Source organism: Lactuca virosa, chromosome 5 (genome assembly GCF_052849685.1).
Source record: "Lactuca virosa cultivar CGN04683 chromosome 5, Lactuca_virosa_CGN04683_v6, whole genome shotgun sequence".
NCBI lineage: Eukaryota > Viridiplantae > Streptophyta > Magnoliopsida > Asterales > Asteraceae > Lactuca > Lactuca virosa.
In genome coordinates, this window is record NC_136430.1 from 205076872 (window position 1) to 205148960 (window position 72089).

Consider the following 72089-nt stretch of genomic DNA (forward strand, 5'->3'; position numbering starts at 1 on the left):
AGAAGAAGAAGACCATTTGGATAAGTGTCTTGAGCTTGAAGATCCGGGGTTAGCTCATCATTTGCAAGCTTTTTGAGGTAAAATGCTCACATCTTGATGATCCATGATGTTAGATCTAGTTATGTTGTTATTTTATGCATTTTGAGTCCTTGGAGTGATTGATGAGCTTCTTAGCTCACTCCAAAAGTATTGGTGTTAGATCTAGACTTATTTTGGTCCCCTTATTCATAAAAATGCAAGATTTATGGTGTATCTTGGACCATGCATGTGTTTAGACCTTTGTTAAGCTCTTTTTGAGCTCTTGAGCCCCATTAAGCCATGCATGTGTGTAAAGTTGCCAACTTTACGTGATAAGTGGTCTTATAAAATCAGATATGAGAGTTTGGATTGAAGTCTCAATAGATTAAGTGCTTATTAAAGTGGGGTGGTCAACTGGGGAGTATGATGGGCGCACCAAGCAGGTACGCTACGCGTACTAGCCCCAGAGGGAGTATGCTAAGCATACGAGCTGAGTACGCCCCGCGTACTAGCCCCAGAGGGAGTATACTAAGCGTACGAGCTGAGTACGCCCCGCGTACTCAGCAATTGGGCTTCAGGTTTTGGGCTTCTCGGTTTTGGGCTCATATTTGGACATTAGGAGACTAGGTCCTTGTTGGGCCATCAAATTTCTATTTTTTTTGGTCTGATTTCATTATGTTGGGTTCTTTTGGTTGAAGGCCCATGAAGGGGTTTGGGCCCAATTTGGAAGATTGGGCCATATTTGGTCCTTGGGTGTCCATTTTTGAAATTGGGCTTTTGAGTAGTTGGTTTGGGCCTTGGCCTTGGGCCAAGTTGGGTAAAGGGTAAAATGGTTTTTTACCCTAGTTTCGACTCCTGGTTATGACTCGGGATCCAATTATAAATTGCATGTTGTTGGTGATGATAACGCAGAGATTTTATCGGACGAGTAGACAGATGTTTATCTGAGAGATTCTCGGTAGCTTGAGGTGAGTCTCCTCACTATGTGTAGCTGGTCGAAGGCACCAATGTCGGCCTATGGTTTGTTGTGTTAGGATGATAGATGTCTGCGTGACTCTTTCATGTGTATGCATTTGTATATATACCGAGCGGGGCTCGTTGTCGGGCGAGGCCCAATGACTGTATTGTATGCTATTATCTTTGTGATTATCGCATGTGTTAGAATGATTATATATATATATATATATATATATATATATATATATATATATATATATCGGGTGGGGCCCGATGTCAGGCGGAGCCTGGTGATTAACAGATCTGTAAGCCGAGTGAGGCTCGATGCCGAGCTGGGCCCGATGAAGGGAGGGGGCCAGTATGTGTTTGTTATGTATGGTATGTGGTATTTTGGGGAACTCACTAAGCTTTGTGCTTATGTTTTTTTATGGTTATGGTTTCAGGTATTTTCAGTTTAAAAGGGAAGGGTCCGGCTTGATCGCAGCGCATCCACCCATGTTTCCGCATTATGATGATTTTGGGATTGTACTCTGATAACTGTCGACTTAAAGATAATCAATGTTTTGGTTGAATTAAAATTGAAATTTTTACCTCACAATTTTCGGGATGTTATAAGTTGGTATCAGAGCTTTGGTTGATTGGACCGACCCATAGTATATTGGCATTCCAACCCGTTGGTTGATTGGGCCTGGGGTATTCCAACTCGGCGGTTGATTGGACCCGACATGCTGTTACTGTATATATTATCTGTTTATGTGTTGGTACTTTGGGGGAACTCACTAAGTGTTGGCTTACAGTTTTGGGTTATGTTTCAGGTACTTCGGATGATCGTGGGAAGGCGAATGCGTGACCGTACACATCCTCTTGTTTATGACTTATGATTTGGGGACTCTGATGTTTGAAAATGTTTTGAAAACTATGATTGCAAACAATTTATGAATTTGGGTTGGTTTTAGAAGTTTAAATTTCTTTTGATTTTTATGGGTGCAACATTCTTGCTTCGGATGATCGTACACATCGCATCCTTCCTTGGTTGATTTTGAATTTTTTTGAAAACCATTTAAAAACTTTTTCAGTTATCCAGTTTAAGTCTGGATTCACACAAATGTTCATCCAATTCTCTCAAACCAAAGCTCTGATACCAACTTGCAACATCCCAAAAAATCACAGTAAATTTAGACCTTTCAAAACAACCCATTTACTAAAAAGAAGTGTTTACGAAACCATTGTTTCCAAAGCATTATTTAAAATCAGAGTCTCCCAAGATCCAATTAATCTTAAAACCAAGGATGTGTACGGTCATGCCTTCGCCTTGCCACGATCCTCTAAAGTACCTAAAACAAAACTATAACTATAAGCCAACGCTTAGTAAGTTCCCCCAAAGTACCACCACACAAACATAACAAAACACATATCTTATACAAACAAGCATGTTGGGTCCAATCAGTCATCAGACCGGAATGCCAATATATAACGGGTCCACAGCCATCGGGCTGGATTACCCCTGGCCCAATCAGTCATCAGACCGGAATGCCAATATATAACAGGTCCACTCAGTCATCAGACTTGAATACCAATATACAATGGTCCCACTCAGTCATCGGACTGGAATATCCTCAGGTCCACTCAGTCATCAGATTGGAATACCCCCAATCTGTTGACTCACGCACATAGCAGCAAATTCTCAACCCAACACCATATGTTAACATTTAACAGATAACAAACATATTCAACAGACAGCTAATCATGCAGACAGAAATCACAGGTAGTCCTACAGATCTACGGGTCTACGCATATCAACAGCTATCATATAATCATATAGATCTACCCCATACTCATCATATCATCAATCTAGGTATAATAGGATAACAATCCAATTGAACCGGCCTTGGTGCCTTCGACCCACAAGTACAGTGAGGAAAACTCACCTAGCAGTCTGACAAATAGCTGAACAATACACTGTTCTGAATACCGGCTCTACAGATCACCTATTCAACAAACAAGGACCAAGGCTTAACTATAGATCAAAATAACATTAAGTAAAACTTGGTCAACCCTAGTCAAAGTCAAATTCCATGGTCAAAGGTCCAAAAGTCAACAAGTCTTCACAACGGGTTACGCCCGACGTAATACTAGAGTACGCCCAGTGTACTCTGATGTTGACCTACAAGCGGGGCGCTGACCGCGTATACGCAACATACCTCCAGGTACGCCCAATGTATGTTGCCCAACCCCAAAATTCCAATAAGAGTTTAATCTATTAAGCTCTTCCGCCTAAAACTCAAATCCAAGTCCAAAATGATGTTCTAAGTCATAAAGTTTCCAGCTTTATGACTTTGAGTGGCTATAAAATGCTTAATGACCAAAACCATATGTTCTTAACCCAATAAGACCCTCTAACACATGCATGGGCTAAATATCACATCCAAGATCATATTTTTATGCTTCAAGACACTCCCTGTAACATCCGGATTTCCAGGTATTATGTTTGATCATTTATTTTATGAGTAAAAGAGAGGGACTCGACGAGTTGAGGCGCAGACTCGTCGAGTAGGACCGTGATTGCTGACTGGATTAATGAACGGACTCAACGAGTCGGAAGGGTGGACTCGACGAGTCCGCGCTGTAAATTGAAACCCTAATTCTCGGGGTCTGTGCCCTATTTAAAGGCCTTTATGGCCTCCATTTGCGGCCACTTCACTTCTGATAAACCCTAGAGAGCAGAGAGATCGTTTCTGGAGCAAGAGGAAGGCTAATTCACCATTTCTTGTGTGTTTTAGCAAGAAGGAAGGAGGTAGAACAAGCTAGGCGGGTTGAGGAGCTTGGATCCACTTCTATTTGATCAGAGGAAGCTGTTGGAGGTAACAATCTGTGCCATTCTCGTGTTTATTATGATTCTAGTGAAATCTAGGGTTTTCTTTATGCCTCTTTTAGTTGAATCTTGAGTATGTGAGGTCCCAAGGCGAGTTGGTTCATAGATCTGGACCTTAAGAGGTCCAGAGAGTCCTTACCACTCTGCTTTATGCCATACCTTTTGAGTTATGAGCCTAGGAGGCCATTTTAGAGGTTATTTCACCAAAAGAAGCTTTGGGTGTGTTGCATGTGTACCAAGATTCGACCTTTACGTGATTATCATGCTTGGGAAGGTCAGATCTATAGATTAGAGAAGCAGATCTGACCTTAGAAGGTCATATGAGTATGAACATGGAAGCAACTCGCCGAGTTCATAAGTGGATTCGACGAGTCGAGTCGGGGTTGCCCCGCGATTCGTGACAGGAGGAACCCGTCGAGTGGAAGGATGACTCGACGAGCCAAGAGAGGCTAGAAGGATTCAGAGGACCCGCATGGACTCGCCGAGTCGCCCATGTGCACTCGACGAGTCGGGTCAAAGTTTGACCGTTGACTTTCGTTGACCTTAGGGTTCTGGTCAAGACTGATTCAAGAGAGTTCAGAGAGGGGTAGAATGGCCTTCTACCCAATCTTTAGAGATGAGACTATGAGAGAATATTGATCGGGGATGTTATTTGAATAATAGGAGGAGGCTAGGTCGGGATGTTGAGCACGAGAGTTTATCCGACTTCATTGAGGTGAGTCTTCTCACTATACTGTACCTGGAAGGGTACCTATGTGTGACCAGAAGGTCTTATATGCTATGAGATGTATGAGCTGTATGTTGTTATGTGTTATGTATGTGTTATGTATGTTATGTATGACAAGGACCGGAAGGTCAAGATGATATGGACCGGAAGGTCAAGAGGTTACGGACAGGAAGGTCGATACGGGTAGGACCGGAAGGTCTACCGGGATTCGGGACGGAAGTCCCCTGAGACATTTGGATCGGAAGATCCCACAGAGATATGGTCTGGAAAGGCGTATGTGTTGTATGTGGTATTTTGGGGAACTCACTAAGCATTTATGTTTACAGTTGCTGTGTTATGTGTTTCAGGTACTAGTGAGGATCGTGGGAAGGCGCCGGCATGATCCGTACACACTCATAGAGATTACGTTTTGAGATTCTGGGATTTGTTTGTTATGATGACATTGGATACAGTCTGTTTGATATTGTTTTTTATGATTGAAAATGTGATTTAAAAATGAAAAATTGTTTTGAAAATTTACGTTGTTACACTCCCAAACGTCTGAAAGGATAACTCAAAAGGATTAGACTACCTTAACTCATAATACCAAGCTCATGGGACCAAAATAACCATAAATATAAGGCTAACAAGATCTAAATGAAATCAACATCAAGTTCTGAACTTTTTACCTCCAAATGATGTCTAAAGGGGAGGTACTTCTGGATCTAAGCTCTTTTTGAATCCCCAAGATGATTCCACCACCTTCCCCTTCCTTCAAGGTCACCAAAAACACACACACACACACACAAGGTCAAAATGTCTACACAAGAGGTTAGGGTTTGCAAAGGTCAAGATGAGTGATGGAGGTTGGTGTAAGGAAAGTTTTTGAGGCTGTAGAGGGGATTAAATAGTGCAAAAATCCAAACATTAGGGTTTTCATCTCAACCGTGTATGCCCAGCGTAAACTAGGAGTACACCCAGCGTACTCCAAAAGGACGACATTTTCCTTCATGGGCCATACGTGTAACATCTTGTTCTCATTATTCCCATTTTGAGTTGATGATCAAAGGACTGGGTATTAATAGGCTTTGGACCCTCGAGAGGTTGGGTTTTGGACTTAGTTGGAGTGGTTAAGGTATTTCGGGCAGTTCGAGTATTCGGTTTGTGTTCTGGAATTAGAGGGACATTTTGGTAATTTGTCAGCTCGGGTTGTTATGGAAAGCGAATGTTCCTTCAGGACATCTTTGTTGGGTTATGAGCATTCTAACACTCCTAAGTGTACATGCAACCATAAATACCTTGGATCTATGTTTTCTCTATTATACATACAATTATGAACATCCAAGGTATTATCCTAATCTAGCATACAAAATAATAAATATAACAAGATAGAATACATACCTCTTTGATGTAGAATGTCTTCATGAAGCTTGAGTGCCTAGTGCCCCAAGTGTGACACCTCAAATGGTTCACACAACACCAAATACACTTGGAATAACTTGAGAGAAACTTGAACACTCCTTGAAATCGTCTAGCCCTCACACTCACACATTAGTGCACGATTTCTTGAGCCATGGGATTCTTTTATATGGTGGCTATTAGGGTTACACCATGTAACTCATAACTTTACCCTTTCCTTATGCTCCATGGATTTTAACCTCCATGGGGTATCCATGGGTCACCCCATGGACTTAGTCCAACATAAGGAATCTTGGATCACAAGCCCACATATATAAGAATGAATGATTTACACAATCAACCCATATATTTAATTAGTCTCCTTTTGATCACTTAATTAATTCCAAATTAATTCTTGATCAATACTAATTAAATAACCTTATTAATATATTAGAACTTATAATATATTAACCAACCTTAAGTGTTATTTCTCTCATTATAGTCTATCCAAATGCATGATGCCATGCAACCCAAATGGACCATGCCGGGTCGGGTCAAGTCTTACCAATTATAGTTATGGACTTAGACATTAATCCAACAATCTTATGGTGAGTATGAATTGATATCAGGATGGAGCTTCTCGATACTTTTTATGGATAGATAGATGGTCAGAGTCGGAGTTGTATCGAGAGAGTAATGGCCTTTGGAAGAATTAGGGTTTGGGAAAAACCCTAGTACGCGGGGCGTACCAAGGTGGTAGGCAGGGCGTACCAAGGCAAAGGGGTTATGCAAGGCATAATTAGAGGAACACGCAACGTAGGTGCGACGTTGGGTCGGGGTGCGAGTCCTCGTACGCTGGGCGTACGAGGTGGTACGTTGGGCGTACGAGGGGTAGATTAAAAACCCTAATTTTTTAGGGTTGTACCCTATATAAGCATTATGTTAGCCTCTTTCTTCATTTCCTAAGTCAGCCCCCACCCTCTAAAACCCTCGAATTCGTCCTTAAGTCTTCATGGTGGCATCTTGAGCTTATGGTGTCCATTTTTTGTGTATTTGGTCCATTTCTATGAAGATGGAGCCTGGTGCAACGATGGGGATCATGGAAGAGCGTATGGATCTGGCGTATGTGACTCATTTCCAGCTTGATGGAGGAATAAAGTGTTGAACTTGATCATTGATGTCGACTGAAGAGATAAGACCAAGCTGCTCCGACCACCGACACGAACTTCTCCATAGAACACTACCAAAGAATCAATTCCATAAATACCAAATTTACCAAAATACCCTTGGAAGTCAAACTGGTCAACTCTTGGTCAAAGTCAAAGTCCTCAGTTAAAGTCAACCTTCCTGGTTGATTCTACTCGCCGAGTCGACCCGTCGACTTCCTATACTCAGAAACTCCCATAACACGACTCAACTCGCCGAGTCGCCCCAAGACTCGTCGAGTCCAACGATCTCCGAGTCCCATCCTGCTCAACTCATAGAGTCGTCCCTCGACTCACCGATTAGAGGCTTAACCATAAGAGGTTTAGGTTCCGCGACCAGACTCGCCGAGTCCAAGAACAGACTCGCCGAGTCCCAGGCAATCTTCAACAGACTCGCCGAGTTGTTCTTCCAACTCGTCGAGTCCAAGGCAATCTTCATACAACTCGTCGAGTACACCCATGTGACTCGCCGAGTCTCTCCAGTTCTCAATCCATACAGAGGATTTTCGAGCCATGCAGGGCTCCAATCCATAGATCCACTCTTCTACAGCCTAACCCTCACATAAAGTTGCAAACTTTACGTGAAACCAAGGAGATATAGGCCCAAAACACACTAGGGCTTTGGTTTTAGACAAAGGGGCTTCACCAACAACTCAAAGACTGAAGCTTTATGACATCCTAGGCCATCATGAGTCTAGATCTGGAGTAGCAACCTCAGATCTAACTCTAAATCCGAAATAGATCTCAAAACAAGCTAAAGAACTCCCAAAACAACCACCAAGGATGAACCAAAAGGAAATAGCTTAAGATAAGGGCTCCTTACCTCAGATATGTGCCCAAAAACTGATGTTGATCCCAGATCTTTACAAGCCCCTTGATGCTAGCTTCCAATTTATCAAGCTCCTTCCACCAATTTCCTCTTCCAAGCCCCAATCTCCCCAACAATGAAGCCTCACACGAAATTAGGGTTTTCTGGAACTCTCTGGGGGTTTAGGAGGATGGAAGAGGGACATAAAGTCCTTTAAATAGGGTGCAAACCCTATGATTAGGGTTTTCTCATTCCAGCACCAACTCGGCGAGTTGGTCACTTAATTCGCGATCCAAACCCGCTCCGACTCGGCGAGTAAGCGTACCTACTCGTCGAGTCCCTTCCTTTATTTACACTTAGCACTCTTCACTTCTTGTTCCGAACTTGGGATGTTACAATTCTACCCCACTTAAATTAGGCTTCGTCCTCGAAGCCTGCGGCAACACCAACTTCCGGATGATACTCCCACAATGCATCCACTGATCTTAGCCGACCCATATTCCTTCAAACACTGCTATCGAATCCTTAAAATTCATCTCTTCCCTTGCAGGGTCCTGATAACCGCTTCAAGCCGGCCACCGAATTCCTTTCTCTGATAACAACACTCATCAACTAAGTGCCACCAGAAGACACTATCTTACTTCCGACTTACGCATTCATTCGCCACCTGCGAAAACTGGATACCATTCTAAACCACCGGGTCTTGACCCAGTATTAGCTCACTATCTTTCGCCCAACTGGCGCTACCTTTATCAACTTGCACCGATGGAAACTCATCTCGTTTCCTCCCTGGGTCGAATCCCCTACCGTGCTGACATGATGAAACAATTCACAGCTTCCGAGCAACCCTCCTGAACACCCAACCATAATGTTCATACATATCGTACCTGGCCCAAACAGCCTCGGGCTGGAAAACCAGGCACGCCTACGATGGTCCAGCCATCCCTAGGATGGAACACCACTACATCCATTGCTCATGACCACAACCCTGCTCGGAACAAAGGACCCTGTCCTTGCGTCACCCTCGAACCCTTCGGTTCGATACAACGGAGTGCAACCCACTCACACTTCCCTATCACGATCTCTAGTTCCTTGACCTCCAACTGTAATATCCTTATACAGTCCTCAGCACCGGTCCAGACTACTCCCGAGTTTGTTAACCCGCTGTCTCATCTTCATTTGTCCAAATCTCCAATCTGGAACCACTAACCTCCTCCTTTTCCAAGGAGACTGAAAACATGCCTGCGCATTATTCAACATTGCCACCACCTCAACGAGCAGCCAACCCGTATGTACTTCCATACATCCGGTGCAATCCCAGTGCTTACTACCAATAACTGAAGCACTTCGATCATCCATTTACTCCACTGCCTTCCTTTCGGAGGACCCACACTCCTTCCGGAGCTACATACCTTTCCCTTCCAGGAAATCTACTCAACAACCCTTACCGCACCTATAAGTGCCACTGAGCGAAACTCCACTCTACACTATCCATGTAGAGCAACTGCTATTCTCGAACTCCCATATACTCCGAATCCGATCACATACTAACAAGGCCCACGCACGGCCTCCAACCAACTTCATCATCATGATCAATACTTGGGGCCAGACCATATCGATTACCACTGCATGGCGACATAATCACTCATTCTCTACATACCGATCCACTAACACATACAGAGTCTTCAGCATGACTGGACCGCCTTTCCAGGCCTTCAGCCTATCTGGACCACTCTTAGAACCTTGAACATGTCTGGACCGCCCTCCTGGGCCTTCAGCTTGTCTGGACCGTTCCCTGAGCCTTCGGTCTGACTGGTATGCCTTCCGGCCTTCAGTCTATCCGGGCCGCTCCACACTGTCGTACGTCACCCTGAACCATCCTTCCCGGGAATCTCTCCCATGCATACTGTTCTAGCCCTCTTGGGGTTCCGAACTCCAGCTCCATTCCATATACTCAATTCCCGGCCTAACCCTAGGCCTTACAACAATCAGTCACTTTTTTCGAAAACCATGGTTTGTGCTCCGCCCCACTTGTCTACCACTTGCTCTCACCGATCCACACCCTCGACAAAACACTGCTGAAATCCAAACAGCTAACCATCCGTGGATGTATGTTGTTTCACCGGAGAATTTTCCAATTCTCCCCCACTTAGTGCACCGACTACCAACCACCGATGCCCAAAATCGGCATAGCTCAATCGTCCTTACTCCATATATTCCCTCTTAACCATGAACTGACTCCCTCGGGAGTGAGTAACCTTCATCGAATAACCCTTCCGCCATCGCACACCCGAACTCCAGGAAAGTTGAATCTCATCTGAACACTTCTCACATCGCAAGTGCCATACCCAGCAAATATATCATATACCCGACCTTCCGATCATCTATCCTCTTGGATGCTAACCAACTACAACTCCTAACTACTAAGATCCTCAATCATACTACGAAACATGCGGAACAATGCAGACAGATTACAATACCACATAATCAACAAGATAACAAGATATCACAATGGAAACATACCCACAGCTGCATCTGGCTCTGCCCTGACCTCCTCTGCTGTAAGTGGAATGCGCGTCCCTGAGCCCTCGGAGGCTCCGCTCCACCCTGACCCCCGCCAGTAATCCTCAAAGTGGCTGGTGCTGGAGCCTGCACCGGCCTCGCAACAAGCTGTGGACAGTTGACCCTCAAGTGTCCAACCTGATGACAGTGATAACAAATCCTCATATCCTGTACCGGGGCTAACTGACGGCAATCCCTCACATAATTCCCCTCCCTCCCGCACTTGCGGAACGCACCACCGGACCTACAAACTCCGATATGACCCTTCCCACACTTCTCACAAGTATGGCTGCTCTGACCCCCAACCCTAGAGTCAACGGTTTTGAACCGTTTCGGCGCCGGCTACGACTGCACCGGGGCCTGTCTCTGCTCTCGCAACTGCAACTCAATCTCCAACTCACGCCGCCTGGCGGCCTCCTACAACTCTAACAAGGTATCACACCTCTGCATGGACACGAACTGCCTGATGTCCCTCTTGAGCATACTCAGATATCGGGACATCTGAGCCTGCTCCGAAGCAAACTCCGGGCAAAACATCGCCCTCTCAGTGAACATCCCGGTGATCTCCGTCACCGACTCTGAATCCTGCTTCAGCTCCAGGAACTCCTGAGCCAACCTCTCTCTCTCAACCCGTGGAACATAACGAGTGCTGAACATCTCTCGAAACTGATCCCAAGTAACCGCAGCCCGCTGCACATCCGAATAAGATCCCGTAGTCAACCTCCACCAATCCTTCGCCCCGAGCCTCAAAAGGTTCAGAGCACACCTCACCCTCTGATCCGCAAGGCATGAACACGTGAAGCCACGTCTGACAACCACCTCATAGCAACGATCGGATCCTAAACTCCATCGAAAGTAGGGGGCTTCGTATTATCGAAGTCCCGATACTGAAAACCTCGACCGTTTCCTCCCCCTGTCGATGCTACAGCCGCTGTAGCTGCCGCGACAGCTGTCTCCGCAAGAGCTGCATAGCGCTCATCAAAGTACTCAACCATGGCGGTCTTGATCGACCCAAACATCTCTAGCAACTCAGCCCTGAACATGGCAGCAACCTCATCATGCAGGATCTCGCGAATCTTGGCATCCAACTCATCCGTACTCATCTGACCAATGACCTCGGGTGGTACTGGTCCATCCTGACCACCCTCTCCTGATCCCGATCCCGAACCGGATCCTGCCCTGAAATGTCTCGTAATCGCCATACTGCAATACACCAACAAGACCCTTAGACACATCACATACCCGCCCGGGGAACTATCTCATAACTGATACCCTAGAGAGTTGTGACTTCCTTGATACGCGTATGGGTCCTGTGCTTTCAGTAGTACGGGCCCATACTACCTTCCACACCTACCCATATTTGTCTCAAGTATCACCACAACACTCTAACCATATACACTCACACGGCGAACGCTCAATCCTCACTCCTAGAGGAAAGCTGAATATCTCATATAAGGAAAACCCTAGGCTAGTAGGCATCACATAATCAGGCAATTCTATCATGCAATTCCTGAAATCCCCTAGCCTAGTACTAGCATGCTGTTATAACATATCACATAATCAAATAACTTGTATGGTATTTTGGGGTCTACTTACTGGCTCTGGCTGATCGTACCCTCTGCATCCTCCTTTACTTATTTTGAAAACCTTTTGAAAACCATTTTGAAAATCCATCCTTGATTTGAGACTGGATTCACACGAATGTTCCTCCAATTCACTTAAACCAAGGCTCTGATACCAACTTGTAACACCCATAAAAATTGAGCCAAATTAAAACATTTTAATTCATTCAAAAACCATTAAGTTCATCCATCTCGTTTTCAAAATAGTTTAAACATCAGAGTATCCCCCAGAACCATATCACATAAATCATAAAACATGAGGAGCGGTACGATCACGCCTTCGCCTTGCCACGATCTCCTGAAGTACCTGAAACAATACACTGAAACTGTAAGCCCGAAAGCTTAGTGAGCTACCCCCAAAATACCAACCACACATAAACATACTCATAACATATCACAAATAGCACAGCCATGCGCATCGGGTCTACTATGTGACTGGTCCGCCCGCACCGGGCCTTCAGTCCACCTGGTCCACCCTCCGAGTCTAGCCATGTACATCGAGTCTACAGTGTGATTGGTCCGCCCGCACCGGGCCTTCAATCCACCTGGTCCACTCTCTGAGTCTACAGTATGACTGGTCCGCCCACACCGGGCCTTCAGTCGGCCTGGTCCACTCTCCGAGCCTCGGCACGTCTGGCCCGCCCTCTTGGGGCCTTCCGCCTATCCGGACCGCTCGCTGGGCCTTCGGAATATCCGTTCCGCCCTGGGTATGTTGGCCTACAGCACAAAGCAGGACCCGCCTCAACCCAACCCCCGTCAAACAACCATGTGCACATAAAACCATTAATCACATAACAAATCCTTAACCAGACAAACAGTCTAACAGATCACATAGCATATCAACATCCTAACCATGATTCCGACCTAACCGGTCACTAGCATAACATTACCCTATATACCGGGTACCGACCTTAACCAGGTCACTAACATAACACCATCCTAAATACCAGGATGCAGATCTAGCAAAATAATAACATAACAAACAATACCCGGATTTCCATCCGATAAAGGGCCGGCCTTGGTGCCGTAGACCCTGTCGATATAGTGAGGATAACTCACCTGCAATTGTCGACTGAAGAGATAAGACCAAGCTGCTCCGACCACCGACACGAACTTCACCACAGAACACTACCAAAGAATCAATTCCATAAATACCAAAATTACCAAAATACCCTTGGAAGTCAAACTGGTCAACTCTTGGTCAAAGTCAAAGTCCTCAGTCAAAGTCAACCTTCCTGGTTGATTCTACTCGCCGAGTCGACCCGTCGACTCGTCGAGTTCCTATACTCAGAAACTCTCATAACACGACTCAACGCGCCGAGTCGCCCCAAGACTCGTCGAGTCCAACGATCTCCGAGTCCCATCCTGCTCAACTCATAGAGTCGTCCCTCGACTCACAGATTAGAGGCTTAACCAGAAGAGGTTTGGGTTCCGCGACCAGACTCGCCGAGTCCAAGAACAGACTCGCCGAGTCCCAGGCAATCTTCAACAGACTCGCCGAGTTGTTCTTCCAACTTGTCGAGTCCAAGGCAATCTTCATACAACTCGTCGAGTACACCTATGTGACTCGCCGAGTCTCTCCAGTTCTCAATCCATATAGAGGCTTTTCGAGCCACGCAGGGGCTCCAATCCATAGATCCACTCTTCTACAGCCTAACCCTCACATAAAGTTGCAAACTTTACGTGAAACCAAGGAGATATAGGCCCAAAACACACTAGGGCTTTGGTTTTAGACAAAGGGGCTTCACCAACAACTCAAAGATTGAAGCTTTATGACATCCTAGGCCATCATGAGTCTAGATCTGGAGTAGCAACCTCAGATCTAACTCTAAATCCGAAATAGATCTCAAAACAAGCTAAAGAACTCCCAAAACAACCACCAAGGATGAACCAAAAGGAAATAGCTTAAGATAAGGGCTCCTTACCTCAGAGATGTGCCCAAAACTGATGTAGATCCCAGATCTTTACAAGCCCCTTGATGCTAGCTTCCAATTTATCAAGCTCCTTCCACCAATTTCCTCTTCCAAGCCCTAATATCCCCAACAATGAATCCTCACACGAAATTAGGGTTTTCTGGAACTCTCTGGGGGTTTAGGAGGCTGGAAGAGGGACATAAAGTCCTTTAAATAGGGTGCAAACCCTAAGATTAGGGTTTTCTCATTCCAGCACCAACTCGTCGAGTCCAAGCCTTCGACTCGGCGAGTTGGTCACTTAATTCGCGATCCAAACCCGCTCCAACTCGGCGAGTAAGCATACCTACTTGTCGAGTCCCTTCCTTTATTTACACTTGGAACCCTTCACTTCTTGTTCTGAACATGGGATGTTACATTATGATTCTAGTGAAATCTAGGGTTTTCTTTATGCCTCTTTTAGTTGAATCTTGAGTATGTGAGGTCACAAGGCGAGTTGGTTCATAGATCTGGACCTTAAGAGGTCCAGAGAGTCCTTACCACTCTGCTTTATGCCATACCTTTTGAGTTATGAGCCTAGGAGGCCATTTTAGAGGTTATTTCACCAAAAGAAGCTTTGGGTGTGTTGCATGTGTACCAAGATTCGACCTTTACGTGATTATCATGCGTGGGAAGGTCAGATCTATAGATTAGAGAAGCAGATTTGACCTTAGAAGGTCATTTGAGTATGAACATGGAAGCAACTCGCCGAGTTCATAAGTGGACTCGACGAGTCGAGTCGGGGTTGCCCCGCGATTCGTGACAGGAGGAACCCATCGAGTGGAAGGATGACTCGACGAGCCAAGAGAGGCTAGAAGGATTCAGAGGACCCACATGGACTCGCCGAGTCGCCCATGTGCACTCAACGAGTCGGGTCAAAGTTTGACCGTTGACTTTCGTTGACCTTAGGGTTCTGGTCAAGACTGATTCAAGAGAGTTCATAGAGGGGTAGAATGGCCTTCTACCCAATCTTTAGAGATGAGACTATGAGAGAATATTGATCGGGGATGTTATTTGAATAATAGGAGGAGGCTAGGTCGGGACGTTGAGCACGAGAGTTTATCCGACTTCATTGAGGTGAGTCTTCTCACTATACTGTACCTGGAAGGGTACCTATGTGTGACCGGAAGGTCTTATATGCTATGAGATGTATGAGTTGTATGTTGTTATGTGTTGTGTATGTGTTATGTATGTGTTATGTATGTTATGTATGATAAGGACCGGAAGGTCAAGATGATATGGACCGGAAGGTCAAGAGGTTACGGACCGGAAGGTCGATACGGGTAGGACCGGAAGGTCTACCGGGATTCGGGACGGAAGTCCCCTGAGACATTTGGATCGGAAGATCCCACAGAGATATGGTCTGAAAAGGCGTATGTGTTGTATGTGGTATTTTGGGGAACTCAGTAAGCATTTATGCTTACAGTTGTTGTGTTATGTGTTTCAGGTACTAGTGAGGATCGTGGGAAGGCGCCGGCATGATCCGTACACACTCATAGAGATTACGTTTTGAGATTCTGGGATTTGTTTGTTATGATGACATTGGATACAGTCTGTTTGATATTGTTTTTGATGATTGAAAATGTGATTTAAAAATGAAAATTTGTTTTGAAAATTTACGTTGTTACAAGTTGGTATCAGAGCCTTAGTTTGAGGGATTTGGGTGCATCTTCGGATGTATCTAAACTCAAACTGAGGATTTGAGAAAGTTTTTAATAAAATAAACAATTTTTCTAAGAGAGTATAAGATTTTGAGAAAGGCAGAACGGAGCAGTGTGTACGATCAGCCAGCGCCCGAACGGTGATTTCCCAAAATACCCTTACATTATGTATTATGAGATATGATATGATATGATATGCATGTTAGAGTAGGCTAGGTATTCATATTAGGACTAGAGTGGCCTGATTTGTGATGCCTTAGCCTAGGAAGATTTATGCTGCTATGTGATGCTTGAGAGTGAGTAGGTAGCAGTGAGGAGCTTTTGAGAGGTCTACCGAAGGGTAGCCTATGCCAGTGAGATGTAGAGTACTTGTGATCTGAGATCCTAGGAGGAGGACTTGGGGTGAATACTGATGCGGTGTGGACGGTAGTATAGGGCCCGTACTACTGAAGACACCGGATCAGTGCGCAGTCCAAGTAAGAATCCTTAGGGTACTAAGGAACAAGTAGGGTTGAGTTATCGAGTGCGAGTATGCTCAAGCAAGTCTCTGATATTATTATGTTGTATTTCAGAGACATCATGGTTGGGACACGCCACAGGCCTGAGACGAGCGGCGTGAGTGACGAGGAGCTTCGTCAGATGATCCACGATGAGGTGGCAGCGGCGATTCGAGCCGAGATTCTAGAGATGTCCGGAGCATCTGAGGGTACGGTTCGCGCTGAACCAGCTTCGCTTGGGAGCGAAGGACTGGTGGAAGTTCGTGACGGCGAGTTTCACTCTTGCAGAGATTTCAGAGGTGACCTGGGAGAGGTTCACCACCATGTTCAGAGACGAGTATGTTCCCCCGGTGGAAAGGGAACGGCTGGCCCAGGAGTTCTTGACCCTCAAGCAGGGTACTGATTCTGTTACTGTGGTTACCAGGAAGTTTCATGAGAGGGCGATGTTCTGCCCTGAACAGGTGTCTACCGAGCAGGCACGCATGAGCCGGTATTTGGGCATTTTGAGGAGGGATATTCGGGAGTTCGTGTCGAACTCGACTTACCGGACATTTGCTGAGCTCCAGGAAAATGCCCGGAAGAGGGAGATTGAGTTGGAGACTCAGGCCAGAGAGGAGGCCGAGTCTCAGGGGATGGATCGGCGGCCGACACAGTCTCAGCCGGCAGCCAAGCGGGCAAAGCCCGCCGATTCGAGATCTGGAGGCTAGAAGGGCCGCACTTGCCTAAAGTGCGACAAGGGACATGACGGGGTTTGTCGATCGGGTGCTTGCTACAAATGTGGCAAGGAGGGGCACATAGCCAAGGATTGCCCCAAGGGGTTCATGGTTTGATTTCATTGCAACCAGACTGGACACCGGAAGGCCGAGTGTCCGCAGCTGCGGGGGACAGCACAGGGAGCACCGCAGGGATCTGCCCCTGCTGCCGTGCGAGCTACTGAGGTTCGGCCGATGAAGTCTGAGGCATCGAAGGCTCGCGGGAGAGCCTTCCAGTTGACAGCGGAGGAGGTCCATGCAGCGCCCGATGTCGTGGTCGGTATGTATTCTTTTATTTATTTTATGCTGAGTTTGAGATATTGTGCTTATATTATGATGTGCGTAGGTACTTTTCTTGTGAGTTCTGTACCTGATTTGGTGTTATTTGACTCGGGTGCGAGTCGGTTATTTTTTTCCTTAGCGTTTAGTCAGCACATCAGTATCCGACGAGAGGCGTTGAGTCGACCTCTGCGAGTTTCTATAGCTGACGAGCGAGCGGTGTATGCTACGGAAGTGGTTCGAGGATGTGTACTCGAGATCTTTGGTGTTGAGTTTCCGATAGATCTAGCCCCGATTGCGATGGGGGACGTATGTGTCATAGTGGGCATGGATTGGTTGAGCCGATTTGGGGCTGTTATAGACTGCGAGCGACAGTTGGTGACGATACGAGACCCTAGTGGGGGAGTACTTACGGTATACGGCGAGGGTACCCGATATGGGTCAGCATTCTGTTCGGCTGCTAGAGCGAGGCAGAGTCTACAGCAGGGCTGCAGCGGGTTTGTAGCCTATGTGATGGACACACGAGTAGCCGCAGGGAGGGCGAGTTCGGTTGATGATGTTCCGATAGCGAGTGAGTTCCCGGATGTTTTTCCAGAGGAGTTGTCGGGTGTGCCTCCCAAGAGGCAGGTGGAGTTCCGCATTGATTTGGTTCCGGGAGCGGCGCCTATCGCCAAGGTGCCCTATCGCCTTGCGCCACCAGAGATGCAGGAGTTATCCTCACAGCTTCAGGAGCTGTTGGGGAAAGGATTTATCAGGCCGAGTAGCTCACCTTGGGGAGCGCCGATCCTTTTTGTCAAGAAAAAGGATGGTTCACACCGTATGTGCATTGATTACCGGGAGTTGAACAAGTTGACGGTCAAGAACCGTTACCCATTACCGAGGATCGACGATTTGTTCGATCAGTTACAGGGAGCGTCTTGGTTCTCCAAGATTGATCTGAGGTCTGCATATCATCAGATGAGAGTGCGTGATGAGGATATTCAGAAGACGACATTCAGGACTCGTTATGGGCATTACGAGTTCGTGGTGATGCCTTTCGGGCTCACCAATGCACCGGCAGCGTTCATGGATCTCATGAACAGGGTGTGTAGGCCGATGTTGGATCGTTCGGTGATCGTGTTCATTGATGATATTTTGGTGTATTCGAGATCTAGAGAGCAGCACGAGGAGCATCTGAGAGAGATTCTCGGGGTATTAAGATCGGAGAGGCTTTATGCCAAATTCTCCAAGTGCGAGTTCTGGTTACGGGAGGTCCAGTTCTTGGGGCATCTCGTCAACCATAATGGGATTTTGGTCGATCCGGCCAAGATTGAGGCGGTTATGAGGTGGGAGGTGCCGAGATCACCCACCGAGATCAGGAGTTTTCTAGGATTGGCCGGCTATTATCGGAGATTTATCAGGGATTTCTCCAAGATCGTCGTGCCTCTCACCAGGTTGACCTGGAAGGGTGTTGCTTTTTCGTGGGGTCCGGAGCAGCATAGCTCGTTTGAGACACTTCGCCAGAGATTATGCGAGGCCCCGGTGTTGGCCCTCCCGGAAGGGATGGAGGATTTTATGGTGTATTGTGACGCATCGATATCGGGGTTGGGTGCAGTACTTATGTAGAGGGGGCATGTGATAGCGTATGCATCGAGGCAACTGAAGCCTCATGAGACGAGGTACCCCACTCACGATCTGGAGTTGGGGGCAGTGGTGTTCGCCCTCAAGATCTGGCATCACTACTTATATGGGGTTCGGTGTACCATATACACGGACCACAAGAGCTTGAAGTATTTGATGGATCAGCCCAATCTGAATATGCGCTAGAGGAGATGGTTGGACGTGGTAAAGGATTACGATTTGTGAGATCCTGTACCATCCAGGCAAAGCTAATGTTGTAGCTGATGCCCTGAGCCGTAGGGCGGAGAGCACCCCGATTCGAGACATTTGTATGTGACTGACAGTGATGACTCCAGTGTTGGACACCATTCGGGAGGCCCAGGCAGAGGCCGTGAGACCGGAGAACCGCAAGAGAGAGCGGGTGATTGGTCAGGTACCTGAGTTCTTTACCGATAGCCGCGGGCTTATGACCTTTCAGGGTCGGATTTGGGTGTTGTATGCAGGCGGGGCGCGCACCACTTTGATGGAGGAGGTGCACCGATCGAGGTTCTCGATCCATCCCGGGGCCACTAAGATGTATTTGGATCTGAAGAAAGATTACTGGTGGCCCTGTATGAAGAGGGATGTAGCATGGTTTGTTGAGAGGTGCTTGACCTGTCGTAGGGTTAAGGCTGAGCACCAGCGTCCGCACGGCAAGTTGCAGCCACTTGAGGTTCCCCAGTGGAAGTGGGAACAGATTTCCATGGATTTTATCACCAAATTGCCAAGGACCACGAGGGGTGTCGATGCGATTTAGGTGATTGTCGACCGGCTGACGAAGAGCGCTCACTTCCTTGCTATCAGTGAGAGCTCTTCTGCAGAGAGATTGGCAGAGTTGTATGTGAGGGAGGTGGTATCGCGGCATGGAGTACCGATCTCGATTGTGTCAGACCGAGATGTACGTTTCACTTCCAGGTTATGGAAGAAGTTCCATGAGGAGTTGGGTACGAGGCTGCATTTCAGTACCGCTTACCACCCCCAGACGGACACACAGAGTGAGCGGATGATTCAGACGCTCGAGGACATGCTCCGAGCATGTGTGTTGGACTTCGGGGGAAGTTGGGACACGTATCTGCCGTTGGCTGAGTTTTCTTATAACAACAGCCACCATTCGAGTATTGGTATGCCTCCCTTCGAGTTGTTGTATGGTAGGAGATGTCGGACTCCCATTTGCTGGGGAGAGGTAGGGCAGCGCGTGATGGGCAGCACTGAGATAGTGCTTCAGATGACCGAGCAGATACAACAGGTTAGACAGAGGTTGTCGACGGCTCAGAGTCGCCAGAAGAGTTATGCGGATAGGCGACGATCCGAGCTTGAGTTCCAGGTGGGAGACTTCGTACTCCTGAAAGTGTCTCCTCGGAAAGGAGTGATTCGATTCAGGAAGAGGGGCAAGCTGGGCCCCCGGTATATTGGGCCGTTCAGGGTGACCGCGAGGGTGGGTAGGGTAGCATATCGGTTGGAGCTACCTGCGGAGTTGAGCCAGATTCATGATACCTTCCACGTATCTCAGTTGCGGAAGTGTATAGTCGACGAGTCGGCGGTGGTGCCGCTGGAGGATATTCAGGTGGATGCGAGCCTGAATTATGCTGAGAGGCCAGCCGCGATCCGGGATCGGAAGATCAAGGTTCTGAGGAACAAGGAGGTGTCCCTGGTGCAGGTCCAGTGGAAACATCGGAAAGGGTCCGAGCTGACTTGGGAGCCGGAGTTGGAGATGCGGGAGCAGCATCCAGAGTTGTTTGCGGAGCAAGACTTCGAGGGCGAAGTCTGATTCTAGTGGGGGAGAATTACAACATCCGGATTTCCAGGTATTATGTTTGATCATTTATTTTATGAGTAAAAGAGAGGGACTCGACGAGTTGAGGCGCAGACTCGTCGAGTAGGACCGTGATTGCTGACTGGATTAATGAACGGACTCAACGAGTCGGAAGGGTGGACTCGACGAGTCCGCTCCGTAAATTGAAACCCTAATTCTCGGGGTCTGTGCCCTATTTAAAGGCCTTTATGGCCTCCATTTGCGGCCACTTCACTTCTGATAAACCCTAGAGAGCAGAGAGATCGTTTGTGGTGCAAGAGGAAGGCTAATTCACCATTTCTTGTGTGTTTTAGCAAGAAGGAAGGAGGTAGAACAAGCTAGGCGGGTTGAGGAGCTTGGATCCACTTCTATTTGATCAGAGGAAGCTGTTGGAGGTAACAATCTGTGCCATTCTCGTGTTTATTATGATTCTAGTGAAATCTAGGGTTTTCTTTATGCCTCTTTTAGTTGAATCTTGAGTATGTGAGGTCCCAAGGCGAGTTGGTTCATAGATCTGGACCTTAAGAGGTCCAGAGAGTCCTTACCACTCTGCTTATGCCATACCTTTTGAGTTATGAGCCTAGGAGGCCATTTTAGAGGTTATTTCACCAAAAGAAGCTTTGGGTGTGTTGCATGTATACCAAGATTCGACCTTTACGTGATTATCATGCTTGGGAAGGTCAGATCTATAGATTAGAGAAGCAGATCTGACCTTAGAAGGTCATATGAGTATGAACATGGAAGCAACTCGCCGAGTTCATAAGTGGACTCGACGAGTCGAGTCGGGGTTGCCCCGCGATTCGTGACAGGAGGAACCCGTCGAGTGGAAGGATGACTCGACGGGCCAAGAGAGGCTAGAAGGATTCAGAGGACCCGCATGGACTCGCCGAGTCGCCCATGTGCACTCGACGAGTCGGGTCAAAGTTTGACCGTTGACTTTCGTTGACCTTAGGGTTCTGGTCAAGACTGATTCAAGAGAGTTCAGAGAGGGGTAGAATGGCCTTCTACCCAATCTTTAGAGATGAGACTATGAGAGAATATTGATCAGGGATGTTATTCGAATAATAGGAGGAGGCTAGGTCGGGATGTTGAGCACGAGAGTTTATCCGACTTCATTGAGGTGAGTCTTCTCACTATACTGTACCTGGAAGGGTACCTATGTGTGACCGGAAGGTCTTATATGCTATGAGATGTATGAGCTGTATGTTGTTATGTGTTATGTATGTGTTATGTATGTTATGTATAATAAGGACCGGAAGGTCAAGATGATATGGATCGGAAGGTCAAGAGGTTACGGACCAGAAGGTCGATACGGGTAGGACCGGAAGGTCTACCGGGATTCAGGACGGAAGTCCCCTGAGACATTTGGATCGGAAGATCCCACAGAGATATGGTCTGGAAAGGCGTATGTGTTGTATGTGGTATTTTGGGGAACTCACTAAGCGTTTATGCTTACAGTTGCTGTGTTATGTGTTTCAGGTACTAGTGAGGATCGTGGGAAGGCGCCGGCATGATCCGTACACACTCATAGAGATTACGTTTTGAGATTCTGGGATTTGTTTGTTATGATGACATTGGATACAGTCTGTTTGATATTGTTTTTGATGATTGAAAATGTGATTTAAAAATGAAAAATTGTTTTGAAAATTTACGGTGTTACACTCCCAAACGTCTGAAAGGATAACTCAAAAGGATTAGACTACCTTAACTCATAATACCAAGCTCATGGGACCAAAATAACCATAAATATAAGGCTAACAAGATCTAAATGAAATCAACATCAAGTTCTGAACTTTTTACCTCCAAATGATGTCTAAAGTTGAGGTACTTCTGGATCTAAGCTCTTTTTGAATCCCCAAGATGATTCCACCACCTTCCCCTTCCTTCAAGGTCACCAAAAACACACACACACACACAAGGTCAAAATGTCTACACAAGAGGTTAGGGTTTGCAAAGGTCAAGATGAGTGATGGAGGTTGGTGTAAGGAAAGTTTTTGAGGCTGTAGAGGGGATTAAATAGTGCAAAAATCCAAACATTAGGGTTTTCATCTCAACCGTGTATGCCCAGCGTAAACTAGGAGTACACCCAGCATACTCCAAAAGGACGACATTTTCCTTCATGGGCCATACGTGTAACAACCTGTTCTCATTATTCCCATTTTGAGTTGATGATCAAAGGACTGGGTATTAATAGGCTTTGGACCCTTGAGAGGTTGGGTTTTGGACTTAGTTGGAGTGGTTAAGGTATTTCGGGCAGTCCGAGTATTCGGTTTGTGTTCTGGAATTAGAGGGACATTTTGGTAATTTGTCAGCTCGGGTTGTTATGGAAAGCGAATGTTCGTTCAGGACATCTTATGGTGAGTATGAATTGATATCAGGATGGAGCTTCTCGATACTTTTTATGGATAGATAGATGGTCGGAGTCGGAGTTGTGTCGAGAGAGTTATGGCCTTTGGAAGAATTAGGGTTTGGGAAAAACCCTAGTACGCGGGGCGTACCAAGGTGGTAGGCAGGGCGTACCAAGGCAAAGGGGTTATGCAAGGCATAATTAGAGGAACACGCAACGTAGGTGCGACGTTGGGTCGGGGTGCGAGTCCTCGTACGCTGGGCGTACGAGGTGGTACGTTGGGCGTACGAGGGGCAGATTAAAAACCCTAATTTTTTAGGGTTGTACCCTATATAAGCATTATGTTAGCCTCTTTCTTCATTTCCTAAGTCAGCCCCCACCCTCTAAAACCCTAGAATTCGTCCTTAAGTCTTCATGGTGGCATCTTGAGCTTATGGTGTCCATTTTTTTGTGTATTTGGTCCATTTCTATGAAGATGGAGCCTGGTGCAACGATGGGGATCATGGAAGAGCGTATGGATCTGGCGTATGTGACTCATTTCCAGCTTGATGGAGGAATAAAGTGTTGAACTTGATCATTGATGTCTTAGATCTACCATTTATGAGTTTTGCTTCATTTTGGTCCCAAGTATGAGATCTAGTGGTCTTGATTTCATTCCAGGAGCTTTGAGTTTCCCCTCTTAGTGTTTCTGAGGTTCAAGGTCCATAAAGTTGGCACCTTTAGAGTTTAAATCCATCCATGCTTGAGTTATAACCATTTCCATGGTATTAGAGTGTTATATTTGGAGTTTGGGTTCATTTGGGGCATGCAAAGTCACCAAGTTAGTGACTTTATGGGTCTAGACGTTATTTGGGACTCAGATCTATGGTTTGGAATTATGGGCTAAGCATTAAGTGCTTAATGGCAAAAGTGGGATTAAGAAATACACTGGGCATACAAGCCAGTATGCGCAACGTACAAGCCATTAAGCGAGTACGCACAGCGTACTGCTGAGTACACCCTGCGTACTCAGTCAGATTGGACTTTGCAAATGTGGGCCTCAGGTTGTGCCATTTCTTGGACTAAGTTGCTGTGGGCCTTTGTGGACATATGGAAAACAGGTTTTTGGACCAAGGAAATTATTGGGCTTTAGGATAAGGTCCATTGGAGAGGTTTGGGCCCAATTTGGAAAATTGGGCCATGAGTGAACCGTATTTGGGCTTTGAATGGTTATGGGCTAATGGGCCATCGGAATGCCAAGTGTTTTGGACTAGAAAGATGGTTGGACCTTAAGGTAAGGCCATGTAGAGGTCTGGGCCCAATTTGGAAAATTGGGCCATTGATTAGTTAATTGGCCTTTTGGGCCTTTCAGATTGTAGTTTGGGCCATAGTTTTGGTCAAGACCATGGGGAGTAAAATGGTCTTTTTACCCCAGGTTTGAAGTTATGATTATGGTTTAGGACCCAATTGTTAATTGGGTATTATTTTGTTATTGGAAGTTGAGGATCTGTCAGCCAGCAGCCGAGTATTTTTTTGTATGTTTCAGCAATGCGAGGTGAGTCTTCTCACTATATCCATGGGTCAAAGGCACCAATGTCGGTCGATTACATGTTATGTGGTATGCTAGTTGTCTCTGTGATACTTGCATGGAAGACCCTGGGGGGAGCCCGTGGCACTTGGATATCAGACCATGTGGGGGAGTCCATGACATTCCAGGTAAAGACCATGGGGGAGCCCATCAGTGGCGTAGCCAAGATTTTGTTTTAGGGTATGCCAAATAATTTAAAAAATATAAACTAGTAGCAAAATACTTCAAACGATAATAAAATGTAACAATGTATGCATTTTTAAAGTAAATTGTTCATTTTAGTTGCACACGACACTCTCTTACATCATTAAAATCATCTAAAATAGAGTCTAAACTAAAAATCTTAGAGATATCTTTCTTGATGTAAACAACTAGACTATCGGCAATAAAATCATTATCCGTCTTGTTACGTAGTCTATTCTTCACAATTTTCATGGCGGAAAATGCACGCTCAGTAGTCGCAGTAGACACCGGAAGGGTCAACACAAGCCGAATCAATTTGTCAACAAGATAGTAATGACTTGCTTTCCTTGTCTCTACCAAGCCTTGTCATACTTCAACAATAGATGGCAACTTTCCCAAAAATGGATGGTCCTTTACATAAGCTTCAAAGTGCTTCAACTGAAATTTTAGAACATCTATTTCCAGTTCTGTGAAATCAAGATAATAATATTTTTTTGCAAGTTTGCAAATAGAATCAGAATTGAAGCATTTATATCCCTCCTTTGGATCCAAAGCAAGGCTAAGTTCTAAAAGCTCTATAGCTCTTTCATTGAACCTTGTATCAATTTCCTGTAACTGAAAATCAATAGTTTCATTAAATAGATCAAAATGATAGTGATGCTCAATAGTAATATGACCTCCCTTCCTGTTGCTTCTCCCTTCAAAATAAGGATCTTTGAATTCAGGAATATCAATATCATGCTTCTTACAAAACTCAACGACATCATCAAGAAAATTTGCCCATTCATTATCTCTAAGGGTTTCAATCAGTTTCTTCGTGTGGGAGACCATTGTGATTGCACTTATGATGTCTTGAGATTTTTGTTGTAAAGCTTGACAAAGAGTATCAGTAATTCCCAAAATTTGTTTCATCATATGTAAAATTAAAACAAATTCAAAAGATGTCATTCCTTTTAACGCGATACTAGCATCACCTTTTGTTTTATAATTAGAGCCTGCTTTTTTATGTTTTCCAAAAACGTACAAGTTGGATTGTACATCTGAAGAAGACTGCTAGTAGAAGTAAAATGTGGGCTCCAACGAGTGTCTCTGGCACGCTTTAAAGTGCCAATTTGATTAGCCCCTTTACCCGTATTTATTTCACCAGATTCTAACAATTCTGCAATTTCAGCAGCTTGTAGCTAATCTTGGCGTTTACAAGAAGCACATATGGAAATCATAATGAAAGATAAATTTTGGAAAAATTCATGTACAAAGCTTACTTCTCTAGCTGCTGCAACCAACGCAAGGTTTAACCGATGAGCCATACAATGTATAAATAAGCACATGGATAATCCTTAAGGAATAATGCTTGTAATCCCTTCCATTCACCACGCATGTTGCTAGCTCCATCATACCCCTGTCCATGAAGATTCTCAACAACAAGCTCGTAAGAAGTAAGAGTTTCACATATAGAAGAATACAAAGTGGAAGATGATGTATCTTTGACATGGACAAGATCAAAAATCGTTCTTGTATGTAACCTTTCTTGTCAACATATCTAAGAACAATGGCCATTTGTTCTTTATTACTTTCATCACCTGCCTCATCCACGATTATGCAGTATTTAGAATCAAAAATATCTTCAACTATCTTTTTTCGTAGTTTCTCAGCAAAAACATGTAAAATTTCTTTTTGAACCTCAGGTGAAGTGTATTTCGTATTGTCGGGTGCATTTTCTAAAACGACACATGCAACCTCTTCATTGTAAGAAGTTGTGTGCTTAATTAACTCAATGAAGTTACCACGATTTTTTTAATCAATTTTCTCATCATGCCCCCTAAAATAAATCCCCTGAAATGAAAGAAAACAAACAACATCTATTGATGTTTTCACCCTTAGCCTATTCTTTTCAATTTGATCAGCAGACTGTTTTTGCATCACTTTATCAATATGTACTGACTGATTCATCAAAGTATCACAAAATCGCACAGCATTATAATGCTGAGAGTTTGGTATATCTCCAATATGTTTCAAAAATGAACAATGTTTCCCTTTAACTTTGTTCTGGTTTTTAAAACCATTGGTTGTAAATGCATCATGACCATTATGGGTATTTGATTCTTCAAGAAAAATATAGCAATAAAAACAATATGCTTTATCTTTAGTTTTAGAATACTCAAGCCAAGGAAATTCGGAATACCATTTAGACTGAAAATGTCGTGGATGACTTTTTGACTCAGATGGAGGATATTTAGGCAACAGAGGTTGATGTAGCCCCGATCTTAAGTATGCTTGTCTGATTTCATCCTTCATATTGGCTGCATATTTCCATATAGGTAGACGTAGGCCAGGATCATGTTCAATGGAACAAAAGGTAGGATTCTCAACCGTTGAAGATGGTGCAAGGCTCTTAGCTGTTGAAGATGGTAGAGGGTTATCATCTTCTGGAGGTGATTGAGGTTTCCCAACCGGTAATGATGATGACGACGTGTTTTTCTCTTCGTCTCTTGGTAAAATATTACGCGTGAAAAATGAATCTAGTCTTTTTTGCTTTGTTCCCATTGTTCAACGAAATTTACTAATCATAGAAAAATTCAATTACAAAAATAATCTTATATTTGTATACAAAACAAACTTATATGTAATACAATAACACATAATACAATTATTCATATAACTATTTCATAGCAACAATTAACAACCTAATTTATAAAATACATACGAATATACGATAAAAATGTAAAATCAATGCAAACCTCAATGTTAAATTGGTCAGAACTAAGTCAATTAAAAATTATATACGATATAAATAAAACAAACTGATTAATTAAGATAAAAAAAAATACAAACCTGTGACACTATAGAAAATTGTGTTTTATTGCTATAAGAAATTGGAACGACGAACGATAATCCAATACAGTTTCAAAAGCTTAATTAATTGAGATGCCGAAAAAAAGCGTTTCCCTACTGTTAAATGAGAATTTGCTGCTCAATGAAAAAAAAAAAAAACTAAACAAACTTAAAAGTTGCAGATGGTGGGTGGGCCACTGTAGCCCAAAATTTTCTTTTATTAAAAAAATTATATTATATATATATATATATATATATATATATATATATATATATATATATATATATATATATATATATATCCTCAAGTTATGTAGGGTGGGCCATTGCTCACTCTTGCATTTAATTACCTCCGTCCCTGGAGCCCATGACACTTGGATATAAGACCATGTGGGGGAGCCCATGTCATTCCAGGTCACGACCATGGGGGGAGCCCATGACAACTGTATGTGTGTTGCATGATATTTTGTGGTTGTATGTTATATGGTATTTTGGGAAACTCACTGAGCTTTGTGCTTACGGTTTTCAGTTTATGTTTCAGGTACTCCGGTTTTCAAATGGAAGAGCTCGGGATGATTGCAGAGCACACACCACATGTTTTCGCTTTCTGTGATTACACTGGTTTAATGATGTTTTGCTAAATATTGGTTACTCTGGTTTTATGGAAACAATCTGTATTAACGATTTATTAATCTAAAAACAAAAATTTTTATGTCGTGATTTTCGGGTCATTACATTACGCCCAACGTACTCTGGGAGTACGCCCCGTGTACTCATGCAAAACACTTTTTTTCCTTAAGTGCTATATGGAACCAATTCTCAAACAAACTCATTCCAATGCTCAAAATGCAAACAATTCCCATACTAAGGGGGCTAAAGGTAAATAGTTGAAAATTGAGGTGTTACAAAAATCGATCCCCCAAAAAATGAAGTTGGTTGCCACTTTTTCGAAAAGATGAAAAACTGCTACTAAACCCACGTCCACGTTTTTACGGCCCGTGGAAATAAAGAAAGTTGGATGCTTGAATTGGTCGAGGCTTCAAAGTTGTTGTTGGAGCTGGTTCGTTTCCACGGCCTTCGGAAATACAAGGCTAAAATTTTCACGGCCGTGGAAATCTCTGACTGCGGGGATTCTTCAATTTTCTGCAACTTCTTCCTCCGTGATCCGAAAGTCGTGGAATCTTGTTTGCACCTTCTAGTTACCTCCCTGAGTGAGATCCCACCTCCAAGAGTCCCTGAAATATCACAACAGTATGTGAGTGAAATAGTATCATGGAATATCCCGAAAACACATAAAATGCATGGAGTTAAGCCTAAATGCAATGCAATGGTGTGGTATAAAGGTGCAAAATAGGTGCATGAAATGCACCTAACAAGAGGGTAACCACATTCTCGCATCGCGGGCTTCTATAATCAACAATATTTTATTCTTTGTTGATCAATTCCAACAGTCCATATCTAGTACAACAATTCATCTCCTTTTATTTCATGGATGTCTTCACTACTATAAAATAATATTTGAATATAATAAGTATCATATATCTCGATTTAAGACCAAAATGTTCAAAAAATACTATGATATCGCAAATATATATATATATATATATATATATATATATATATATATATATATATATATATATATATATATATATATATATATATATATATATATATATATATATATATATCATGGTTGCAGAAATCGGGATTAATCGTGGATTAATCGTTTGGCGTTCTCCAACTGTCGAGGATTAGGGCATTAATCGGAAATTTAGGATTAATCGGCTTTGGCGGGATTAATCGGCCTTGGCGGGATTAATCGGTCAACAAAAATCAACAAAAGTCAAAAAAAGTCAAGAAAAGTAAAAAAAAGTCAAAAAAGGTCAAAAAAAATTAAAAAAACTTAAAAAAAATTCAAAAAACCAACTTTTTTTTTTACTCCAGAATTTTCAAAATTTCAAAATTTCAAATATTATACCAAAATGTTCATATTTTTGTATTTTCAAATTTCCAAATTACAAATTTTCTTATTTTCTAAATTTGAAGTACTTGTTTTTCTTAAGATATATTAATATTTAATTAATTTTAATATTTTATTAATAATCTATGGTCCCCGATTAATCCCCGCCAAGACCGATTAATCCCTTAACACCAGTCGACCGTCGAGCTACCGTCGAGCGATTTTTACAACCTTGATATATATATATATATATATATATATATATACATATATATATATATATATATATATATATATATATATATATATATATATATGACAATATCAATCTTGTTTTCTTTGATGTTTGGTCCTTGGTTGTGGCTTATCAGAAGTCATATATGCAGATGGGGAAGGTTGATTCAGTTGAGAAATGGTCGTGTCCACAATATTCTATGCCAGGATAGGCGAATCAATTTTGACCGGTGTCAACATTGTTTCTAGGGGATCAATGTTTGATTAATCACTCAGTGTAGTATATATTTCCAGTTGTTTGGAGATGAAGAGTTCTGAACCTTCCACATAGAAACTTCAGAAACATGCTCAGACATATTTTCAAGGCATAAAGCCCAAAACCTTGCATAAGGAATCTCAAGAACTTTAAAAGTTTCTCTTTGTGTTGTATACTAAAAAAGGTGTTTTCAGAAACAGGAGTAAGTCTAATAGCATCCATAAAATAGTTTTGTAAGAAAACATGTTTCTTCGTTGAAAAGTATAAATAACCATTTACCCTTATGTTTTGTTTTGTTTTAGAATAAAATCTATCAATTTAAGAAAAAAGAATTATCAACTATCTTATATTGGACAAATAATGTAAATTTATAAAGAATTGAACAAACAAAATCATCAAAAGTCTCATGAACTTATTTAAATTACAATATTGTAATAAGAACAAATAAAAGTAGAATGTTATAACAAACAAATCAAAGAAAGTACATAGCTATTTCTTGCATTTAACATTTTACTTCTTCTTCTATTTTCCTCAAGGTTAAAGTTATTTTGTGAATCTTGAAGAAGCAACAATAAAATAATGTACGATCTCCTTTTACTTCACCTAATGTCATTATATTACGTTGAATCTTAAAGTTTACTGAAGTTGTAATGATTCCTTTCTCTATTTGATTCCATTCTCGTTATTCCATTCCATAGTTAGTATTATACTTTATAAAATAACTTAATAGAATATAAACTACACCAAAAGAAGTTGATGATAAGCACAAAATCAAACATCATTTTAATCTAAAAGTTTCTCAGCAGTAGATGAACTATCAAAAAGTTTCTTGGTATCAATAATTGAGTCAATTACCCCAATATAACAATTAACAAATACACCACAATCAAACTAATAGAAGTGTCGTTCCAATTAATTCGTTGGTGTTACAGTTGTTAGGTCATAAATTATGGTTTATACTTTGCTTTTCATAAGCTATTTGAGTTCTCGGTCTAGGACCGAAAACACCATGTTTTGGTGTTGTTTGGACCAAAATCACATGTGGTTTTGGTTAGGCTTAATATTGTCTTGTTTGGGTTTTGGGTTGGGCCTTTGTTATTAGGTCTAGGTATACATAGTGTTATTTTAGCCTTGTAAAGAGAGAGAGACGTTTTTGTGTGACTCCACAAGCCAAGAACGAAATCAAGAGAGAAACAAAGAGAACCGAAGTGTAATCAGAATCTTATGTACCAGACTATCATTGAATATAGTGTGCATTGAAGATTCATCTTGTGTTCCTTATTCTATATCACGTTTTGCATCATTCACTTGATTGGGATTCCGCACCATCATAGTGAATCCGATTAATACGTAGCGATTTGGGGTTTTACAACAGTTTTTATAATATGGAATTCCTTTAAACTACAACAAATACAATTCAATACAAGCACACATAGATAAGAACACACCAAATCAAGTTTCTCTGACAATTTGCCCAAAAAATGAAACAAAGATCATTTGATTTCACTTTTCTTCACTATCTCCCAAGACTTCAATAAGAACCACATATTATAGACTAGAAAAAATGGATAAACCCTAATGGAAAAAATGCAGTGACACCGATGATAGAGTATTTAAACAATAAAAAAATGATATCAAAGTCGTTAAGAGATTTACCGGAGGTGTTGCTCTTTGTCGAAGAGGAGGGGATTCCTCGAAGCCAGCAACAGATGTTGCTGGATAGAGATTAACGGCAGGAGGGGCAGGAAGGAGGAGGTGCTAGACGAAGATCAGAGGTGGGAAGAGCTGACGCTAATAGAAATGTCGGAGTTTGGAGAAGTTTTACATCCATAACTGAGATGGAGATGAAGGGTTGTCGATCGTGAGAAGGAGAGAAAGGGCAACGTAGGTATTTGTCTCGGTCAACTTTATTTTCTTCAAGGACCGAATCAGTGGTTTTTCACTGATCGAGTCGGATATATGAACCGATTCAGCCGATTTTTGGGTTAGCAAACTGGCTGACCGGAGCCAGTCAGCCTAATATCAAACAATCCCTAAGCCTTTGAGATGCATTTGATTGGAATAGTGGACGTGGATTTGGTGTAGACCTGCATAAAAGGACCGGTCTTGGACCGAATTCGAAAAAAGACCGAGAGCAGTCCGATTTAAAACGAAACTGGACCGAAAAAGATCAAATCTAAAAAAGACCGTCTCGAGACCGTCCAAGACCGATCCAAAAAAAACCAGGTCGGTCTTAAGACGGTCCCAAAAAAGACTGGACCGTTCCGAGACCGACACAAGACCAGTCTGAGACCAACCCTATAAATATATCATTTTTGTGTTAATTACATAATTTTTATCACACACTATCTAACTTTTTTTTTCTTTTTTTCTTCTATAAAACTTTAGTGTATCATTTTAATAAAGTTTAATATATTATTTTGGTGTTAATTAGATATTTGTTAAGGAAAAACTAAAAATCCAAAAAATACCGAAACCATACTGAAAAAACCCGAAAACTAAACTAAAAAATGTGCACGGAAAGACCGAGATACCGAACCAAAAATGACCGAGACTGATCCCAAAAAGAGACCGGTCTAAAAAAAGACAGACCGAAAAAAGACCGGCCCTAGACCGGACGGGACCGGTCCGAAAAAAGACCGGACCGCTTCGAAACCGACCGCAAAATGATCGGGCCGTTTCGAGACCGACCCGAAACCGGTCCGGGACCGCAAATGTGCAGGTCTAAATTTTGGTGAAAGGGATTACTTTGTGCATAGAATTGTCATTTGATATTTTGATATCTTTTAAGTTCGAATATATACAATCTGTTTTAATAAAATAAATAAATAGATGCTGAAAATAATGATGATAATACAAATAAGAAGTACAATAATTATGCAAATGATTGTTGGACACCATTATTTATACATTACTTGTTACACCTATTATTATATATATTATTATATATATATTAAAGTTGTGAAAGATTTTAACAGTAAAGTGATATATTTTTTGTCAATTTTGGTCCTCCAACTTACAACATTGACCCTTCATCTTTATACTTTTGTTCACAAACAACCCTTTCACTTTGGTTTCAATTTTTCATAACCTTCGCCTTTTATTACATATTATTAATATTTAGTCTTTTGGCAGAAATGGTCCATCATCATTATTATTATTATTGTTAGACAAAATTACACGATTGGTCCATGTGGTTTACCAGATTTAACATTCTCTTTTTGGTTTTAAATTAATGTTTTATTTATTAGAAAATACTCACCCAATACCATAAACCCACCCACCATCTGCCATCACCACCACCACCACCACCGCCAAAATTACATAAATGGTCCATATGGTTTACCCATGGTGACAAATTCAGTCCCTACTACCTGAAAAGACCAAATTACCCTCACATTAACGGACAAAAAGCAACCAACATGCTACTTTACTTTACAAATCAATACCTTCCGACCCCGGCAACGCCGGAGAATCTTTTCTAGTATATAATAATATTTGTACAGATGATTCTGTATTTTATATCTATATATAAATGTTATATTTTTTTCACCTGATTGTATATATGAAATTACTACTTGTAATTGTCTTTTGTATTTTATTATAAAATGCTTAAGTAGTAGATAAAACAAAAGTTTTAATAAATTGCCACTAGATAAAACAAAACTTTATTATAAAATGCTTAAGTAGTAGATATTATATCTTTCATGTGTTTTTATTCATTTTAACTGGTTCAATCGATTTTTTGTAAAAACCGGTTTGTTCTGGTCCAAAATTGAACATCAAACAAATACTAGTTGAACCGTCTTTTTCACGAATCTGATCGAGTCGGTTAAACTGGCCGGTTCAAACATAAATTTAAAGGGAAAATGACTTACAAGGGTAACCATCTTTGTCGCTTTGTTTACATTTAGACAACTTCTTTATTTTTGTACACATTTGAGCATTTAACTTGTTATATGTGTTCACATATTGCCGTTGTCAGCGGTTATAGCAGGTGACAATGGTAATATGTGAACAAATTAACAAGTTAAATAGTTAAATGTATACAAAAAATAGTTGTCTAAATGTGAACAAAACGAAAAGTTAATTACTCTAATAAGTCATTTTCCCTACTTTTAATAGTGATTTAATTTTTCATATTTGTTTGTATTATTTTTTTTCAAACGTTATTTTTAAAATATTCATAATTTCCTAAATATTAATTAAATATTTATCAATTTTAAACTTTACTTTTTAATTAATAAATATGTTTTTGTTTTGTGAAATATTTTATATAACCTCTTATATATTTTTTCTTTTGTTTTGAAGCATATACAATATTTTTAAAATAAATAGCATCTAACAATAAAATTAAATAAATTAAATATGTAACAATAAGTATGGAGGGTCTTTTAAAAAAATTAAAAAAAAATATTACTTACCAAATAAAAAAACAAAAAAATCAATATAATGTAAATGTTTTAAAATTATTCCAACTTTTTAATGCTTTTTAGTTAGAAGTTTATAAACTTTTAATTTTTTTTAATACAACGTTTTAAACTAGTATTTAACGAAAATATTTTAAAATGTTAATAAAAAGTATTAAATTGTCATACAAAATCTGTGAAACACTTTAAAAATATTGTAAAGAAAGTTTAGAAATAAATATATGAAAGTTATAGAAAAATTGTATGAAAATGTAAAAAAAACAAGTAAAAAACTTGTAAGAGAATTTTAAAACATTTATAAAATATTTGGTTTAAAAGCACTTGTATTAAAATTATATGAAAGTTTAAAACATTATATTAGAAAACCTATAAGAAAAAAAATATCATAAAAATGTTGTAAGAAATTATAAAAAATTTTAAGAAATTTGTAAAAAGAAAATGTGAAAAAATATCATAAAAATGTTTTAAGAAATTATAAAAAAATTTAAGAAATTTGTAAAAAAAATTGTTCACATTTAGACAACTTTTTTTTTATATTTGACCATTTAACGGGTGTTGTTATACACACCTAAAACCACTCTTAAAAAAGTCAAAACCAATTTGTTTTTGTAAGGGTCAAAATGTTGTAATTAGTCGAAATGTATTTTGCATTCTTCGAATGTTTTGTAATCTATTTTACTAAGGCGCTTTTATTCGAAGTTTAAGTGTCTATGCCTTAGTATATTTTTGTACGCTTTCTGTTCCCTATAAATAGGGATATTTACTAGAGTTAGATAAGAGTTTTTACAGACCTGTCTTTGTACTCTGTAAACATTCGAAAGCGTAATAGAGCTGAAACAAGATCATATTTACATCCGGTGTTCAATTTCACATTCTTACTTGATTTGATACTCTGATTCATTTTATACTCGATTCTATGATTCATCAATTCGTATCAGAGCAGGAATCACATCTGTGATCTGATTTTCATCTATTCAAAAAGTTTTTGAATCAAATTTTTGATTCAAAAGTTTCTGCACTTTTTTATAGTGAAAAATTTGTCTAGATTTTAGTTTGTGATTTGATTCTGCATTTGAATTGTTGAATCGAGTGTTCTTCTTGTAATTCCGATTTGATTCAACCAGTTTGTTTTCAAATTTCCAAATCTTCTTAAAAATTTTCAAAATCATCTTCCGTACAACAATGGCGAGCTTCAATCTCAATTCGATGACCTCGTTTTCTCATTTGTTAGGATCATCAACCAAAATTCCAATGTTAATCCCTGAATATTATGATCAGTGGGCTGAGCGTATGCAGGATTATCTGAATGGTCTTGATGAAGAATTATGGTCATGTATGACTGGAAATGTCAATGTTCCAGTGAATGTTCAAGCAATTGGATCATCTTCTACAAGTTCTGATGTTGATAATCAATCTGATCGTCTGAAGAAACTGGAGAAGAGATGTATGAGGGAACTGCGAGGTGCTTTACCTCCAGTTGTGTACAATTACGTAAGGAGTTGTACAACTGGTAAGGAAGTCTGGAACAATCTGAAAGATAAGTTTCAAGGAAGTGAGAAGACGAAAATCAATTCAGTCAAACAGTGTTTGGTCGAGTTAAAAGATTTCAAGCAAAAAGAAGGAGAAACAATTGAAGTTTACTATGATCGTCTGAACGAGTTAATCTATCGATGCAATCGCTATGGAATTACCAGGACTTCAATGGAATTCAATCTTATCTTTGTGATGGGTCTTCGAAAAGAATGGAGAAGCGTGAGTATGATGGTGAAGAATCAACAAAGTTTTGATACATCAACTCTCAATGATTTGTACAATCAGTTGAAGACACACGAAATTGAGGTAAATGAAATTGCTGAGGAATCGAAATTGCTGAGGAATATGGTGATTCTGAGGAAGAAGAGGGATTCATCATGAATTCGGATGATGAGGCAATAGCATTTTACTCAAATAATCGTGTTAAGAAGTTTTTCAAAAAGCCGTTCAATTCGAAGGCTAAGCTTGCTGAGGCAAAAGGAAGTGCTGTGAGTAAAACTATTGTTGAGGAGAAAAAGAAGGTTGAGAAGAAAGATTCGAAAATGTCTGAAGGAAAGAGTGAGAAGAAGCTGAAAGGTGATGCTGGTATTGATTGTCATTATTGCAATGGAGCCAATCATCTTGCGAATGATTGTATGCTTCAGAAGAAGGATGAGAGAAAGAATAAAGTAAAAGATGAGGCTTATTATGCAGAGAGGCTTGAGGAGGTTCGTGCGAAAGCTAAGAATTTATCACTGGTCGCTAGGGGTGAACAGGAGGAGGATGGAACTTATCAAATCTGGTCATCCGGATCAGACGATGAAGAAATGAGGAATCCAACACATGGAGCAATGTATGCGAAGATGGAGGAGGACTCAGATGAAGATGAATTCGAAGTGAAAGGAAGATGCTTCGTATCAAAGACAGCAGACAAATCTCCAATGACAACAAAGGTACGTAATATTCTTGAATCTTTTAATATTCCTAAACATGCTTATGACTCTGAACTAATATCCTTTGATGAGACAGTTACTTATTTTGATTCAATTGTTGTGTCTGCTAGCAATGAGGCCAAGAAGTTGTCCATGGAGTTATTAGAGACCAAAAAGCGATTAGACATGAAAATAAGTAAAACTGATTGTTTGGAATTACAGATAACAAATATTATGTGTGATAGGGATACTTTATCAAATGAAGTCAAACTTTTGCTAGCACAAAGAAATATATACTGTAATTCTGCTAAGAGACTTTATGGCAAATTAACTGATTCACATTATTCATGTGAAATAAGTAAAGAGCCACATAGAAAATTACTACCTTTTCTAGCATACGAAAGAGCTAAGGTAGATAATATTTCGAATGATTGTGAGAAAATAATAACTGATTTTGACAAAGTTCCTGATGATAGATATAAATATGGAATTGTCAAAATTGATGAATGTCTTGATGCGAATGAATTAGTTAACATAGTGAATGATACTTTGACTAAATCTGAACAAATTCAAATTTTGAAAAAGACTGAGAATTCAACATCTGATTCTCAATCTAATTTTGCTGATATTGAAGATAATTCTGACAATATTAGTGAAATTAGTGATCTTGAGGATGTTGATTGTTCCCAGTTGTCTGTTGTTAATGTTGCATCAACATTTAAAGGGAAAGAAAAAGTTAAGGATTTGATGGTTAAGAAAGAAACTGATATACCCTCAACTTCGAAAGTTTGTGATATGGACTTCGTAGATCTCAGAGACAATCAAACTGATGATAGCGATGATGAAAAAGAAGAGAAAATTTCGAAGGAAAAAAAATCTTCGAAGGAAGAAGAAATTCCTCGAATAGTGGTTGATCAAGTGTATGGTGATACATAAAAGTTCGAAAAAGTAATGAATGAAAAAGGTGATCATTATCTTGAAACGAATACTATGGTTTATCCAAATTTCAAGTGTACAGATGATATCATTTTTCCAAATCAAGTATTCGTAACTACTGGAAATGTTGAGAATATCAATCCAGAGTTAAAGAAGTTAGTTGAAGAAGATAATTTGAAAACAACTGATGAAGGTTTCTTTGCAAATCAAAGCACAGTTGAAAACAACCTAACAAAGAATTTGTATGTTTTTCATCGTCAAAAACCACAAAGAAAATAGGTTGAAAAATCAAAATTTGAAAAAGAGAATTCAAAACAAGTTGTAAAGGAAAATGAAAAAGTTGTCAAACTAAACTCCAAGGAATTCAAAGATCAAATTGACAAATTTTCGAAGGAAAATAACATTTCAAAAAGACATGCTAGGAAGAAAATATTTTGGCAGATAATTGTGTCTCAAAAGATGTTTGAATCACAATCATCCAAAAATGTTTTCAAATCTAAAAATTCAAGGTCTGAAATGAATAAACAACCAAAGTTTTCGAAAGTTTCAGAAACTAATATTCCAAATACATCAAATCCAAATCAAAAATTCTTTCAACGTCAAAACTTTAAATCCACTGTTGATACATCTTATCGTCAATCTTTTCTAACCAATCCAAAAGTTGATTTTGTTCCTCAAAAGCCAAATTTTCCTAATCATACAAAGAAAGAAACTATGAAAATTTCACATGAAAAAGGGATAACTTCAAGGAAGAACATTGATCATTGGCTTGAAGGCAAAGGAAAAATGTATCAGTCGAATACATTTTCAAAGGAGCAAATTCACGAAGCCTATGAAAAGTATATAAATACTTCATCAAATGGAAGTTTATCTTCTAAGGATTCGAACATATCTGTCAAAGCATGGAAACCAGTAATCAAAACAAAGAATGTTCATTCACAAACACAGAATACAAAGGGTAATGTTAGTGAACATTCGAAACCATCAAAATCTTATGTTTCGGTTCCTTTAAATGAAGATGTGAACTTAATTGATAGTCTCAAAACCAAAGTTTGTGATTGGGTTAAAAGTGCTTCCTTACATTCGAAATTGAAATCTAATTTCCAAGGACCCAAAAAGCCTTGGGTACCTAAAATTTTCCACTGATTGTAGGTACTATGTGACGAGAAATATGATAATAAATGATACATTGATAGTGGTTGCTCTCGTCACATGACTGGGAAGAAGGAGAATTTACGTGATTTTCGAAGCCTAAAGAATGTTGGAGTTGTGAAGTTTGGGAACAATAAAAAATGTCAAGTCAAAGGATATGGGAAGATAACGAACGGACAATTCACAGTGAATCGTGTTGCGTATGTTGAAGGTCTTCAACATAACTTGATAAGTGTTTCCCAACTTGTTGTGGGCACTGGCAATCAAGTTATTTTTAATGAAGAAGGAAGTGTTATTTCGAATGTCAACAGTAATGAAGTTTTACTTAAATCCAAAAGGAAAGGTGACATGTTCACTTTGGACATCAATCTGATAGTAGGGAAACCTGCTATATGTCTTCTTTCGAAAGCAACATCAGACTTAAGTTGGCTTTGGCATCGAAGACTTTCTCATCTCAACTTTCGAAACATCAATAAACTTGTTGTACAAGATCTGGTAAGAGGTTTACCTGTACTTAAATTTGATAATGATTCTTTATGTGCAGCTTGTGAAGTTGGAAAGCAACATAAACAAGGTCATCCAATTACGATAGATTCGAAAATTGTCGCACCTCTGGAGCTCTTACATATTGATTTGTGTGGTCCATCAACAGTTTCAACACTCAACAAGAAACGGTACATATTAATCATTGTTGATGATTTTTCCAGATTTACGTGGGTTTATTTTCTCAGGCTTAAATCCGAAGTCGCACAAATCATGATTGACTTTATCAAAAAGATGGAAACAACATTGAAGAAGATTGTTAGAAAAATTAAGAGTGATCATGGAACTGAATTTAAGAACAATGTTCTTGATTCATTTTTGGTGGACAAAGGGATTTCGCATAATTTTTCATCTCTATACACACCACAACAAAATGGTGTTGTTGAACGAAGAAATAGATCTCTATGCGAAGCGGCAAGGACTATGTTGGCATATGCGAATCTTCCACAATACCTTTGGGCTGAAGCAGTATCCACCGCATGTTTTACTCAAAACAGATCTTTCATTCATCGTCGTTTTAACATCACTCCATATGAAATTCTCAACAATCGAAAACCTAACGTCAAATTTTTCCATGTTTTCGGATGCAGGTGCTTTATTATGAATCTCAAGGATAATCTTACCAAATTTCAAGCTAAAGCAGATGAAGGGATTTTCTTGGGATATTCGCATAATTCAGTCGCATATCGTGTGTTAAACAAAAGAACACGAAAAGTTGAAGAAACTTTTAATCTTACATTTGATGATTACTACATTAAACAAACTGAAACGCAATGTGAAAATCATCCTATTCTAAAAGAAATACAAGATGAATCTGAATCTTCACAAACCTTAGATATTGATTATGATTTAATTTTTGGTATTTCAGATCATGCTGTTAATGCTGAAATTAATGCAAATGATAATCATCTCTCTGAATTAATAAAGTTTAATGATGATTCAACATCAACTTCTCAAGAGAAAGACGAAAGTATGCAAAATAATCCAGTGGAGGGGGAACATTTGGATTCGAACACTCCAGTTGAGGGGGAGCATTCTTTCGAGGGGGAGAATGAAAGATTGAATGCTGATGTTGAGGGGGAGCATAATGTTAAGGGGGAGCATTTAGAAAACATTGAGAATAATAATGATTTTGATGATGTTTGTTCGATTGCAGGTTCAGAGAATGATGATTATACGAAGATGCACCATTGGAATTTGATCCAGCTTATCCGCCAATGGAAAAGTGGACAAGAGATCATCCGAAAGTTCAAATAATTGGAAATCCACAAGAGGGTGTTTTAACAAGAGCTCAAATTCGTGCAAAGAATGAGATATTGAATACTCATCAAGAATTTTGCATGTTCACTGTTTTCATCTCTAAAATTGAACCAAAAACAGTTAAGGTTGCAATGGAACACTCAGATTGGGTTGTTGCAATGCAATCTGAATTGTCTGAGTTTGAACGAAACAAGGTTTGGAGATTAATTCCTAAACCTGAAAATGTTTCGATTGTTGGGTTAAAATGGATTTTCAAAAACAAAACCGACAAAGATGGAAATATCGTTCGAAACAAAGCCAGACTTGTTGTTAAAGGATATTCACAACAAGAAGGAATCGACTATGAAGAAACTTTTGCCCCTGTCGCAAGACTCGAGGCTGTTCGTATATTTCTGGCTTATGCAACTCACAAAGACTTTGATGTTTATCAAATGGACGTGAAGTGTGCATTTTTAAATGGAGAGCTTGAAGAAACAGTTTACGTGGAATAACCCCCAGGTTTTATTAAAGAAGAATATCCAGATCATGTTTATATTTTAGATAAGGCAGTTTATGGTTTAAAACAAGCACCACGAGCATGGTATGCAACTCTTACTTCATTTTTGAAACAATCTAAATTTAAACAAGGATCTGTTGACCCCACATTATTTTGAAAGAAAGTTGAGAATCATCTAATGCTTGTTCAAATTTATGTTGATGATATTATTTTTGGCTCAACTGACCCTGCCTTATCTAGAGAATTCGAAGATTTGATGAAAAGTAAGTTCGAAATGAGCATGATGGGAAAAATCAATAATTTTCTTAGACTGAATATTCGTCAAAGCAGAGAAGGAATTTTTATTAATCAAGAAAAATATACGAAGAATCTGCTAGAGAAGTTTGGATTGACGAATAGCACAAAGTTACGAGTTCCTATGGCAACAGGCATAAAGTTGGCACCTTCGTTAGATAAACCTGCAGTTGACCTAACTCTTTACAGGAGCATGATTGGTTCATTACTTTATCTTACAGCAAGTAGACCTGATATCATGTTCTATGTGTGTAATTGTGCTAGGTATCAGTCAAATCCACGAGAACCACATCTCACTGCTGTGAAGAATATATTTCGTTATCTTAAAGGAACAATTTCGTTAGGATTGTGGTATCCTTCGAAAACCGGGTTCTTTGTACAAGCTTATTCGGATGCAGACTTGGGTGGTTGTAATCTTGATAGAAAAAGCACAAGTGGTGGATGTCAATTTCTTGATGGAAAATTGGTGAGCTGGCAGTCGAAAAAGAAAACATGTGTATCAATTTCAACAGCTGAAGCAGAATATGTAGCTGCTGCTGCTTGCACATCATAAATTATATGGATTCAAAGTCAATTGCGTGATTATGCAATCAATATGAAAAAGATTCCATTATATTGTGATTCTCAAAGTGCAATAAGAATTTGTCATAATCCTGTGCAGCATTCGAAGACTAAACATATAGCTCTTCGTTATCATTTCATCAAGGATCACGTGGAGGATGGAAATATTGAAGTACATTTCGTGAAAACAACTGATCAGTTAGCTGATATTTTCACGAAACCTTTAGATAAAAAGTCCTTTGTGAAAATTTTAGAAGGACTTGGAATGATAGATGGAAATTCTGTTCCATGCGAAAAAGGAGAATGATAATTGACCAGGAATCATTCAGAGGCGCTGAATGAAAGACAAAGCAATAACAGTCAACGTTCAGAGGTTACTGTTCATAGTCAACGCTTCGAACCCCTTCGAATTCGTAAAGTTATCATATATTTTAAGGGTTGATTCAGAGGTTACTGTTCATAGTCAACGCTTCGAACCCATTCGAATTCGTAAATTTGTCACTTATCAGGGGATGATAAAATTTCGTGTATTTACAACAAGTACAGTTAGTTTTAATTTTCGAAAAATTAAAAATCCAAAAAGATTTTCGTTTGTTTTTGTTTTGTCATTTAATTTTCGAAAAATTTAAAAATCCAAAAAGATTTTCGTTTGTTTTTGTTTTGTCATTTAATTTTCGAAAAATTAAAAATCCAAAAAGATTTTGTTTTGTTTTTGTTCTGTTTCTATTTTCGAAAAATCAAAACAACAAAAATATTTTGTTTCTTATTTCTCTTTAGTACTTTGTTGCAGATATTCATGATGATACAAAGTGGATTATGCTTGCAGTTCTAGGGTCAGGTACATTTTTCGTACGAATCGATAAATTTTCCAATATTTCAAACTAGTTAAGTTGTCCCTAGAAGCATGCTGCTGCATGTTGTCCAAAGCCTCCAATGACTCAATGTGTGTGTACGAAAGCCTTAATGAAATTATTCATACAAAAATTTCTTCCCAATAAGGCTTATATTCACATTAGTCTCTGAGCTACCTGACTCTTCTCAAAATGAGTTAAGAGTTTACTGTTTTGTCCAAATATAACAGAGGTACCTTTCGTGTCTTACATCCATCTTTTTCACCTATAAAGTTCTTACACGATCACACACGAAGACATATGTCCGAGAGGTCTTTGATCAAACCCATCGAGACTTAGATATATAAAAAATCTATGTTTATGATCTTGCATCATGAGACCGTGATGAAAGTGAAACCCAATTTTCTAAACTTTTTAAGGAATTGACGGGGAACTATGTTCCAGATTTTCACGAAACCTTTGGTTCAGTATCAAAATTCGAAACTCCAAATCATATTCATTTCGTATGAGTGGTCTTGATCAAACATTCGAAACCCATGATGTTTGTTACCCAGCAAGATCCAGCACAATTTTTTTTTCTTGAATATGATTTCCGTGTGAGTTTCATTCGAACTTCAATGTCACTTAAAATTTTTCAAAACAAACTTGTCTCTGACTACAATGGTCAAACAAGTAATTTCTGTTACAATTTATCACCTTATGTTTAGGATGACATGTAACGAAATTTTTTTTAACTACCCATGAAGCATTATAAAAGAAGCCCTTTGATACTTATTTACAAGTATTCGATTGTATTTCACGGAAAACTACACAAGCAATTGATCATTTCTCTTAATGATTAATGAAGTAATCTTTGTCTAGGATTTTATCTGCCTTCGTGTCAAATTAATATTTTGACATCACAGTATCCCAAATTTTTCTTATCTTTGTTTCTCGTCTACATTCTTTGGAACACTGCACTCACGAAATCCTTGAGGTTCTGAGTAATACCAACTCAGGCTGATGATTTCAAACATCTGACATATGACTTCGCTTTTCATTCCAAAAGTGAAAGAGCCTTGCTTCCATACGAAGGGTTCTGACAGTTACAATCTTCTTGGGGATAACAATACAGGCTGTTTTTTAATGACGTATGGTATTCTGTCCGGATTTCAAGGTGATGTGACAACTACTTTTTGACGCATAAACACTTTTACGCAGTAATGGTCCGCTTTTCAAGGTGCCACGTCAGATATCATTAAATACACATCTCGCTTCAAATTCAAACTTCAGGGTTACATATAAAAAGGAATTCAAGGGTTCATTATCAGTTTACGCGATCAAAAAGAAAAATTCCCAAATTCTCTGATCTTCAAAGTTTTCAAACCCTAACAATGGCGAATTCTGTTCATGTTGATGCTGATCCTTCTCATACCACTGATGATGTTTCTTCATTACCAATTATGAAGATTCAAGCAACAAACTATTACTTGGAGGGTGATATATCTAAATACCCGGAAGAATTGAAGATGTTAATCGTTGCCTTGAAGAGCTCTGTTTTATCTAAGGCGATGTTCAGTTCGTTCTCAGTTCCAATGTCATGGCTTTCTCAAGCAGGATCAACCGCTACTTACAACAAAGCTTCTGATACCATTACTTTCCATCTGGTGAATGACAAAAAGGTTAGATTATCAAAGAAACTCTTTTGCCAAATTCTTGAAATTCCGAATTCACCTCCGTATGTTGCTTTCACATTCCCTCAAATCGTTCATATGTTTAATGAAATGGGATATCAGCCTCAACTATCCAAGATCAGTGATTTTAAGAAATCTGGTCTTCCAAGTATCTGGAATTTCTTATTTGGTATTTTTCTGAGATGTTTAACTGGGAGAACAGTTGGTCTTGATAAAGGAAGAATGGAGGTATATGCCATGGTTACGGGGCTATACTATGATCTTCAAGTGGATTATTCTACACAATTGTGGAAGGAATTCCAAAAGAGTGTAGAACACACGAATGCTATTCATGGTATTTCGTGTGCACGATACTGGAGCTTGATTTTGCAATATTTTTACAACAAGGAAGGGATTTTGGTACCCAATGATGAGGAAAAAGTTGTTTTTCAATCATACCACTATCCGAAGGATCTCACAGATAGTGCTGAGGATTTTCCATCTATTGCTCGTATTCCTGATGCAATGCTCAAAAGAGTTGATCCTTCGAATTCTGTCTTAGTGACATATTTGAAAACTATTGATTCTACTGTCGAAACTGGGATACTATTGGAAAGGGAAGATAAGAAATCCAAGCGGTCAAAGAAGAATGAAACTACTTTTTTTGAAGACAAAATCACAGAGTTGAAATCTTCGAAATCTCCAAAGAAGAAGCCTCTAACAGTTGAAGTGTCTGTTGCTGAGACACAATTGATTGAGCCTGTTGTTGCAGATACTCAAGAGCAAGTGATCATTCCTTCAAAGACCGGTATGTTTCGAAGAATCAAAATGAAGTCAACACATAAAAGCAAGTCTCCAACACATAAAGTGGTCCGCAAACCTCATGTCACTCATCAAGGTGTTTTAATTCGAGAAGTGCCAGCACCGGTTTCTCCATTGTCCAAGAAACGAAGGGCCGAGGATATGGCCAAACATCTGTCAAAGAAGAAGAAGAAGAAGACATGAAAGCTTATGCTTTCTACTGAGTCTACAGAAGATGACGATGAAAGAATTCCTGAAACACCAGAAGTAACTCTTCACGCAGAAAGTTCAACTCCTAAGCAGACAATAGTCATACCACCCGAAGCTTCGGTTGCCAAATCAGTTTTTGAGGAGGTACGAACTTCAGGCATCCCTGCAAACGTATCTGATACGGATGCAAATGTCAATATGGGTGAAGGAGATTCAAAGAAAGAAGATCAAAGTCATCCAACTTCTATAGCCTTTGAACATATTGTTTCTTTACCGCCACCAATTATTCCAATTACTTCAACCACTGATTCCCATACATTCGAAAACATTATCAATCAACCCTTTACTTCTATCTTTTCTTCTCAATCCACTGATACACCCGAACCTAATTCAGCCGTTCAAGAAACAGTTTTTATGGAGACAGAAACTGATAATGAGGGTTTTGGAGGTACGTTTGAGGAATTAGAGTTTCATGAAGAAGAAGAGGATTTTCCAGATCATATGCTGATGACAATGAAGCAATTTAAAATTTTGAATCAGAAGTTGAATTCTATAATTCAATCTCAAGCTGATCTGGGGGGTGGTTCGTCTGTATCAAGTTTAGAGGTTGATACTTTGTTGAAAATGTTCGAAGCCAGAGTTGTAAGTAAAGTATATGGGATGATTAAAGACTCAGAATCACGAATTTTGGAGAAGGTTGATCATAGTGATCAAAAGAATGAACTACGAATCAATTCTCAAAATTCGAAGTTTGCTGGAGATATGAAAGAATTAAAGAATGTAACAAAGGAAATGCATGTTCTCTTTGTTCAAGATGTAAAGAAAGTCGGGGAGGATGTCAATTTGCAGATTCGTGAACTTCGCGAAGATATGCAAAAAGAGATTGGAAATGTTCAACAAGACTATGCATCTCTGAATCAGAAGATTGATATTATTTGTGACGCTGTCATAAAATTTGTCAAATTGTATGAAAGTTTGATTCCTCAACTTACTCAACTTTCAACAATAGAACGTACCAACTTTTTGGAAGTGATTACTTTGCTAAAGGAATTAAAAGAACTGTCTGTTCAGCCGGTTTCTTCTTCCCTGATTACTCCTGAATTTTTATCTCAAAAGTTCCTACAATTTGAAGCAATTCTCAACAAGCAACTTGCTCCTCTCTCTCGCATATCAAGCCTTCTTCCAACAACAAATGCCTCACCTGTTTTCACAGGGGTGCAAGGGGGAGAAAGAAAAACTGGTGATTCGAAGGCTAGTGGTGATGATGCGAAGGTTGTAGGAAAGATGTTTTCTTCAAAGATCCCAACAACAAAGCCAGTTATAGAATCTGCTGGGCCGATTACTTCAACAGTCGTAACAACTATGCCAATTACAAGACCAATCTCGAAAGGAATTGTGATTCGTAAACCTACTGATACTATTGGGAGTAGTTCGAAAACAAAGGAGGTGAAAGATGATTCAGTATTGAAAGATAAAGGGAAAACAATAGTGGTGGAAAAATCGAAAGAAGAAAGGAAAGCCGAAGCAGAAGCTGAAATTGAAAAGCTAAGATTGATTCAAAGCATAATGACTCAGCGTGCAAGTGATCCGAAGGGTATGGACAAAGGTGATCCGTCCAAACACTACAATTATGAAACAATTGAGGCCAAGGTAGCTTTTAATCATATGTATTCGTTTGAGAAGAAACCAAAACAAAGTTATGTGGTTACGAATACTGATTCAAGTCAGCTGGACTTTCCAATAAATGAAATGATGTTCATCATGCCTCAATTTAAAGCAGAAGGAAATTTCAAAGAAAAAGATGATGGTACACACATGAAAATTAGATTTCATGTTGTTCTTGCAAAAGCCCCTGAGGAAGTTTGGTCTTTGATAAAGATCAAGAAAGTAATCAGTATGAAAAAGGATGTGGTGTTCGAAAACACAGTCCAAAATATCAAGTATGTGGTTGCCAGGGCAAATGGAAATATTTGCGAATTTACAATTGCAGCTTTTCCATTAATGAACTTGTATGATCTTATACAAGTTGCATTGATTTTGAAAGACAAATCGTTTTCATATCTTCAAAACACTGAACCTGATGAATTTAAGCTTGGGGTTGCTCACATCAAGATTTTCATCGAAAATTATTATGAGTGCTTGGCTCTAACAGAGGTGGAGTTAGCTACAGCTAAAAGTATGGAAATAAAAGCTCCAATGGCTCCTACGAAGACTCAAGCAGAATTGAAAAAGTATGCTGATGGTGAAATCTGCTTGAAGCCTTTTGGGATGGTCTTCGCAGGAAAAGACAATGCTGGAAAAGCAAAACGTTTCTTATTCCAGGCATGCGAAGTGGAAAGATATTCAACGTCTCAATATACGAACTTAATTGTTCGTATGAATCATTGTAAGAAGAACAATGAAGGAGATAAGAAAGAGCTGAAGAAGATTATTTCCTGGTACACGGAAATTCGAAGAGTGATGTTGTATTCCATCCAGCTTCTTACAAATTAAGAAGTTCGACTATGATTCCAAAGGGGGAGATTGTAAGGGTCAAAATGTTGTAATTAGTCGAAATGTATTTTGCACTCTTCGAATGTTTTGTAATCTATTTTACTAAGGCGCTTTTATTCGAAGCTTAAGTGTCTATGCCTTAGTATATTTTTTGTACGCTTTCTATTTACTAGAGTTAGATAAGAGTTTTTACAGACCTGTCTTTGTACTCTGTAAACATTCGAAAGCGTAATAGAGCTGAAACAAGATCATATTTACATCCGGTGTTCAATTTCACATTCTTACTTGATTTGATACTCTGATTCATTTTATACTCGATTCTATGATTCATCAGTTTTTATAATTCTAACCAAACCGTTAACCCATCATAATATAAACAAATTTTACATTCATGATCCCTTATGTTTTACATTGTTTTTTATTTTGGTTTTTAGAATATTCATAATCCATCAAATATTAACAAACTTTACCTATATGGTCCTTTATTTTACATTATTTTTTATTTTGATCCTTTATATTATTTAATATAAAGACAAAACTGCAAAATTGGTCCTTGTGGTATGCGAAAAGTTTTGGATATGGTCCAAAAAGTTTTGAACTTGCATGAGAGGTCCAAAATCAGGAATTTTCCACGGTTTTGGTCCTAAAATTAAGAAATTTCTTTGATTTTGGTCCATGAAAATTTTGAAATGACGATTTTGCCCTTTAAATCTCCTTTTTTATATATTTTTATAGTTTTTAATGCTTTATTATTTAAAAAATAAAAAATTACACCCCTACTCTCTCTCTATCTCTCTCATACATACACACATACGCCTGATCTTTTCCTCAGATCTTCTTCTTCCCTTCATCTTAACTCACCCTTCATCTTCAACCCATCTTACTATGAATCAATCACCTGCAACTGCCACCACACACCATCGTCTTCATTGCCTCAGTGGCAACAACGTCTTCATCGTTTTAGTGGCACCACCGCCACCGCCTCCGTTGTCAGCCACCATCGCCGTCTGTTGATTTCACTGTTGTTATTCAGGCCACCAAATCCTCCCCAACCCTCATAATCACCCTCCCCGCCTTTGATATTTACTTCACCGTCAACAGGCTCGACAACCCCATCGACGGTAACGTCTCATCAGGAGAAGATCCGCAATGAAGATCCATGGAAGATTTGTAGCCAAGGTTTGTGAAATTGTGAAATTAAACATCTCTATTCTCCACCAACCAAATCCATAAACAAATTCATCGAATTTTGGAGCAGTAGGTCGAGGCAAAGTGGAGGTATTGAGTGTGTCCAATGTTTGATATATGCTTTGAAGCAATAGAGTCGGACTCTATGGATTCAGTGACTTAATTTAGGTGATCATCGGTGGCTTTTGTGGATCTTGTTTATTGTTTCAAATCTAGCTTTAGTTATTAATCCCCGTTTTGGATATAGTGACTGTTAGGAGCTTTTGTTGATATCGTTTACTTGTTGTATATTAGAAACAGATTCCAGATGGGTTTGTTTGGTGTTGATTAATAAGAAAAATTCTACTGAATTTTGTGTATGTTTTTTATTTACAGTGTAAATGTGTTTGTGCGTATGAGTTTGATTTCCAGGTGAGAGGTGAAAAAGAAGAACAATACATGAGAGAGAGAGAGAGGTAGGGTGGAGAGATTGGTGGTGGGCCCAATTCCATTGTTATTTATTTTTAATTGTTTAAAGTATTAAAAATAATATGAAAAAAATACAAAAAAGAAACAGAAAGGGTAAAATTGTCTTTTCAAGTTTATAAGGACCAAAACCACAGGAAATTCTTGATTTTGGACCTCCCATGCAAGTTGAAAACTTTTTGGACCTTATCCACAGTTTTTCGCAAACCATAAGGACCAATTTTGCAGTTTTGTCTAATATAAATAAACAACATGTACGATCCTTATTTTCATAGACTAAACTGCACAAATGGTCCATGTGGTTTGCTCAAAATTGCCACTTTGGTCCAAAAATATTTGGACTAGCACCAAAGGTCCAAAGTTTTTGTTGGGTTGAATAGTGTTGTGTCATGGGCTCGGTCCTTAGCCCAGTTTTGCTATCCGGTTTGGGCCTGTCCAACCGTGATTGTTTTGTTTAGGGTTTAGTATTTAAGGTGCATGCATGCAGCCTTTATGAAGAGCGCTTTCATAATTTTCAATTGGATTGTACTACAAACCCTAGCTCGCCTCTACAGTGGAAGTTCTTTGTCGAGCTCTGTTGAGGCGTGACTACATTTGAATCATTAAGCATCATTTGATTCGATATTGTATTCTTTGTGTTTATTTGATTTTATTGTTTAACCTGTTGAAGATCTAATCGATCTAAGAGTTATTCAACTCAACAATTTGTATCAGAGCAGGAGACTGTGTAATTCATACACATCTCTTCTGTTGAAGAAGATCTTAGGGTTTTCCGCTTAGCTTGATATTACTAGAGCCGTCATCTGCTATTGACGTGGTTCTTTAAATAGTCGATCTTACCCTAACGTTACTTACAAGTCTGATCTTAAGCAGGTTTCAAACAAACATCGACACATCCATGGATGATTCTCAGTCAAACCCAATCAACATCTCAAACAGCATAGGATCGACGACAAGGATTCCTATTTTATACACTCAAGATTATGAGGTCTGGGCGCATCACTTTGGAGACTACATGATTGGCTCAGAAGATAATGGATACTTAATTTGGGAGGCGATCACTGTTGGTCCATTCGCTCATGCAAGTACCTCAAGAATTGTTAAAACTCAAAAGGAATATAATCAACTCATCGGTGACGTGAAAGATATACCTCAAGATGAGAAGGAAAAGTTTCAGTGCAATATCAAAGCTTTAAGGATGATTAGGTTTGCATTACAGTTAGACACGTTTCGGCTGGTAAGCTCATGCATGACAGCAAAGGAAATATGGGACAGGTTGAAGGAATTGTACTCTACATATGAAGATCTTGAGCACTCAATCCAAACATTATTGCTCTCAGAATTTGGTGATTTCAAGCAGAAGCCTGAAGAGAAGCTTGTTCAATCCTTCGATCGCTTCAATCATCTCTTAAGCAAGATGATTAAGCATGGGATCGAAAGGAAGGTCATTGAACAGAAGGTAACATTCATGAATGGCCTTAGATCTGAATGGATGACTGTGGTGTCAACAGTGAAGGCACATGAACAGTTCAAAAGTTATTCTCTTGCAAAACTGGTGGGGATACTAAAGTCGCATGAGAGTGCCTTGACTAAAGAAACGAATGTGGTTTCTAGCATGGGATCCTTGGTCCTAATCTCCAAAGGTAAGAATGCTGCTGAGGAAGAAGAAGATTTAGATCTCTCTGAATATGATCTAACAAGAGAAGATTATGCTCTGATGGTGTCAAATCCCAAGAAGTTCATCAAGAGAAGGTTCCCAACAAACAAGAACCGAAACTGGCAAGGCAGTTACAGCGCCGAGAAAGAAAAGGAGGAACCGAAAAGTGTTTCTCAGACGGAAGAACCAAAGAAGGAACCGAAACTTGGAGGTGACTCGGGCTTTACCTGTCACTACTGTGGAGGTAAAAATCACTTCGCCAAAGACTGCATGCTGAGAAAGATGTCTGAGAAGAACGAAGATGAAGACGAGGAAGCGAACCTCACAAGGCGTTTGGAGGAAATCAGGAAGAAGAAAGCAGGATCTAACAACACTATGAATCCTCTCATTGTGCAGGGAAATGTTGCTGATGATGAATTTGGAGGTGTTGAAGTTTGGTCGACTGATTCAGAGGATGAAGAAGTGAGGAAGCCGACTCATGGAAGGGCTTTGTTGGTGAAGGAAGAGGATACTGCAGGAAGGTGTTTGATGGTGACTTCTGGGGTGTCACACATGCGAGGTTATACCACTGACGGGGGACGTGATGGAGATAAGGAGAGAGAAGACCGTTGTTTTACAACAAAGCCTGTCAGTCAGCAGATCAACGAATGCGACGAGTTGATCCAGAAGGTACAATCTATTCTTATCTCTCTGAAAATTCCAATCACTAACTATGAAAAGGAACTTAATGGGTTAAAATCTAAATTTTCTAGTTTAAGTGGAAGTTTAACTCAAACTCGCGTCACAATCTCTAACCTAACTGATCAAATCAGCAGGGTGTCATCGAAGAGTGAGGAGAGGCGAATGTGGATTGAGCAGAAGGAGAAGGAGTTAATTAGGTCTAGGGATGAAACAATTTATTTGCAAAGAGATAATTTGAAGCTTTTAAAACAACGAAATGTTTTTTGTTTAATTGCTAAGCGGTTATATACCAATATTACTCAATTGCATCTTGATTGTGAAATAGGGAAGAAGATACATCGTATGATTTTACCCTTCCTTGAGTTAAAGGAGGATGAAATCGATGCTGATGCATATAACTGCGAAAACGTTGTTTCTTCTGAGGATATTTCTCCTGCTTACAGAATTGGTCTTGACAAAATAGAATCCTTCATAAACTCCAAAGACCATAAGGACATGCTCAAAAATTTGTTGGATGAAAATGACAAATTGAAAATCCAAACCGAAACCGTACAGAAATTTGACTTGTTGAATGCCAAGTTAAGTTCAGAAAATAAAATTGATGTTGAAAATACTTCTGAATTTGATGAGGATGATGATATGAGTGTCATTTCTGTGGAAGATGTGGTTGATTGTTCAGAATTTGTCAAAAGTGAACCCGAAACTAACAAAAACCTTATTTCTGAAAATTCGGTTGAGTTTGCTCGTTTGTCCAAAGACAAGACCAAAGTCCTTATAGAAAAGGTCGTTGTGTATCAAAAGGTCCAAACTACTCCAAATCAGGTGTACAAAGTTAATGGAGTTACTCTGCAACAAACAGCCGAACTGACGGCAATAGTAGCAGAAGATAATGCTGAAGGTTGTGATGAATATTTCTGGTCAGCACCCATTGATAATGCCGATGAAACAGTAGGTCTGTCACAGAAAACTTCGTGGAGAGTGAAAGGAAGATATGTAGCCGAACCACTTAATGATCCTACTCGTTTTGATGAGCCTAGGACAAGTGGTACCAAAATGCCATCATACAAACAAGTCGTAGTCTCTAGCGAAATCTCTTCACTTAAGAGCGAAGCTTATGTTCAAAAATCTGAGAAAAAGGCTAACATCCACAGAAATCCAAAACAGGTGAAAGAACGAAAGCATCAAAGGAATGTGAGGTACATGAAAAACCTTACTGAAAGGAAGCAGTTCTGGCGATCTCAAAATCCCAACTACGTTCGCTATGAAAAACCTTCTAAGCAAAAGGAGGAAGGAAAAGATAACTCCAACATTCACACTCAGCATGGCGAAAACAACCGAAAACAGAGTTCGGTCCACCAAAGAAAATCAACCGAACACAAGGCTTCGGTTCTCGAGATGAGAAAAACCAAAAGGGTGGTTTCGGTTCTAGACTAATCAGTGAGAAGAACCGAAGGGAAAGTAATTTTGGCTCTCAATCACAAAAGAGCTATATCCGAAAAGCTAACTCCGTTTCCAAATCTCATTTCCCTAGTTCTAACCTTCACTCACAGAATGATCAAAAGGGAAAAGAAAAACTTTGTCCAGATAATGCAAAGAATTCGTCAATTAAGCCTGATGTTGATCGAAAGTATGCTAACGTAAAATACACATATTCGGCAACTCCACCTAAAGTGCTTAAATCAGATAAGATCAAAGTTTTCACCTTAAAAAGAAAAGATGAAACAACGTTAACAAAAAGAACCTTTTTAGTTGATATTTCACTTACAAATCCCTGTTCTGTAAAAGGCTCACGAGGACCCAAGACACTTTGGGTTCCTAAATCTGCTTAATTTTTGCAGGTTATACGTGACGAGCAGTTTGATGATGAATGGTACATAGATAGTGGTTGCTCGCGTCACATGACAGGAAGAAGGGAAGAACTAAGGGAGTTTCGATCCCTTACAAATGGTGGAAGTGTCAAGTATGGAAACAACTCTTATGGCACGATCAAAGGTTATGGTATGATTACCAATGGTGAGTTCTCGATAAGAAAAGTGGTGTATGTTGAGGGTTTGCAACACAACCTTATCAGTGTTTCTCAACTTGTGGTTGGAACTGGGCTAAAGGTGTCTTTCGACGACGAGGGATCAGAGATTACTGAAAAGAAGTCAAACAATATTCTGCTGAAATCAAAGCGAAAAGGAGAAATGTACCCTCTGAATCTCAATCCCATACGGGGAAAACCAGCAATCTGCTTGCTATCAAAGGCTCAATCAAACGAAAGCTGGCTTTGGCACCGAAGACTCTCCCATCAAAATTTTAAATACATCAACAAACTGGTGCTTGGGGATCATGTTCGAGGTCTTCCTGTTCTGAAATTCGATAAATAACACTTGTGTGCTGCATGTGAAATGGGAAAGCAAAGTCGACAGAGTCATCCTTCTCGCATCAACACAAAAATTATTGAACCACTTGAATTACTTCATATTGATTTATGTGGTCCATCTTCAATCGAAAGTGTTGGTGGCAAAAAGTATATACTTGTCATAGTGGATGACTTCTCTCGATTTACCTGGGTATTCTTTTTGAAGCAGAAATCGGAGGCCACTCCTAAACTTAAACTCTTTATCAAGCAGGTCGAAGTCCAGCTGAGAAAGGTTATTCGTAACATAAGAAGTGACAACGGATTGGAGTTTAAGAACAAAGATTTTGAAGAGTTTCTTGCAGAGAAAGGAACAACTCACAATTTCTCGGCTCCGTACACTCCACAACAGAATGGTATTGTCGAAAGGCAAAACCAATCTCTGTGTGAAGCAGCCCGAACTATGCTGAGCTTCGCTTCACTACCTCTGTATTTCTGGGCTGATGTCATTGCTGCTGCATGCTTTACGCAGAACATATCTTATCTCAACAAACGCTTTTCATTCACTCCATATGAGATCTTAAACAACCGAAAGCCAAATGTCAAATTTTTTCATGTGTTCGGTTCAAGGTGCTTCATCTTTAATTCAAAGGAGCACCGAAATAAATTTGATGTGAAAGCAGATGAAGGAATCTTTCTGGGTTATTCCTTAACCTCCAAAGCATATAGGGTTCTCAACAAACGTTCAAAGAAAATCGAGGAGACCTATTATGTTACCTTCGACGATAACTACGTCAAGTGGCTCAAAAACACCGAAGGTTTTGTGGGGGAAATATTTCCAATCTCTGGTCAAGTTACAATACCTATGTCGAACCTATTTGAACAATACATGCTGCTGTTTGATGAGCCCGAAAAGGCTATTCTCTCTGAATCCGAAGCTGCAGACAACAAGGTAGATAACCTGAAGAAGATAATCGATGAAGCTGCAAAGAATATGGAAGGAGAACAACCTGTGGAAACCAACACGCCAGACACGAGTGAACCTCAAAAGGATTACTCTCATGCTCAGGGGGAGGGTTCGTCTGATCTTCCCAACCAAGATCCAACATTCCAGGGGGAGAGCTTTGCAACCGAAAGGCAAGTCCAAGGGGAAAATTCTGAGCCTGAAACTGAGGAAGTATCATCTTTCGAAGGGAAGGATTCTAATCCTGAAACTGAGGAAGTATCATCTTTCGAAGGGAAGGATTCTAATCCTGCAACAGAGGAAGTATCATCATTCGAGGGGGAGAATGCGAACATAAACGATGATGATACTCAGTCGGAGTTTGAAGTAAAAGTGAACGCTGAACTGGATCCCTCATACGATCCTAATTATCCTCCACTCATCAAATGGACCAAAGAACATCCCCAATCACAAGTTATTGGTGACTCCACAGAAAAAGTTCTCACACGATCTCAACTAAAAGCGAAACGAACAACACTTTTCTCTAAAGTAGAATTTTGCATGTTTAATTCTTTCGTCTCAAAAGTCGAACCGAAGACAGTCAAGACTGCACTTGATCATTCTGATTGGGTATAGGCAATGCAGGACGAACTACATGAATTCGAAAGAAATAAAGTGTGGAGACTGATTCCAACACCAAGGGATGCTTCTGTGGTTGGATTAAAATGGGTGTTCAGGAATAAAATGGATAAGGAAGGTAATATGATACGCAACAAGGCGAGGTTGGTTGTGAAAGGTTACTGTCAAGAAGAGGGCATAGACTACGAAGAGACCTTCGCTCCAGTAGCAAGGCTAGAATCGGTTCGTATTTTTCTCGCCTATGCTGCACACAAAAACTTTGAAGTCTTCCAAATGGATGTAAAGTGTGCCTTCTTAAACGGAGAACTGGAAGAAACTGTGTATGTAGAGAAACCATCGGGCTTTGTGAACGAAAAATATCCAGATCACTGCTACATCCTCGACAAGGCGGTCTATGGTCTCAAACAAGCTCCACGGGCCTGGTATGAAACTCTAACTAGATTTTTGAAAATGTCTAAATTTAAACAAGGTTCGGTTGACCCAACCTTCTTTCGTAAGAAAGAGGGTGACCACCTTATGATCGTTCAAATTTACGTTGATGACATCATCTTCGGCTCCACAAATCCTAGCTTAACTGCTGAATTCAGGAAGCTGATGGAAACTAAATTTGAAATGAGCTCAATGGGTCCTATTAACTTTTTCCTTGGTCTGAATATAAGACAGGGACCAGAAGGCATTTTCATTAATCAAGAGGCCTACACGAAGACATTTCTTGCCAAGTTTGGAATGATGGGAGATTCAAAAGTGAAGGTTCCTATGGCGTTTGGCACAAAGCTAACATCTTCTCTGGACAAACCGGCTGCTGACATGACTCTTTATCGTCAGATGATAGGGTCTCTAATGTATCTCACTACTAGTGGACCAGACATAATGTTCTCTGTTTGTTATTGTGCCAGGTTTCAAGCAAATCCATGCGAACCTCATCTGTTGGCAGTAAAGAATATCTTTCGGTATCTAAAGCGAACTACTTCTCTCGGGTTGTGGTACCCAGCCAAATCAGGGTTCTTTGTCCAAGCATTCTCAGATGTTGATCTTGGGGGATGTGGTCTAGATCGGAAGAGTACCACTGGAGGATGTCAATTTCTGGACGGCAAACTCGTAAGCTGGCAATCTAAGAAACAAACATGTGTATCTCTCTCCACTTCCGAAGCAGAATACATTGCCGCAGCATCATGCACATCTCAGGTCATCTGGATACAAAGTCAACTTCGTGACTTTGGCCTGAATATGAAGAAAATCCCATTGTATTGTGATTCCGAGAGCGCAATTAGGATTTGTCACAACCCAGTGCAACACTCAAAGACGAAACACATAGCACTGAGGTATCATTTTATCAAAGATCATGTGGAAGATGGTAACGTTGAAATTCATTTTGTAAGAACCACTGATCAATTGACTGACATCTTCACTAAGGCCTTGCCTGAAGCAAGTTTTAACAAAATCCTGCATGGCTTAGGAATGATGAAAGTTGAATCTGTACCGAAATCTCCTATATTTCAATAAGAGTTAGAAGCAAAATAGAGCGAACGCTCGGTCTATTTCGGGTTCGGTTCTTCTGGGAACCGAAATGCACCGAACGCTCGGTCTATTTCGGGTTCGGTTTCACCGGGCTCGTTTCGCCTCTAATTTCTATATTATGGTTTCGGTTGTATAGTATGTATACTCTTTTCTTGCAACTTTCTTTATGCATTTCTTTTATACTTTATAAAATCCAAATTTTTTTTTTTCTTTCTGTTTTTAATTCTTTTTCAGAATATTTCTTAAAATCCAAAAATATTTTTCTTTTCATTTTCGTTTCTTGTTAATAAATTCCAAAATTTATTTCTTTTCTGCTTACTTTGTGTACAAGAATTTCTCTCACTGATGGAGCTGGGGCAAGTATCAATCTCAATCTATGTACTAGCTAAGTGTCCCTAGAAGCATGTTGTTGTATGTTGACCAAAGCCTCGAACGATTTTGAGTAAAGTCTTAATGACTTGATATATACAAATCTTTTCTTACCAATCAGGCTGTCAAATTTACTCTAATCATGAGCTGCCTTACTCTTCTCAAATTGAGTTAAGAGTTTTTTTTCTGCTTAGTCAATCTTTTATGGCAGAGGCACATTCGGTTCTCTTAACCACCTTATTTTTCTCCATCACGGTTCGTTTCACATTTTGTAACCCTTGAGATTCTCAGCAATAACCACTGAGGTTTATGGTTACACAATTTCTGTGTTGATGATCTTAGTTTCGTCCACCACGAATTAAGTGAAACCCAAGATCCAACTCCCATAATGAATTAACGGTGAACTTTTCAAAGTTCTAGCTATTATATGTCACCTTATGAAATCTCCATTTTCTTTTTGCGCGATCCTTATGAAATTGTTTTTCACTAAGACTTTTTCTTCCAAAAGGATCCAGTTTTTTTTTTTTTGAGATTTCCTGTTAACGATTTTCAACGAGTCACTGAATATGTTTCCTACCTACTTGTTTAACAGGCCACATTGGTCTCACAAGTACTTCGTTCTGTTTCGGTCTTATATCAAGTATCGAAATCAAGAATTGAAGCGAAAGCCACCCTTATTAGCCTTAATTAAAAAGATGCCTTTCAATGCTTCTTAACAAGTACTTGATCGTAATTCAACGGGAATCCAAACAAGCACTTTGAAGTCTCTCTTGACTTTGAAGGAAGAGATTCGTGCCCGGGATCAACTGCTTTATGTCTTAATAGACATCACAAATTCCCACAAAAAGTTTGCTTTATTTCTTTATCTTTTACACTCTTACGCACACACATTCTATATTCACAAAGAGGTCTTGTTCACAAAGACGTCTCGGGTTATTATGGTAATAGCAATTTTATTGAAGATTCAACCAATGACTCAGCAGGAAGTTTAAACGCTTGATAATTTGAATTATGGATAAGTTTGGAAGGTGCCAGAATTTGAATCGGTCATCATCATGCGTCATCTCTACTTTATCGGGGTTGCAGGATGTCAAATCATGCCTTTTCAGGAGCTGTTTCCAAGATTTAAGCAATCATTACTCATGATTTTTCTCTCTCTCCAAGATCGTATATAAGGGCTGATTTCTGTATGATTATTCCTTACCACACTTCAATTCTCTAGAGAAAAAGCAGGCTATCAATTTTTCACTGTTCATCTTCTTCCTCGACAAGCTTCATCAATGGCAGAATCTTCCTCAGTTCAAGAAACTACTGCACGCTCCACTCTTCTTGCAATCAAGCCCAATCAGAACTTGTTGATCGATCTCTCACCTTTTCTCTACGATTCGTACATGATTCAAGTGGTGGAATGCCTGAAATATTCCCCACTCGTTCAAGCCCTAACCACAGTCGAAGTCGTTCCGATGTCCTGTCTCTCTCAAATCTATTCCTCTGCAACGTATGACAAAGGGGCAGACAAAATTTTCTTCGACATTCTTAACCAGAAAGCCTCGATCTCCAGGAATCGTTTCTGCTCTCTTCTAGGTCTTACGTATGAAGAATCCATGGTTAATCCCGATTCCATTACCACAGTTCAGCTCTTCTCAATGTTCTACAACATGGGGTATACTGAAACCCTAACCACTGTGACAAAGTTCAAAAAGTCTTGCCTTCCTCCTCAATGGAATGGCCTCTTCACTCTACTCTTCAAAGGGCTTTCTGAACGGAGTGCTGGATCTGACTGTGCGAGCAAGTCCTTCATGACTCTGCTTTATGGTGTGTACCACAGTCTTAATCTGGATTATGGAATGGTCTTGTGGCTTCAGCTTATTCAGAGTTTATCATCTTCTTCTCGCCACATCGAAATCTCTTGTGCTCGCTTCTGGACTATTATCACTCAGTGGATAATGGATCGTTTCCATGTTCCTATCATGGCAGACTCAATGCTTTCTTCCATTGCTACGTTTCATACTACTAACATCATTGTTACTCATCCTTCAAAGTTTCTTTTTGTTGGTTCCATTCCTGAGTCGATGTCTGCTTCTGTGTCTCCTTCAAGCAAGATTATTCAGGAATACAAGAAGCTTCCCTCTTCTGGTCCAAGGGAACTCACTGCTGACATGGTGAAATCAATTGAGGACGCAGACAAACCTGCCAAGAGAGGTAAGAAGCCAGAAGTGAAAAAGGGGGATAAGGGGGGTCAAGTCTCAAAAGTTCAAACCCCTAAGAAGCGAAAGTCTGAGAAGGCAGCACCATCTCAACCTAAGCCAAAGAAAGGCAAGAAACCTGCTCGCCGGCTAATTCTTCAATCCTCAAGTGATTCTGACTCAGAATATGTGCCTCCTACTCATCACTCAACTCTTCCTAGTGAATCTCACAACGAAAGCTCAGAGGATGAAGGTTCGGTTCGTGGTGATACACCACCTCGCTCGCCTACACCAGAGGTACCTGTTCGTTCCAAAACACCTTCTCCTCCACCTGTTTCTGTTCCTGTCTCCATCCCTCCTATTTTTCCTATCATCACATCTCAACCATCCTCTACCATTCCCATTTCTGCACCTATCTTCACTGAGGCTACTACTATCACCACTACTGGAGTTCGAACCAACGTATCTGATACGGGGGCTCGTTCTTCAGCTCCCGAAACCCCAATTACTACCAAACCACCATCACCTATCCAATCCACTAAAACCAACACTGTTCTTGGAGGAGAGGACTTGGAGTTTGATTCCACTTATTTCAGTCCCTACCGTGTCCAAAGTGACGATGATGATGATGCTCCTATTACCAAGCGCCATCTCAAGACGGTTACTGATAAGCTCGATCAGCTACTCTCTTCCTCCTCCACTGGTGCTTACTCAGAAACTGCTCTCAAGGCTTTGTTCTCTTCGGTTGTTCAAGAGCATGCTACCTCTCTCTCTGACGCAGCAAAGGCTATTGATGCTTCTACATCTCAATGTCAGAAGGCCTCGCTTGCTGTTGAGGCCTCCACAAAAGAATGCAAAGATGCGACCGCAAAAGTCGAAAAACTAATTTCTGAGGCTCAACTATTCCTAGATTCTTTGCAAGCTGCCGCTCAGAAGAACTCCCAGACTGTGAATGCTTCGGTTGATACTCTCACGCGTTCTCTCGAAGCTGAAAGGACTAATCTTGAAGTCGCACGCAGGGCCATTGAAGCTGCCAACGAAAACCTTCATACTAGTGTTGATGAGCGTTTGACTCAGCTGGAAGCTAAACTTGCAGTTGAAAATCGTATTATGGATGAGCTAGACAAGCGTACTTCTCAGCTCAAAATTCAAAACATAAAGCTTCGTTCTGCCACAAAAGAGCTTGATTATTTAAAGTCTGAAAGAGAAGTTATTCGAACCTCCGTGGGTGACGTTCATTCCATTCTGTTACATCTTCTCGACGCCCACGACTCTATTCTGACTCTATCCATTAGACGCCATTTAGCCGAAAAACTCAGACCTGCGTTGGATATCCTTAGTCGGATAGAGGGTGTTCCGGTGACTTCAGTCCAGCCGAAACAAGGGGGAGAAAAGCTTACTCAAGCTGGCAAGGATGATACTCAACCTCCTCCCGAACCAAAATCAACAGCTGCACCGAAGGATAATGTAGCTTCGGTCGGCAAAAGGGATAAGAAGAAGAAGAAGATTGGAGAAGATGATGAAGATGATGATGATGATTTTGAAGATATCTTGGGTGAAAATCCTTCAAACCCTTTTCAGAAAATTAAGTCCACCGATAAGGAGATTGAGGAAAGGATTGAGAAGGAAAAGGTTGAGTTCGAAAAGAAGCTAAAAGAAAAGGAGCTCTTGGAGAAAAAGAAGTCCATGTTTCCAGAATGGACCATTGAATCGCTCCAGAGAGAAGTTATAGATGAACCGAGTACTCATTGGCTCGAACCTGTTATGTCGTTCGGCCTTGAGAACTCGAAGGACGCTCAATTTGATATGCCAATCACTCGAAAGGCATTTATCTTTCAGTGCTTCAACTCAACTGCTGTCATTCCCTCTCCGGACCCGAAGGTAGATCGGGATCTGTTGGAATTTTATCTGGAGTTCGCTCAGCCACAGTACTTGACCTGGAGCTCACAGAAGATTACTACGGTCAAGGTACTGAAGCCTTATTCAGCAGGAAAATTTGTCAATGTCAAGTTTAAAGTGACCCGAGGCTCTGCTAGCTCGGTTCATAATTTTTCCCTGGCTGATCTACCGAACCTTAACCCTCACGACTGGATACTCCTCAACAATATTCTGCTGTTCAATCCTCAGGAGTATCAGCCGATCATTGACCACATCAAGCGAATGCTTGTTTGCTACATTCATGAAGTAGCAAAGATGGATCAAGAAATCGCATCTGCCATTCATAAGCGACCAACGATCAAACCAATTGGAAGAACTGGCAATGTGAACGCGATGGTCAAGGGTAAAATCGACCCAAAATTTCACACAGTGATGTTTGTTAGGGGCAAAAGTCAAAAATGTCTTTTTGCTCTTATTGATAAGCACCTGTTCTCAACTGCTTGCTTGGAGCATATTTTGGAGATCATTCACAGATGTGATCAGAATTCTGCAGCTGAGAAGAAGTTGTTTGCTGATATGCTACGTTAGTACATTCAATTTCGGCAGACACTTCTTGCTATCATTCCTCGGCTGTTCAAGGTTGTGAAGAAAGTGAAGGCTACACAACAGAAATAATCTCTCGCCTCATTTGACGCAAAGGGGGATGTAACGCCCGTAGATCTGGGCTAGTCAATTTAGAGACGATAAGCATCAAAAATGACTTTTGGATAGAAGATTATTTAGAAGGATTAATCTTAACTAAGTTGTAGTATATGTTACAAGGATTCCGTACATATAAAGAACGCCGAAATCCGAGTTATAACGAAGAAGTTATGACCTGTCGAAGTTTCGCGACAGAACCGGCACGACACAGCGCGACGTAAATAGTGAATTTACGTTAGAGCGATGTTTGGCCTTAGCAATCTAAATGAAAGTCATAGAATACGTTAAACCGAGAGCGTGCATAAAAAGAACGTCTAAATCTGACTTCGTATGAGAAAGTTATGATTTTTCGAAGTTTTAGCATTAACAGTATGCAACCCGAAGTTCGAATATGGGATCGAACGATATTTAGCCAAAACTTTCTAAATGAGAATCGAAGATCTCATCGATAGTAGTCCAACGACGGAAAGACAGACGAAAACGGACGTCAGACGAAGGAGTTATGAGTTTATAACGGAGTTTTCCTGTCCCGGCCTACTAAAAATAATATAAAAATAATATAATAAAAATAAAGTCAAAATTAGCCAACAAAGTCTAAATGAAATTTGTAGATCTTGTTTTTACCTACGCGTCGATATAAAGAACGTCGAAAACGGAGTTCGTATGCGAAAGTTATGGATTTCTGAAGTTCGGGGCGCGAAACCCAAAAACTGTCAGAGACCACGACGTGAAATCAGTGGTCACGACGTGGCATGTCTTCTAACGCCTCCTGGAGTCTGCCAGACCCAACTTGCGATCACGCATGCAGTGACGATCAAGCCCACGACGTGAACGCACTGTTCACGACGTGGAAAATGAGAAATTTGCCCTATAAATAGAAATCAAGGGCCAGCCGATTATGGTTGCTCCATCTCTTCTCTCCCACTCCCGATACACTCTCTAAGCCCTATTTTAACCCCCCGAAGCGAGTCCCAAAGCCCGAATATCCTGAGAAGAAAAGAGTTTCCGAGCCGAAGCTCTGCCCACGAGAAGCCCGGTGTGTGAAGAGATCACGGTTTCACCGAAGAATTACTACTCGAAGAGCCGTAGTGTTGTCCGATCATCTTCTGATCAGGTGAGTGTATAGTCACTTTCTTCTATCACATAATTATGAAGTATTTGATATGAAATACGTGTTATGTGTACATATTGTTGTTTATATGTGAGAATGCATATTCACTTTCTTCTAACTCATAGATATGATTTATTCTCTATGAGATACGTGCTAGGTGTTATATATTGTTTGTCTATTTGAGATGGGTGTGGAAATTGATGTTTTATATAAGTGTTAAATGATTTAAACTGTGTAAGTATTTATATCTACGAAAATGTTGGGTAGAACATGGGTAGATGGGATAGTTGGTGTGTGATGGAAGATGGTATGAGTAAACCTTGGTGACTATGGAGTTAGCGCATATTGTATAAACCTTGGTGACTATGGAGTTAGCGCCTACTGTTAAGTAAACCTTGGTGACTATGGAGTTAGCGCCTATTGTATAAACCTTGGTGACTATGGAGTTAGCGTCTACTGTTAAGTGAACCTTGGTGACTATGGAGTTAGCGCCTGATAGCTATGGATTTAGTACCTGAGAGATAAATGTTGGTAACTATGGACTTAGTACCTGATAGATAAACTTTGGCAGCAATGGACTTCGTGCCAATTCCTTAGATAAATCCTTAGGAATGAATGGATGAAGGATAGTTGATTCTTAGGGTAAAACCTTAAGAAATAAAGAAGATAATGGGGATGGGTAATTGGGTTGATTGTTTGATGATTAAATATAATAATTATATTATTGTGGGTTGAAAACCCTATATGCTCACCAGGCTCCTAAGCCTGACCCACTTAGTTTTCTTTGCATTACAGGTAATGGCACAAGAATAATAGTTGGTGGACTTGACGAGAGATTTTGGATTATAGATCAGTAGTTATAAATAACTGTTATAAGGTCTATTTTATATTGTTTACGCTTTTGGTCTGTATCGGAACATGACATCCCGAGATTTTGTTATTTAATGAAAATACATTTCTTTAAAGAAATGCTTTGATAAATTCTTATCATATTTTGTTTTGGGAACAAATTCCGCAACAGTTTTCTTTAAACGATTACTCTGATTTTAAAAACAAAGCATAAACAAATCGGTCTTTTCTGGCCGTGAAATTGGGGATGTCACAGGGGAGATTGTTGGGTTGAATTAAGCATCATTTGATTTGATATTGTATTCTTTGTGTTTATTTGATTTATTGTTTAACCTGTTGAAGATCTAATCGATCTAAGAGTTATTCAAGTAAAATTGTCTTTTCAAGTTTATAAGGACCAAAACCACAGGAAATTCTTGATTTTGGACCTCCCATGCAAGTTGAAAACTTTTTGGACCTTATCCACAGTTTTTCGCATACCATAAGGACCAATTTTGCAGTTTTGTCTAATATAAATAAACAACATGTACGATCCTTATTTTCATAGACTAAACTGCACAAATGGTCCATGTGGTTTGCTCAAAATTGCCACTTTGGTCCAAAAATGTTTGGACTAGCACCAAAGGTCCAAAGTTTTCATTTTGTTGCTTGTTTGGTCCAATCTGTTCTGATTTTTTTCAAAATGACGGATTTGCCCCTGTTTATATGATTTTTTTTTCTGATTTTCAGATTTAAAAAAATATAAAATAAAATAAAATAAAAATAAATCTCTCTCGCGCTCTCTCTCTCTCTCTCTCTCTCTCTCTCTCTCTCTCTCTCCCCCCACTATTTCTCCTTCATTCTTCATTTGTTCTTCAAGGTTCTTAAGAACCCCTCATCGTCGACTCCACCACCGTCGTCGCCCTTAGTCACCACCGCCTTCAGCCACCATCTGCCATGGACCACCATCTCGCCGTCACCATCCATCTGTAAACCCTTTCTCCGATCTCATCGCCATCATCTATATCTATAAACCTTCGTTTTTCCGACGATCTGAAAAACTCCGTTGCAACTCGACGAAGCTCTAGATCTGTAAACTATCGTTCTTCCGACGAGCCTCGTCTATCTCCATGTTTCTCAGCTTTCTTCATTAGCAAACCCTAGCGATTTGGCGACGACGTTCCAGAGAAGACGAAGGGTGGCGACGAGTTAGGGTTTTCAGAAAACCCTAAGCGGTTATTCTTATTTCAGCGCTGCTATCATCCACTGAAAACCCTAGCTCTGTCATTTTCATCAGGAAACCCTAGCGCTGGTATGTGTTGAACGACGCCCTTACCTTCGTGTTTCCAAATCCGACGAGAAAAAAGAGAAAGAGGGTGACGAACAGATCAGGTGACGAACATATCCACTGGTTAATTTCTTTTTCTTATTTTTTTGGCAGATTTGTTGTTTTTGGTGGTTTGGCGATCATTTTGTGTTGATGACAGTCAATGGTGTTTCAATGGTGGTGTGATGATCTGATGGAGAAAATGATGGGTGGTAGGGTCGGTGGTGGCTAATGGTGGGTAGTGTAGGCTGTGATGGATAAATGAGGGTGGTGATAGATGATGAAAGGTTCAGTTGAGGTTGAAGGTTGGTGAAGGTGATGAATGGTGAGGGTGGTAAAACGGTGTTGGGTCCATGTTCGGATTATGAAGGGAGTGAGGATGAGGGGTGGCTGAAGATGGACGGTGGTGGATTCGACAATGAGGGGTTCTTGAGAACCATGAAGAACAAATGAAGAAGATACAGAGAGAGAGAGAGAGAGAGAGAGAGAGAGTAAGAGAGGGAGATATATTTATTTTTATTTTTTATTTTTTTAAATCTGAAAATCAGAAAAACAAATAAGAAAAAAGAGAAATTCATATAAATAGGGGCAAATCTGTCATTTTGAAAAAATTCAGAACAGATTGGACCAAACAAGCAACAAAATGAAAACTTTGGACATCTGGTGCTAGTCCAAACCTTTTTGGACCAAAGTGACAATTTTGAGCAAACCACAGGGACCATTTGTGCAGTTTAGTCATTTTCATATTATTTTAAATATAAATCACACACACACACACATATATATATATATATATATATATATATATATATATATATATATATATATATATATATATATATATATATATATATATGGGACAGGATAATTTAAGATCAATTGTAAGATCAGTTAGAGACGTTACTTTGTAAGTTTCATAGGCTAGTTCATCCTGTCAAAGAAAATAAAATAAAAACTCAAAAATTGAAGGTATTCAATAAGCTTCATTTAACCATAAATAAACACATAAATGTACATGCTACAAATGACCAACCATTAATTTGCAATGGACACACTTCAAAATGATTAAAACACATAAATGTATATGTAACTTTGGAATATCGGACTCGACTCCGGAATGGGGTGTCAATTTTTAAAAAAGATAAAAAAAAATGGTTATTATGGTTAGAGTACTCAATTTCCCTAAAATCAACGGGTCTTCGTAAATAAATTAATAAAATAAAATAGAAAAATAAATTATAGAAAATAAAAAATAAAAAATAAAAAATAAATGAGTAAAGGAAAAATATTATTTTTATATGTATGTTAGCAGAGTCAACAGGATTCTTTACTTCATTTGTTTTGTCAAGGTGAAACTGCCTCTCAGGTTTGGTCTTATTTGAAAGGTGATCCGGCGTGAACTCTTTGCATTGCCTTTAGAGTAGATGTAGTAGATTGAGATCTCTCGACAACCGTAAGAGGTTAAGGTTCCAACCTGGGATTGTAGTTCAATCGGTCAGAGCACCGCCCTGTCAAGGCGTTCAGTGAGTCAGAGGGCTTCCCCTCAGCTCAGTCTTTTTGGTTCTTGAGAATGGTCGCCACCTCTCCCAGGACCGGAATGATTATCCCTGCCCGATGGGTAATCTATTTCATTCTATTTTCTTCATTTTGATATTGATAGGGATCCCCATTCATTCCTATATTCCCGGATTGATTGTCCCTACCTAATATCTAACAAATTAAAGTTTAAAAGACTATCTGAATTTAAAAAAAAAAAGTTAGAATCAATCATATAAATTAATTATTTCAAACCATAAGAGCCGTTCATATAATCTACTCTTAATATATGAGGTCAATGGTAATAAAAGAAAACAACATTAAATAATATTATAAAATATTAATTTTGTAATTACAATAAATAAATTAAAGAAATTAAAAATATGAAACAACAAATTTTGAATTGGTTAAATAATAAACTAAATTGTAAAGGGTTAGTTTTGTAATAATAAGATTAATTTTCTATTTACAAAAAAAAAATAACTGAAAATACGAAACAATAAGTTTTGAATTGGTTAAATGATAAACTAAATTGTAAAGGATCAGTTTTGTAATTATAGTAAATTAAAGGTAGAAGATTTAAAAATGTAAAAAAAAAATCAATTTGAATCAAAATGAAAAGGCGATGTGATCGTTAAATGGTCGGTAAAGGTCATATCATGGTTTTCAAAGGGTTTTTCGTATGCGAATAGAATCCCTCGTATTTAACAAGTTAAATTGTCAAATGTGTATAAAAAAAATAAAATTACCTAAACGTGAACAAAACGAGAGCTCGCATTTCATTATCCCAAATTTAAAACATCGCTCTTTATCAACATTGCTCTTTTATCAGCACCGCATGTCAAGGCAGTTGAATTCTAATTCAATCATTCGTTTATTCTAGTTGAGAATAAAATCTAGAATTCAAGCATTTTGCTTGATTTTTATTTCATCACCGAAAGTAAGTTTACATGGTATCATTCTTTTCAATTTGCCTTTTTATAGTATTCTATTATTCTTAGAAGGGGCCGCAACCGATAACAAAGGCATCAATCATCATAAAACAATAATCATGTTACAAATTGTTCTACCTAAATATATTAAACTTTAACTAAATATTCGTAATATAAGCTTTTTAAATGGTTTTTAAACTAATAATCTCTTGAAATTTTTTTTTTTTAAAAAAGTTATATTTCAAAAGATTGTTTAATATCTTGTAAATTTACAAGCTCTTCCCATGTTATTATTAAATGCTTATGGTGAATTGTAGGGGTGAGCATGGTGCGGTTTTGTGCGGTTTTAGGTCCAAACCGAACCGCAAACCGCAAGGTGCGGTTTTTGAATTCTAGAAACCGTTGGGTACTGTTTTTCAATGGCTCGGTTTTGCGGTTTTTGAGTGCGGTTTCGGTTTGTACCGGTTCGGTGTCGGTTTTAAACTAAGGCCCTGTTTGATAAGTGTCTTTCCAGCCCCAAAAAGATCTTTCCGGCTGAATGGGCCGGAAAGACTGTTTGTTTTACACAAAAAAACTTCGTCTTTCCCGGTAAGATTGAGCTTTCCCACACAGCCACAAAAAGAAGTCTGAATGGAAAAGAAGGACGCGTTGGACATTTGTGCCCTAACAAAAAAAAACGCATACATCGTCGCTGCAATCTTCAATCGGTCATCATCGACTCTACCCACCTTCCATTGCATCCATCTTCCGTCGCCGGCCAACCTCCTCCCGCCAAGCAGACCACCGCCGCCCTACTGCTCCGCCCCACAAGTTTCGTTTTCTCCTTTTGTCGATCCATCAACAAGATTCTCATCTTTTTCTTTTTTTTTTCTCGATCCATCAGCAAGGATTTTCAATTAATCTTTCTTTTTTCTTGATTTCAAAATTATGAGTGAAATCAAAATCAAAACATGTTTTTGTGAACAAGTTTTTTTTTCCAGATTTCTTATTTTTTAGAATTTGTGCATTATACTTGTTTTTGTGGTTGAAATCAAAATTAGAACATGTTTTTGTGGTTATTAAAGCATACATTCATGTTGTGGTTATTAGAACATGTTGATTTTTGTTCAAATATGTTGATTTTTGTGAACAGGATGCTGTTTTTTGTGAACATATATTTTGTTTGTTGAACATACATCCTGAACTAATGAATATATATGCTGTTTTTTTGTATATATATGTAAAATTTTGATTGTAAATGCTGTTTTTTATATATACATGCAGAATTTTAGTTATAAATGTGTTGTTTTTTTTAACATACATGCTGAAATTATGAACATATATGCTGTTTTTTTGTATATAAATGCAGAAATTTGGTTCTATATATGCTGTTTTTTGTACACACATGCTGAAGTTTGATTATACATGTTGTTTTTTGTTTATACATGCTGAATTTTGGTTATATATGCAGTTTTTTTATATGCATGCTGAATTTTGGTTTTATATGCTATTTTTTGTATATAAATGTTGAATTTTGGTTATATATGTTTTTTTTTTGTATATGTATGCTGCCTTTTGGTTTTATATATATATTTTTTTTGTATATACATGTTGATTTTTGGTTATATTTGTTGTTTTTTTTTATTATAGACATGTCACAAAGGAAATCTAGAATCATTTGGAACCAAAGTTTAGACAAAACTTTTCTTGATGCTTGTATCCAAGAAGTAACCGCAAATGGTCGTGAGGGTAGTGCCCTCAAATCAAATTCATGGAAAGTTGTAGCCGAAAAATTATTAAAGGAACACGGTTTAGTCGTTGACCAAAAACAGCTGAGAAACCACTACGACTACTACAAAGGAAAGTATCAAGCTTGGGTGAAACTTAAAAGCAAAACCGGAAATATATATGATCCTTTAACAAATAAATTTAATTTGACTGACGAACAATGGGAGACGGAGACGAAGGTAATATATATTCGTCTAATTTTAAAACAAATAGTAGAAATATGATTATTTTCTTTTAATGGTTTGAAAATTTCAAAATGTTAAACAGTTGAACAAGATTGTAGGAGCTTTGAAAATTATGCCCCTCCTTTTCCCTGATCTGTGCACCCAATTATTTGAAGGTGCAACCTCTACCGGCTTTGATAGTTGGGGGCCATCTTCTACACTCCCCCGTCCTACTCCTGAATACACTGAGCATGACTTTGATGAGGTTCAATGCACCCAAACGGAAACTCCCGAATCAACCCAACATGTAGCTGCAAGTGAAGAATCCTCCGGACATTCGAAAAATAGGAGAGTGGGTGGAAACAAAAGAGTTGGTGGAAACAAGAGAAACGCAAGGGCACTAGAAGTTGAGGAGGAAATCATCAAGTTTGCAAGGACGCTTGTGGAACAAAACCAAAGAAGTGAACAAAATCAAAGAAGTGAAATGGATAAGGACATAGATGCATGTATGGAGAAATTGGCAAAAATGGGATGGGGAGAAGAAGATGAAAGACACAAGACCGCTCTTTTGTTATTTGCTGAAAGTGCCGATATTAGGAAAGTTTGGTTACGACTTACGCCTACTACTTGTGAGTCGTGGGTGAGGAGTGTAGGAATGAAGTTTGGTTACCTTTGATGACTTTTTAGATGTTACATTTGATTACTTTTACTATCTCTTTGTTGCATGACTTTTGGATGTTAGGTTTTGGTGCATCACTTTTGTGTTATTAGATAAATATTTTTTTTTTGTTATTTACTTTATATTTGACATATTATAAATATTTTGGTTGTTTATTTTATATTTGACATGTTATATGTAATTGTATTTTACAGGTCAAGTATGATTTCTAATGGTGAAGCTTTAGCTTTTCTTTTACTTGTCTTGTATTGGTTGAGGTTAAACCGGCCAAGGCTAAAAAAAATTCATAGAATAAGAGATAACGATTCGAGCGGGTATGCGTATACGCAAGATTTGATACACGGGGATCCTATCGAATGTTACGATATGATGCGTCTTACACAAGAGGCATTTGTATTATTATGCAATCATTTTACGCAAAGAAGTTGGTTGCAAGCTAGTAGAACGATAAGCATTGAAGAGAAGATGGCTATGTTTTTACATGTTATAGGACATAATGAACGTTTTCGAGCGGTTAAAGGAAGATTTCATCACTCCACACAAACCATTCATCAATGTTTTCATGAGGTCTTAAATGCAATGATGTGTTTTGCAAAAGAAATTATAGTACCAACAAATCCTAATCCAACAAGACATGCCTCAGAACGACAAAGACGGTTAAAAGCTATATTTTCCGGAGCAATAGGTGCACTAGATGGAACTCTTGTACATGCAGTTGTGCCCATTGATCAACAAACGAGGTATAGGGGAAGAGGAAAAGGTGAATGTTATCAAAATGTATTAGGAATTTGTGATTTTGATATGATATTCACCTTTGTATGGGCTAGATGGGAAGACATAGCACATGATTCAAGAGTTTTGAAAGAAGTTGCATTCAATCCGTCTTCCGGATTTCCATTCCCTCCACCAGGTTTCTAATATTTATATAAGTTTATCTATATTCTTTATATAAATTTT

The 72089-nt window shown here is 39.5% G+C and overlaps 1 protein-coding gene across 1 annotated transcript; it reads right to left on the minus strand.

Annotated features, from left to right (window-relative positions):
• Window positions 1–25179: 25179 nt before the first annotated feature.
• On the minus strand, window positions 25180–27357 carry LOC145112283 (uncharacterized). Its single transcript, XM_079048464.1, has 4 exons — window positions 26668–27357; window positions 26337–26574; window positions 26110–26295; window positions 25180–25808 (listed from the first exon to the last, which is right to left on the minus strand). Exons 1-4 carry the CDS (start codon window positions 27355–27357, stop codon window positions 25180–25182), a joined length of 1743 nt encoding a protein of 580 aa, XP_078904590.1.
• Between the last annotated feature and the right edge of the window lie 44732 nt (window positions 27358–72089).

Bases quoted from the DNA above. Each gene is read 5' to 3' on its own strand.
- LOC145112283 (XM_079048464.1), bottom strand. From the start codon at position 27,357: ATGGGAACAAAGCAAAAAAGACTAGATTCATTTTTCACGCGTAATATT. The intron at 26,575-26,667 runs GTTTGTTTTCTT...GAGTTAATTAAG, and splicing joins TGAAAACATCAATAGATGTT to CACACAACTTCTTACAATGA. The intron at 26,296-26,336 runs GTTACATACAAG...TCCATGTCAAAG, and splicing joins TAGATATGTTGACAAGAAAG to ATACATCATCTTCCACTTTG.